At 42.4% G+C, this 71,563-nt stretch overlaps 2 protein-coding genes and 1 pseudogene across 4 annotated transcripts; 1 reads left to right on the plus strand and 2 right to left on the minus strand.

The window, feature by feature from the left end:
• Positions 1-755: 755 nt before the first annotated feature.
• LOC118974067 (U6 spliceosomal RNA) lies at positions 756-868 on the minus strand (annotated as a pseudogene).
• Positions 869-2,739: 1,871 nt separating this feature from the next.
• On the minus strand, positions 2,740-15,274 carry CCT5 (chaperonin containing TCP1 subunit 5). Its single transcript, XM_017658819.3, has 11 exons — positions 15,082-15,274; positions 12,604-12,664; positions 11,923-12,087; positions 10,622-10,820; positions 8,622-8,814; positions 8,395-8,544; positions 6,190-6,309; positions 5,338-5,523; positions 4,594-4,731; positions 3,957-4,137; positions 2,740-2,930 (listed from the first exon to the last, which is right to left on the minus strand). The coding sequence occupies exons 1-11, from the start codon at positions 15,184-15,186 to the stop codon at positions 2,803-2,805; spliced, it is 1,626 nt and encodes a 541-aa protein (XP_017514308.1). The 5' UTR covers positions 15,187-15,274; the 3' UTR covers positions 2,740-2,802.
• A 326-nt stretch (positions 15,275-15,600) lies between these two features.
• On the plus strand, positions 15,601-31,608 carry ATPSCKMT (ATP synthase c subunit lysine N-methyltransferase). 3 transcript variants are annotated; one of them, XM_073237887.1, is made up of 5 exons: positions 15,601-15,708; positions 20,878-21,167; positions 22,910-23,047; positions 24,276-24,326; positions 30,672-31,608. In XM_073237887.1, exons 1-5 carry the CDS (start codon positions 15,693-15,695, stop codon positions 30,873-30,875), a joined length of 699 nt encoding a protein of 232 aa, XP_073093988.1. In that variant the 5' UTR covers positions 15,601-15,692; the 3' UTR covers positions 30,876-31,608. The 3 variants fall into 3 exon arrangements, with proteins under 3 accessions (XP_073093988.1, XP_073093993.1, XP_017514309.2); XM_017658820.3 differs by lacking the exon at positions 15,601-15,708 and adding an exon at positions 15,959-16,114; XM_073237892.1 differs by lacking the exon at positions 24,276-24,326.
• Positions 31,609-71,563: the final 39,955 nt, after the last annotated feature.

Here is a 71,563-nt window from a genome sequence, read left to right on the forward strand (position 1 = left end):
ACTGTCCACACAGCAAAAAAGGCAAGTAAGCTTAGTAGGAAAACAGGGACCTCACAGCCCCTTGAATGTCTAGGACCCCAAATCCACAGACCACACTTGGAAAACCACTGTATCTTTAGAAAACAAAAAGTACTTAGGACCCAACGCATGTTTAAAACACCTTTACTTCTGGTGTCATTCTCATTCCCTGACCTTCAACACGTCCTTTAAGTAGCCACTGGTCTCTGACACCTTCTCTTCTCTGGTGCTTGAGACAACTCATCTTGCAAGGTTGCCTAAAAGCAGCACTTAAATGGAGGAACTCTTCTCAATGCTTACAAATACTGATTATTGATTTTTCATTACTAACCTACCCCGGCCACCTCTGACCCCAAACTCCTGACCCTTTAGTGGAGATGTTCCACCAAGAACAGAGAAGAAAAAGGATCCAAGAAACTCCATCACATGGAACAGCCCCGCCTCTCAGCCCTTCAAGCAGCATTGGTACCTTTTTGAGTGGCTGCTTCTAATCGAAGACCAGGCCATTTAACAAACACCAAGTAAACCTACCAATGTAGGAATTGGAAGGCAACAGGAAAATGTTGGGTCCTGCATGGGAATATGGCCTTAAGGTCAAGTGCCTTTAGCTGCTCTTGCTATGCATGGGATGAGATGGGAGTCAGCTCAAGTGCCGTGGACACCCAACTCAGCAAGTGCTCTACAGCTGAAAAATAACAGTACCACACTACCGTGAAGAGGTACTTTTTATTTCATTTTTAAATATGGAACGCTTCACGAATCTGTCATCCTTGTACATCGTTGTACAAGGGCCGTGCTAATCTTCTCTATATCGTTCCAATTTTAGTCTATGTGCTGCTGAAGCAAGCACAGAGGTACTTTTAATGAAACAAAATCAAAGTTGTGAAACACCTCTACAGGTTTTTTTTCTACTTGTGACCCATGTATCTTGCCAATGGGTCTCAGCCCCAGGTACACTCACTATGGATTCAATGTGACCAAAGAAATGACAGTAGAATGTTCTTGGGGTGAAAGGATTATACCCCTTTATTTCCATGGTAACAGGTTAATCACTGAAATCCTGTCCACTCAGAGCAAGTCTGCAGGCAGCAGGCTGGTCTCTGCCTCTGGGCCTCTGTCCTTGGTGCTGCCACCTGTCCAGCCTCTGGTCTGCTCTCCTCTCCTGCAGCCTTGCAGCCATGCCACTGTGTTGCGCAGGGCACTGGGTGGAGCTCTTTTAGAGTCAATAACAACACACTGCCCACGTGCGTGGTGAGCTAGCCAACCAGGGCCAGGTGAGAATCCTCACCACAGGAACCTTCATTTTATCAATACTGTTACTTCTCTCAACCTCAAAAAACACCAGCAACATCTGTGAGGGTCATTTTTGGAAGGCAGGAGTGGTTATCGGCTCTTCTACAACCTCGAGCACTTTCAGTTAGACTGGTCCAAAGCAAGCTGCTGTATGCTCTTTACAAGTTAGCATCAATCCTTGGAAATCAACTCATCCAAACTACAATGTTGGAGGTATGAGTGGGTCTATAGCTGACTTGATTCTATGACACTACACCCAAAATATAAGTGTTATTACAGCACACTTCACAATTCACTTTATGATGGAAAAAAACGAGGTTGTATTTTCCGTAAGTTTATTATTCAATAAAAATACTTCAGTACTTTTTTAATATTCAACTGTCTGGTCCCCAAAACATACTAAAGATAGGAAAGGTATTAGCAACTACACCTAAATCCACATATTTACTTGGCCAAACTACTAATTTATTAATGTAGAGAGAAAATACAATGACCTAACAGTTAAGACTGGTCAGTGTCCTGGTTCACAGAAGGCAACCCTGAAACCTATTACTAAAGTCTATTTAGACAAGAACCAGCCTTCCAGGGAATATGATTAGACCTATTGGCACACTCCCTGATGGCACATAAATGAACTTTCTCTACAGAACCAACAATACACCAGCACACAGCACAGACTTGGGATAGATTGCATAGGTTTCACCCTACTTATTGGTTAGGAGATGCTATGAATAGTAAGCAAGTGATCCCATTCACAGGTGAGAATTGGGACAATCCAGGTGGTCTCAAAACAAGACCTGGCCTGAAGTTAGGGCTGTCACTATTCGCCAGCATTATTTTAGTTAAGTAGGATTAAGTCCAAATGCCTTTTCTTACACATGGTGAAGGTTAAGACATTTCCTCCCACTTAATCCATTTCTCTATCTCTACACTTTACCTCTCCTTGTCCTGTCCTCTGACATTAACCCTTTGATGCTGGTCCTATTAGCACTAACCATATCCCAGGCTGTGTATTGTGTAACCCCACAGCGCTGAAGACATCCCTATAATGAGTCTTTTACAATCAAAGGACCCACCAACTTGGACAGACGCAGCATTTAATAAGGTTGACACAATATTCCTCTTAATGTTAAAATAACCTTGAGAACAATTGTTTTGGCTGTTAAATTAGTTCCTATAGCTTATTAAAAAACACCTTCTATTAAGGCAGCATTTTATTGTTACAATGTTCAACTTGAAGAACAGAAGATAAAAGTTGTTTAAAGAGATCCCTTTAATATAATGAATATAAAAGCTTGTGAGACAGTATCCCTATAATTACATGTTTTTGAACAAGTGAAACCATGGTTACCCAACATCTACCCAGCTCTTTTTATTCCAGCATCTACAGTGTCTGTAAAAAGACGCAGTAATAAATAACTAGAAGCATCACAAGCCACCTATTTATTTAATTACAGCCATGGACATTCCTCCAGTTTATTCTATTTTTTTTTATTCTTCAGATTCTCCAGGCTTACGGATGTCATCAATCTTCAATATCATTCTAACCATTTGTGTTGCAAGAGATATCTGTTGCTTTTTACCAATCAAGGTTTCTATGACATGTTGTTGCTTCATATCTGAAAAATACAAATTAATCGATTATCCTAAAACAGTTTATATATTTAATACTATTAATTTGCTTCAATTTATGGAATCACAGTAAAACTTGATATAAATATGCAAGCCACTTAGTCCCAGTTTCATTTTCAGACTATGATTTCATTACTTCCAAGGACATTCTGGAATTTGAACCTGGTTACTAGAGAGAGGGGTGTGTGGGGGCACCTTTCTTCATCAATAAGCTAAAATTCAAGATGGACAGATTAGCTAAAAGGTGAAGACTTTCAGTGACAACTCATCCCACAAGTACCCAATATCGTAATTTTATTAAACCCGAAAGAAGTTAAATTTGAGTGTAACAATTCCAAGACCAAAAAATGGTGAACTTTAGTACAATCATGTATTCAAGTTAAAAAACTTAAATATTTAACAAAGAGTTGCTACTGTTAATAAATTCCTCCGGCTGTGACCACAGAAAGGAGAATGACCCTCTACTGCTGAGAACACAAACTGTCCACCTCTGTGTCAGCACCGACTGTACTGCAGACATGGCCAGACGATACGGAAATCACTGGGACCATCGTCTCAAGTTTTTCAGCAGATGAAACCACACAAATGGCTAGACAGGACATCACATTTACAAAACACTCCTAAGTTATGGGACACAACCAAGAACAAGCTGTCAACTCTCAGAGTTGTTTTATATGACACCCATAACCCACTTTGACAGACTTTTGTGTAAAAAGATGGGAATTACTTTCTAAAACCAGAGATTAAAGTGGTAGGTAGTCATCTTTGGTACAAATACCACACTGCAGTTGTTGAGATTAGTTTTCTGTTGTTAGGACTTGCAATCAAAAACCCCAAGGTGATCAAATCAAACATTCTAAAATTAAGGGCCTGAACACCTAAAGTATGTTGCATATTTATAAAGCTATGGTAACTTCATAGAGTATGTTACAAACTGTGTAGCCACACAGAAGGAAATCACTCAATCTAACCAAGCCACAGCCCCCGAGAGTTGCACTGCAGCAGCTTCTTACCATTTGTACCCTTGTGCAGACAGTCAATTCCAAGAGCAGGGTTCATCTCCTTCACCTGTCTGGCTCGAACTTCAGTCATAGTCTGGATGGGATTCATGCCACTATTTTCAGAAAGGGCCATGGGGATGACCTCCAGTGCATCAGCAAAAGCTCGCATGGCATACTGCTCCAAGGTTGGGCACTGGAAGGGGACAGGATTATGGTAAGCATGCTTGGCAAGAAAACCCTCCAAACACCAGGAGCAATTTGGAAACATAGTCATATTACACACTTGAATGCTAAGTCGTGAATTCTAAGAATAGGCTGGCTTCTAATCCACTAGAATAAAATGTTACTACAAGGTAAAAATGTTACTACTTTATTTTTGGTTATGGCATTTAATTGACTTAGGATTTCAAATAAAAGACTATATGGAATTTTATTATTGTCAAGGCTGGAATGGCTGAAAAAGGCTGAGAAATGGTAGTGCATGGTCACCTGTATTTGCATGGACATCAAATTAGCACAACACCTGTTACAGCTCCCGATGCTCTGGTTCCCTTGAGTCTGCACCAGTTTTGCTTGGTGCCCCGCTGGCTCACAAAGTGCAGAGTTCAGGCCACCCTGTCCCAGTGACTGAGGCCTGCACATACGTTACCTTGTCTGCCTCTTGGCTAACCGCCAAAGCACACGCTATTTCAGCAGCACCGCCACCGTACACCACACGATTGTCACGGATGAGGTTCCGGATGACACACAAAGCGTCATGAAGGGATCGTTTTGCTTCCTCAATGATCTAGGGAAAAATGTTGGCTGAATCAGTATTATCAGGATCTATTCATTTTAAGCCAAATACCTAGCACGTCTGGTTTAACTGAAGTGCATCCTGGGTACTGGAAACATCCCTAACCACCCCCAATAAAATCATCTTGCTTAAAACAAATGGAGAACATGCCAGAATATTTGTTACCAGGTTTCTATTTTATCCTACCTTTCCTCTCTGTAATGTAGCTAAAAAAAAACCAAGCAGCAGTAGCCAGTGACTCATTCCAGGACAAGTGAAGGGGTCAAAAACCCCCTCAAAACTGACAAAAAACCTCACGGTGAGTCTCACTTGTTAAAATGTACTAAAAACCCACTGGGGGAGAGTGAGAGATGGCCAATGGTTATTTACTTTAGTTTCGCATTTCTACCTAAGGGACTGAAGAAAGGCAAGTGTGCCTCGTAGAACTGACAACAGAACATGGTCTGTGGTAATTTTACACCAGGTTAAGTGATCATTGCCTTGAGTAAAATTATTTTTTGAAAAATGACAATTGTGTCTCAATTAAGTACACTAAGGACAAAGTAAAACCATGTACCAAAACTGGAAAAACTGCAGGCCAAGTAACTACGTTCTCACCATCTTATTTCCTCCTCTGATGAAAATGGTGACAGCTCTGGAGTTCTTACACTGCTCAATGACCAACATTCTGTCTTTAGTGGTCCCAAACGATATCTCCTTGACGAGCCCAGCAAAGCCTAGCTTCTCGGCTGTGAGCTCGGAGAATCGCGGCACGATCCGCCCTCCTGTGGCAATGGCGATCAGCTGATGGGCATGGGTCAGGGAGAAGGGAGACAAAGCCCAGCACAGTTAACTTTCAAACTTTACCACCGATCAGCCGAGCTTGATCTAATGCCTACCCTGTTCACTAGCAATGCTATCCCACTCTGGCTGGGAAGTTCCAAGTCCAACCTCAACAGCCTGTTACAGGAACAGGCTCCGAGGAGCTAGGAGTACGGGCCTGGCTCCGGGGCTGCCGCCTCTCTCTCCATGCGGCCCCACAGCTCTGGGCCTCATCTCCCGATGGCCTCGGAAGCGAGCTCTGGGCAGCCATCCCCTCTGCGTGTTGGCAGCTGGGAGGACCATGAGGCCAAGTACACGCAGGGCCCGGTCTCGTGTGGGATGGCTCTAAGTACTGGGCTGCCACTGAGTGGTAAGACCAGGTCGTCCTGCCTCAGAGCCAATGAGAGGGCCAAGCGGGGGACACATGGACAGCATTTCCAAATGCCACACCACAGCAGCGGCACATGGCACTGTTACTGAAACAGTCAGACTAGCACTTCTCTCCCAGCTCACCCCACCCTGCCCCATGTATGGAGCACTGGCACGAGGTGGTAATTCAAGGCAAGCACGTCAAAACAGCACCAAATACATACACACACTGTAAGCTCGGCCCTCTGTTCAAACAGTTCCTCCAACAGAGCTTCCTACCTCGATTTCAGGTCCTCCTACCCAGCGAACCGCAGGCAGGTTATTCTGAAGAAGTAAATGATTTGCTTCATCATCAAAGCCCCACTGGCAAATAGCTAGGTTAGCGCCGGTTTCCTTAATCTGAGGGAAAAAACCCCACAGCAACCACGTTAATAGAGAGGTAGTCTTTGCGCTGCTTGAAGAAATGTGAGCTGCGTGGTTGGGTGTGTCAGGTGGGTGCCCGGCAGTAAAACACTGAGAACGAGGAGGAGGGGCATGTCCAAGGGTCTGCACTGTCACCCCCAGTTCCCAATAAGCACATACCAATGCCAATCACTTCATCTTTAAAACTATGCTTTAAAAGTAATTCATGCTGAACTCCACTTTTACAGTGACGTAGAACAAGAATGTGTCAACAAGGCTAAGCACTTCTCCCCAGACCCACAGGTCTGTCCTGTCACACATACCTATGCGGCAGCTTCACTGGTGTTAATGTAAATGGAATCCTTTGATATACATTTCTCTTCAATTTGCTTTTCCCTAGAGAGGACTACCGTCTTTCGGTGAACATACTAGTTTAGAGGCCAACAAAGGTGACCATGCTTCCAGTGAGGGGCACCTCCCACCCCCCTGCAAATGGCCAAATGATCTGTCCCAAGGAGGCAGCAGTCATCAGACTGTCCCTCTCTCCCCAGGCCAACACCTGTGATGACAATCATGCCCCACAACTACTGTTGCCCTCTTTCTTCACCAATGCCTCCTGAATCATCCATACCTGGCTCTTCCATCCCTGACCCTCTGGAACCTTCCAGCAGGCCCTCTGGAGTTCAGCCTGCTAACTGCCAGCTCTTTCTTGCAGTGTTTCTGTCACATTCTTGGTGTGAACAAATGTTGGCTGTCTTCTGATACCCAACCTGCCCTCACATTTCTCCTCAAACGGCTCTCGTATTCTCCCACGTGCTCAGACAGGATAGGGGTCTTTCCTGCTTCTCACAGCTACCTACAATGTTGTTCTTCCAGTCATTTCCTATCATTCTTTAGAATGTCAGCATCTGGCCCATCACTATTCCTGTTACCATCCCTGGCAACCTGCACAATGACCAAGGCCTGCCCACTCCCTTGGCCTTAGTTCCCAAAGCCCCTCTGCCCAGGGCACCTCAGCCGCCCCCCAACCCCTGCCCCCCGGCAGCCCTAGAGCCCAGAAAACGGGCTCTTATTTACAAACTCCTGCCAGCACGCCCCATCCCCTCAAACTTGCTGTTCCCACTCGCCAACCACCTTCTTGCCTCAGGGCCTTTGCACAAGCTGCCCCAGCCACATCACCTCAGCCTGGAATGCTCCTCACCCAGACACGCTGCTCCCTCACTTTACTTAGGTCTCTGCCCACAAATGAGCACCCAAGAGAGGCCTCCTCTGGTGTCTCTAACAGATCCCCCCCACTTCTCCTGTATTCAGTGCCACAAGAACAGGAACTCTGCTTGGTTCACAGATACATCCCAGTGTCTACAATAGTGCCTGGTGTCTGGTAGACAAGGAGAAATGTACCACATAGGAACAAAGGAATTCAACTATTCCCCTAAAAAACAGACATTAAAATAGCTTCTAGTGTTTTATGATAAACAATGTTCTAATGCTCTAATCGATGAACATGTTTGTGTATCCTTGAATACCGGTGCTTTAAATTCCTAAGGATAGCGTCCCCAAAAAGGCACTGCAAGTACGTGCATGTGAAATACTAGTAGCCGCAGAAGGGTCACTGACTTCTACAAGCAAAGAACTGAATCACTAGTTACCCAGTAACTCTTTCATCTAAGACTTACATCTAGAGGTCTTAAATATGTCGTAAGCTACAGTAAAATCGCCTGCACCTTGAACGTACTAGCTTAAATGTGTCCAGGAAAAACACAAAAGTAAAATCAAAAGGACAGCTCAAGGTAACTGAGTCAACGCTTTTCAGGCACCTCAGGCAGTAGTACCATTTTAAGACTAAATCAGACTTATTTCCCCTTTCAGTCTATCTGTACCATTTGTTTTATTGTGAATGATTATTAATTTTATAATTTAGAAGTGAAGAAAGAAGGCATGTACCGATTACATGTTATCTGTAGCTGTGTAATAAAGTATCAAAATGATGCAGGTTAGCACCACACATATTTATTACCTACAGCTAACCAACTGTATGGTTTAGGAGTTTAAATTTCACTTAGAGCTATAGCTAAGACTTACCTGCTGAATCATCTCTTCAAACTTCTCCTTTTCGTATTTCTGAAGGGCTTTGTAATCTTCTACAGAGGTCACATCCAGCTTGTGCTTTGTCTTTGGTTTTGGGGGTTCGAAGGGACAGGTGAGAATCGCAATCTTAGCATTTTCTACTTGCTACGGGGAGAAAGGGAACTGTGAGATGGCAGGTGTGGAGTTCAGGAAGAGCCCAAGCTGGGAAGGCCCTGACTTACTTGGGGCATCTGTGGATGACTGAAGTCCTTGTCCACAATCACGCCCTTGATCAGTTTAGTGTCCTCCAACCTCCCGCCCACTTTGCCTTCTACTTTGATGAGCTCAAAGTCAACGTCTCTGCGTTCCATATCTGCCACAGTGAGGATGGCGTTCACTGCAATCTCGGCCATCTGGCGGTGACAGCTGTTAACCCTGATGAAAGCAAACAAAACCAGGCTTTCACATTTGTTTACCAGTTACTGCAACCAAAGCAGAACACGATGGAATGTGGTACTCAAATACAACATACTTCAACTCAAAGACAGTTTATAAAACTAATGCTGTCAGAGTCTGTAGAAGGGAATACACCCCAGGCTGCATGTTCAGTAGCTTAGGGCAGGGATTCTTTACCTGGGATCCATGGGCACCAAAAGGAACCACCAACTGTGATGGGAAGAGAATCACACCTTATGTCCACTAACCCTTACTGTAACTTACCGTTGTAACTTACTGTTCTCCTTCCATTATGAATGTATCCAAGAGACTGCTGAAGTATGTATGGAAAGAACTAAAATTTTTAAGACTCTTCTATTTTTTCAGAACACTATTAGTATTTCAAATGTCCAAAACAGAACGAAAAAGATAAAAAAATTACCCAAGAAAAGCCAATCTTTATCTAAATGAGGTGTAGCACTGAACAGTTAAAGGATCTAATGTGACCTTCCACCTCTGTGGAAATTCCCCACCATGGCATCAGGTACAGATGGGAGATGTACTCTGTTCTGGAAGCTCTGAAACACTGGGCTAAACTGCTCAATAAACTTACTTTTGATTTGGAAAAACCACTGTACTTCAGTTCAGTCCTTGAAATACAGTGACTAAAATCTTAAATTATCTAGAAAAGATAACCTTGGAATTACAATGCTAGTATACTAAGTAGGTGATGTACAGCATCTTGCCTTATGTTGAAAATATTTGGCCTCTATCAGTTGATTTGGCTATTTTCTATAGTAAAGACCTATACATACTTGGGTTTTATAAATACCTGCAAGTACAGCAGAGTCAACTTCTAAAGCAGTAACAAAACTTGCACATTTCAACTAAGTGTACTACTTTCCTTCCATGAGGAAAATCATGCCCTTTGTGACCAGAGGCCACCCGAGTGGGCACGTGTGCTCAGTAGTCTCAGCTAAGACCTGTGAGGAGGAGGATAGGTGGCACCAAAGAAGGTACCTGGGGAAGGTATGTGCAGACATCAGGCGCATTTTTATCTCACTTCCCTGGACCTCTCTGCAGTGAGACCATGTTAAACCACCACATTCACAAATCAAAAAACTTCTCAGACTGATGTTGATTCAAACCGTAATGGAGCACTTCATGCTGGATTTTCATGCTACACCATGGTTAAGAGTCCATAAGTCCCTATTTTTGTTTAAAGTAAGCGGGTCTCTTGGCTGAGGCTGCTTTGAGTCTCCAGGGCGCAGGGACTGTCTTTTGTGGGCTTCTTTCCAAGCCCCCAGATGAGGCAGCAGGCCCGCCAAATAGTAGGCATTATGTAAATGTCAGAAACACCCAATGCTAAGTCAATTTTAAGACTGCCCCTTCTTACTGGACCAGGGACAGTTAAGTCCTGGACCAGGAACTCATTTGCTTAATGAAGTGTCCTCCTCTGAAGGGGCTTCCAGCAAGGAAATGACAAAAGTGTTTTGCAAATTAACATATTCCCAAGGACACTTTCCTGCTTGATTTTTAACACAGACTATTCTGCTAAATTAAAGGATTATGTATTTTACAAATACTGAGAAGATTTAATACCCAGGTCTGGACATTTAGCCTTCAATTACACCACCAGCTGCATGTGTCTGCACCTGCACTAAACACAAAGCAAACCAAAGTAACAAAAACAGAAAGCAGCTCATCAAACCCTAAGAAGCCACTAGTCTGTATTGCCTTTCGGAATTAGCGCACAAACTTTTCCTCCTCTACAAATGCTAACAGGAACACTGTGCTGTAAACGTACACTTTGGAGCCCAGTGTAGTTTTCGCTGTCTGAATCAGGGGCTCAGTGTCCTTTATGTCAACAAGGACACTATCGCTGATCTTGTCCAGGTGCTCGATGGCAATGCGGGAGGCCTGCTCATAGCCGTCAGCGATCCTGATCGGGTGAATGCCGCGGTCCAGCAACTGCTCAGCTTCCTCCAACAGGGCGCCAGCCAGGACTGCAGACAAGACAGTGCACAACCAGTTCAGGAAAGCACTAAAGCTTGACTATCAGTACAAGTGGGATGCTACCCTGGAAATATGGAGGTTCTAAAATTAAGCTGCTAAGCTGGGCATCTTTTAAGAGACTAAAGGGAGCCTTTGTTTTGGTTTCTGGCAAAGGCCTAATAGGACTCCCCTTACAAATGGATATTCAATTCTCAGTGCTGTACAGAATGTAACTAAAGAATGTAACATAAACACATTTTTTAAGGGGAGAAAACCTCTTACATTTCCTAGGCCAGAGATTTCTGTTCTGTGAAATTTACGTTGGTGGTTAGGAGAATTTAAACATATATGATTTATCAATAACCTTCCCCGACCCCTTCATTTTGGCACCACGAGGATGAGAGTTTTGTCTTAATCCTGCCACACTCCAAGAACATTCACAACAGTGGTTGGTACCTAGTTCAGTGTTTGCTGGATGAATTAACATTTCATCTACAGAAAAGGAATCACTAAAGGTCTTTCTTCAGTGTTCCTCAACTTGAAGTATTTTAGACCTTCATAAAAAAATGCAATAGTAAAATGAACCATAGATCACTTATTAGTAACACGCTGCCACGTTTGTGTTCTCTACACATGCACACACCTTTTCTGTTCACCTATTTAAGAATTAGTTGCAGAAATCATGACGTCACCCCGAAATACAGCTGCTAAGTACAAGGGCATTCTTTTCCACTGTGGCAATGTAACAGGCTCACTCTGGAAACTTAACATTAATAGAATACATAACCCACAAACACTGTCCCAAACATTTTTTATAGTAAAAAAAAAAAAAACACAAAAAAACCCCAGCACCTAGTCGGGCTCTACACATCAGCCAAGTGTCATCTCTTGTCAGCATCTTTAATCTAAATCACCCCTCCCACCCACTTCCTGTTCTTTTAAGACAGTAACAGTTTTTGAAGAGTTTGGGCTACTTGTTTTGTAGTGTGTCCTTCACCTTGGATTTGCCAGGCTCATAGTTTGATTCAGAGTGAGGTTTTCTGCAAGTGCATTAGCCCTATGAGTTAAAAGAACATTTCTTACATATAAAAAGGATATTTTGCCTTTTCTTACCAACCACTCCTGTGGTTCCATCTCCGATTTCATCATCCTGTGATTTGGACAATTCAACCATCAGCTTGGCAATCTGATGATCAACGTCCATCATGCTTAAGATGGTGGCGCCATCATTGGTCACGGTCACGTCCCCGTCCTTATCCACCATCATTTTATCAAGCCCTAAGGAGATGGCAATGTCAGAATGGCACTGAGCAAAGGAAGAAAAACTGGCAGCTTGTACCAAGCACTATAAAAGCTGGACCTCTTGACTCAGTTCCCAGAATTTATTGTAAACAAAATTTCAACATACATAAAAGAGTATATGCCTGAAGACATTTTTAGATTGCCTAATACAAAGCAAAACACTGGGAACAATCTCAAGAGCTAAAATGAGAGAAATGGCAAAAAGAAGTCATGGGGCATGACTAAATGCAACATCAATCACAAAAAATGACAACTAGGATTTGAAAAAACGCTAACAAAATGATGTTAAGTTGGAAAAAGAAATCTGACCCAAAATTGTTAACACATTATGATTATAAATGGGTTTACAGCCTGGAATACAACAACAATGTTTAGCAGTATTAGGGGACTAGGATGTTCTGGTTTTGTTCCTTAACTTTCTATAAAGAAGTTGTATTGAGTATTTCTTTATTTAAAACATTTGTTAAAACATGCAGAATGTTAGCCTCTTACCATTTGGTCCAAGTGATGTTCTCATTGTATTGGCTACAGCCTTGGCCGCCATTATATGAGACTAAATGAAACAATGAAACAAACAGGAAAAGCAAGTATTCAAGTTGTACATGATTTTAATAGTTAAAAGCACACAGATGACAATCACAAAAATCACTTAAGACAGTTTCTATTCTCTAGAAGCTATTACGGATCTAAATCTATGTGTGATAACATTTACAAATATTGGCTTTAGCAGGCAGTTCTCCCTTCAGCCCACAACATGTCTATGATGCAGGCTTTCCTACCCAACCATTTTGCGGCTGAGTAGGTGTGACTTGACAGGCCTTGTAAGACTGTTCTGCAACACTAGCTTCATGTGAAGAGTCCAGCTGTGACCAGCACTTTGAGGTGCCCCTGTGATTTACTGCAGAAACAGACTCTATTAACTGCTCCAGCCAATCATAAGCTTCAGCTTTTCCTTCAATGCCGTCCACAATTTGAGACCTCATAACCTCCCAGTGAGGATGGTCTATGCTTGCCATGTCTTCTGATCCCTGAAGCAGGGATGAACACAAGGTCCTCCACCCAGCAAAACCCCGAGTAACTTCCAAAGCAGTTCAAACACAATTCCTTGAAACCTTGCCCAGTCAACACAAAAGACTCAAAGTTCACTAGGTCCTGTGAAAATACTGGCAATCTTTAAAATACTTTTTGATGTCTGTGTAATGGGATTTTTAAAGGATAAGAATTACAGGAAGGTAGTTCTTAATTGGGTATAATTTTGTTTCCTGGGAGATATCTGGCAATGCCTGGGGATGTTTCTGATCTTCTCAACTGGGGAGGGGGCTGTTTACTGCCCTGGACTGGACAGAGGCTGGGGACGCTGCTTAGCATCCCTACACAGGACAGTCCCCCACAACACAAATGATCTGGCCCCAGTTGCTAACAGTGCTAAGGCTGAGAACTTGGGCTCTAGACTACTGGTTCTGGAGTCAGAGATGGGCTTGAACCATGACTCTGTTCTTTTACTAGCTAGGTGACCTTAGGCAATTACTTAACTGTTCTGGGGCCAAGCTTCCAATTCTGTAAAGTAATATCTTTCTCAGTGTGAGGATTACATGAAATAAGCATGTAAAATGGCTAACACAATGGCAGATGCAAAGTAACCTGTAGCCTGTCCATTACTGTTCTACTGGTTGTGGATATTGGATGTTACTCACTGTTGGTCCCTTTGGGTAAAAAATGAAACTGAGTATGTAACACAAATAGCTTGAGTACCTACCAGATTAGTAACTCAAGGAACCCCATTTAATTCTCCTCAGCTTGACAGACCACCATTAACCCCAGGGAGAAAGGAGGCTCAGGAAGGTCGTGCAGCATGTCCTACGTCAACAAGTAGTCCCTAGGAGAATGTACCGTTTCTTAATTTGTTCAGGTGAAACCTGAACACACTAAGTTAACAGGGGCACCCTAGACCTGGTGACAAGGGCTATACGCGTAACAGTCCTGGATCCTTTCACTTTATAACAAACCCTAAGTCAGTCAGTGTCCCCTCAAAGCTTCCCTCCACTGCACTTTGTCAGCACCATGTCCATTCCAAACGCTACTTCCTACTGAGCTTAAACTGTGATTCTGCTTAAAACCCCCTTTCAGCTTCCCTCTTTCCCAGGGAGAACATCTTGATTGTGGGGCATTCAAGAGCTTCCCGGAAGTTTTAAGAACTACTGTAATATAAAAGACTGCTCATCAAAACCAGGTTGCTCTTTTGCCCTACAACGTGCCACGAGTTTTCTGGTCCAAGTCTTCGCCTTTTGCTGTTCCCTCTCCCAAGAATACCAGCGCTCTCCCATTCAAAGCATTTACTCCATCTCTGTTCAAAAGCCAGTCTCAATCACATGTCTTAAGAACACCCTCCAACTTTTGTCAGTATCCCCTCTTATACTGGTCACACACCGCCTTGTATGATGGCTACTTGTGTCCATTTCCCACTCTTGCGGTAGTATTTTCTTCCTTAAGGGTGTACATTTTTGTCTTTGGACGTCACATCCAGTAATATCCATGTATAAAGGTACTAAAAGCTGAAGTACTTTATAACCGTCTGAACCTTTAAGAAGTGACAAAAAAGTGAGCCTCATTCTTTCGGGGCTGTTACAGGTACACTAACCGAAGGTTAAACAGCAGAATATTTCGTATTTTACTGATGTAACGACTGCCCGCCGGAGGCAACGAGCGGAGATGCGCGGGTCCACCGCCTTTGAAGCCGCCCCACCCAACTCTGCAGGGCGCTTGCAGTTCGGTCCTAGACCCCAATCCGGGACTACAAGCTTATGCGTCGGCCCTCCGAGCCCAAAGAGCGGGGTGCCGGACTGAACACGAGAACGGGCCCCCAGTCCTTTCCCGGGAGCACATGGCAGAAACGCTCCCAGCTTGCGCAGGCGCAGAGCCATCGGGTTTGGCCGCCTCCCCTCATCCCACCGCGTGTCCCGGTCCCGTTACCTTAAGGGCCTCCAGTCCCATAAGACGAGACTTGCGGTCCTGATCCTTGATGATGAGGAAAGGGCGTCCATACTCATCAAAGGCAAGGGTCCCAACCGACGACATGGTGCCGCAGCAGCGGTTATCCTGCCACAATCGGCGGAGACCACCCCGGAACCGAGAACGTACCTTCCTCCAGTGGGAGGGCACAAGAGCGCGCGCAAGCGCAGTACTGCCGCATGAGATACATTTTTCACCCGAGACTAATTTAATGCCAGACAGTACCTTCTGGAATCAGCGGCCTTCGGAAACTTCTATCATGCAGGAAGCTGTGGGGAAGTTCAAACGCGAGCACGGGAACTTTTAGAACCCACAGTCTAAGATAGATGTAATACAGTCATTTCTTAAAGATAGGCAATTGTGAGTTTCTGGGTAGTGGGTCCCAACCAAGAACTCATTTACTCAGAGCATTATTTTCACCTCCTATCTACCCCTACTCCGAGAAGATGGTATAATCCACTTCCGGATTTTTTTTTTTTTGTGTGTGTGTGTGTGTGGGTGGGGGTTGCGGGGGTGGGGGTGTCTCTCTCTCCCGCCCTGCCTCACCCGCCGAAACTGCCAGAAATCTCGCGATGGAGGGAGGAGGAGGTGAGCCGGCAGGGCGGGGCGGGCCTGGTGGGACGCCGGTGGCGCTGTTGGGGTGGCAGTCGGCCCTGGTGTCTGCCGTCCGGCTGTGCGTGTGGTGTGCGGGAAGGCGTGGGAGCCGCTGGCCGCCGCTCTCGTTCGGAGTCCGGCGTTCGGTGCACGGTGCCCACCCCCCCCCCCCGCCGCTTTCCCGGGTGCCGCGTTGTCAGCGTGTGGGTGGCGGGTGCGTTGGCTGCTACTGGTATCTCCCTGCCGCTAACTATTCCGAGTGTTTTAGGGCAAATAACTCGCCTAGTCCTTAGGCACGATCTTAGGGGATAATTGGAGTCACTCTGGATGGGTGGGAATCACAGCGCCGCCACGTACCAGCTGTGTCTCTGGGTAATTGACCAACCTCTGTGTGCCTCAGGTATTTGCCCGCAGAAATAGCATAATTACAGTAGCTTCTACCTTACACAGCCGCTGTATACGGATTCAGGGAGAATAGTGCCAGGCCCCCAGCAAGGCTTAAATGTTGAAATCCCCATTTTGCGCAAATGGTCGAGTAGCCTGCTCAAAAGTTGTACAGCTTAGTAAGCACACTGGCACAGTTAAGAACTAAGTGCCCCATTCTTAAGCCCTGTGTTGTGCTGTCTTGGAAATACCTTTCCTGGCAACCCTGTCCGAATAGTACTCGTCTCTTTACATCCCTTCCGATGCTTTTTCTTCAGAACACTAATCACAACCTAGTATGTTATAGGCTTAGGTTTATTTGTTAATAGTTTTCCAGGTGCCCTGTTCTTCAAGGGCCATAGAACACCGATTTACCCATGCTGTGTTATTTCTAGACTTAGATACTCAGATGTTGAAATAGATATGCAGATTATAACACTTAACTGTCCGAAAGTCAAGAAGTGGCTCTGCCACTGACTGGTTGGTGATCATTTAACCTCTCCTGATGCTTGGCCTACTTAAACTTTATCTAGAGTGATGCTCCAAGGACATTTTGGACTTTAGAGTCAGGTCTCAATTTCCTTTAGCTTGACCAGGTCAGTGTTTCCTCATTTAAAATGGTGAATTCTGTGATCCATTTGGGTCATTAGATTGTTGTGAAATACTGGAAACGTCTAATGATGTCTTCTGTGCAGTTTGTTTGCTATTAAAGCACGGGGAAAGAAAGTTTTTTTCTCATATCAATGGGTGCTGTGCATAAAACGGATATAAATAACACTAGACCTGTCCAAGAAAGACTTCTTACCGGACAAAAAAATACAAAGGGACTTAAATACATGCTGTAGTTTTTCAACAGGTATATGTATGCAAGTACACAATAAACAGTCCTTCAATATGATGATTCAAATATAAACTGGACTTTAAACACACATGGTTGGTCACAATTCCTAACAGTCCTGTTTTTCCCTGGCCTTTGTCTTTTGGCTTGAAATTGGTAAGAATCCTGAGTACCTTTTGTACATCTCATGTACTGCCTCATTTTAGCTGATGCAGGTCTGTCACTGGAAATTGAGCTTTCCAGCTGTTAATCAGAAGTCAGTAACTAGACAAGCTTGGAGAGAAAAGAAGTTCACCTCTTGAGTCCTTTATTTTCAAGCACTGACTCCCAAGTGCTCGGCAGAAATAGCCAATGGCCATCACAGCTTTTATCTAATGGAATGGCTTGATATTGCAAAGAGCACGTGGGACAAAAATCAATCTTTTGTCATTGATTTATATCATAGTACATAATCTTAAAACAAGTTGCCTTAAAAGAATTAGAAGTTTGTAGAAACAGTCTTCATTTTAGTCTCGAATCTTTAGGGATTGGTTTTCACTCATAAAGTCAATACATTTCTTATTGAATGGAGGTAACAATGTAGTCATATATTGGATTTACATCATAAATTATTAAAAAACTCATACACATCTTAGTCAAATTGAAAGACTTGCAGGTATAAAAAGTTGGTAGAAAATTCAGTCATTTCAAGGGACATGCTCTGCTGGTGGTGACTTTCTTAAAAACAAATATTGTAGTGACTTTGCTCAAAAAGTTTCAGCCTAGTGCACAAGAAAAAATACGTGTTTAGCTTAGCCATCAAGGTCTCCCATCTGCCTTGCTGTTCTGTCTCCCACTCTGTGCTCAGCAAATGCTTTCCCCACCTTCCATGCCTTGTTGAAGACTTCCGTTTTTTGAGAATGGCCCTGTTCCAACACCCTCACCTCCAGCTCAAATTCTGTCTCTGCCAACACCCTTTGGTTCCATCACTGGGATCTGTCTTTCCTCCATCTCCCCCCATATTCCCACAACTATTTGTATGTGTTAGAGCATTTCTCACAACTTGTGTCTGTCTCCATCGGAGATGGGCTAGATGGGAGGTCCTGAAGACAGGAGCTCTTTAGTGTTTACCTTTTGCTGGTCAAGTTGAAGTGTACATGTCTACACAGGTGAAACAGAATTTGTATTGTCTGACTCATGATTGTCTAATCAACTGTTGTCTACTGGCTTATGCTGACTTTAGAGGAATTGTCCACTAACAGACAAAAGGAATAAACAAGAGTGGTATATCCACATATAGAATATTATTTGGCCACAAAAAGGAATAAAGTACTGATATATTGATCTTGAAACGTTATGCTAAGTGAAAGAAGTCAGTCAAAAAAGACCACAAAATGCAATATATATAAAAATGCTCTATTCCACTCCTGTGGAAGTCCAGAAGAGGAATGCTGGAGAGACAAAGTAGACTAGTGTTTGCTTGGGGCTGGGGGTTGAAGGGGAGGATGGGTGGAGGATAGCAAAAGCTTAAGGGGTTTCTTGTAATGAAAATGTTCTAAAATTGACTGGTGGTGATTATACATGTCAATGAATATACTAAAAACCTTTAAACTGTGGGAAAATTGTATGGTATATAAATTACATCTCAATAGGCTGTTCAGAATTCTGGAGCTCCCCTGATAGTATTGAAAATAATATTGGCAGCTAACAGCCATCACCTACTCTCAGTCCTGTGGTAAGTGCTTTATATGCATTATTATTTAACTGTCCCAATAACCCTGTGGGAATAGTACTATTTCTAAATCTTTTAGGTGAAAAACTAAGCCTCAGCAAACACTTACCTAATGTTCCACAACTGTTTTAAGTTCTGAGACCCCTGAGCTGTATCATGCAAATCCTTTGAAACACTATTCTGTACAACTGGAATGCCTGCAGGGTAATTTTACAAGATATGACAGATTGCCTTGACTTAAAAAAAAAGTGCGTGTCTACTACCGTAGCATGTAAGTTCTTCTGTACAATGCTGAAAAGTGTAACAATGTATTTAAACTTACTTTCTATCAAACACCCTCATCTTCCTAAACTTTACTTTGATTTTACCTCCATCACCAGCACCAACCATAGATTTTTATTGTTGTTTGTGAGTTGATTTTCCACTATGAAGCCAAGTTTAAAACTCCCTGTAGAAGAACTTCAGGTGTCAAGAACAGAGCTCCATGATGTTTGAGATACTGGTGGCTGCTCAGTGCTGCCCTGGAGTGGTGACTCACTGCGGTGGCCCAGCTTTTTGTGTGTTCTCTGTTCAGATTTGTACCTCACCACGTTATAACATCACTACGTTTCGAGGGGATGGTCGGTGGAATAATGACCCTCCAGATAGGTTCATGTCCTAATCCCTGGAGCCTGTGACTGTGTTACATCAGAGACTCCGCTGATGGGATGAAGGTAGGACTTTGAGACAGGGAGGTTATCTGGCTTGTCTGGGTGGCCCAGTGTAATCACAAGGGACCCCATGAAGGAGGTGGGCAGAAAAGTCAGGGAAGGAGATGTCACGATGGAGGCCTAGGTTGGAGTGGGAATTCAGGCAGCCTCTAGAAGCTGAAAATGGCAAGCAAACCCGTCCTGTCCTAGAGCCTCCAGGGGCAACGAGGGCCGCCAACCCATTTCAGATATCTGACCTCTGGAGCTCTGTGATGATGAACACATTTTGTTTTAAGCCTCTTTGAGGCAATTTCTCACAGGAGCAATAGGAGACTAATCCAGTGGGCCTTTGGAATGGCTTTCTAATGACTGAAACTGAACATTAATGTCTCCCATTGATGAGAATCCCCCAGGACAGGAGTCCTCCCAGCTGCTTCTCTCTCCTGTTTCCTACAGTTCTTGTGTTTTTGGTCTTATCTCTTCAACTAGACAGTGAACTGCTTCAGGGCAGGCTGTCTTGTTCCCTGTGGGGGTCAGCGTGTGGTCAGCAGGGGATAAATAATAGCAAAGCTGCTACTGTCAGTGTGTGTTCTGCGCCCTGGGGGCCAGGCCCTGTTCTGAGGGCCGAACAGTGATCCCAGGGTCCTCGCATTACAGAAGAGGAAACAGGTTCAGGGAAGTGAGGGGTCCTGCTGTTAGCCAGGTGCAGAGCCCAGAGCTTACCCTCAGGAGGGGTCCTGCTCTTGCCTACCATGCTGTGATCATCAATCATTTCAAAATCTATTTCAAGTCAGTTTTGATCCCCAAACTTGGGTTCCTCTTAAGAATGCACTTTATAAGATAAAACTTAAGAGGAGATTTAAGGTACCATTCATTTCTCTGCAATCAGTGATTGGAGTTTGCTTTATTCCTCACTTGTGAGAACACTGAAATGATTAGTGTATTTATGTTCTTTTTTGGATTTTCTTTAAAAATCTATTTCCGTACTTAAGATTTTTAGCAAAAGCTGGTATTTGTCTCCTTTACTAATTCAAAATTGTATTTGTGCATCTGGATTATAGATGCCTGACCAATTTTGATGTGGAATCTTTCTATTTGAAATAGGGTAATAATTAGACATTTTTCATGCTTATTTATGAAACTTTGTTCTGAACCATAAAAATATGGAGTTCATGGCTAACATTTCTATTAATAAATAATGAATTCATAAAATACCAAATAGATAGGAATACATTGTTTTCTAAGGATGACTCCTTAAAAGATGAAAAATCAGAATATTGGAAGGAAAAGATTTTAGTTTTCCATTAGTATTGAAATACTTTAATTCAGTTGATGGAATTTGGAACTCATTGTAGAATTCTACATTTATAACTTAGATTGTATTCAGCTAAATTATCCTCCCTTAAAAAAGCATGAGCTTGTCAAGATTTGTTAGAAAAAAATATTACTTTGGATTTCAGATTTGGTGCTACATATGTATTTTCTGCTTGCTCTCAATCTAGGTGCACCCCCAGAAACACCTGAAGAAGAAAGGCAGCCAGGATATGTTCTACCTACAAGTCTTGAAGCCAACAATTTGAAGACAAACAATTGGGGGTTCATATTTCCTGGGATCATTGGTGGGACACTGGTGGCCTTATATGCAGTGGCCACACCGTTTATAATGCCAGCCCTCCGGAAAATCTGTTTGCCTTTTGTACCTGCGACTACAAAGCAGATTGAAAATGTAGTGAGAATGTTGCAGTGCAGAAGAGGATCCCTCGTAGACATTGGTAGTGGCGACGGGCGCGTTGTGAGTTGTGCTAAGATAGCTTAAGGTTTGGAACCAGAGTTAAAGTCTCTGCTTCATATTTGTGATGCCTTTGCAAAGACTTGCTAGATTTGGCAGCTTAATAAATCAATAAAGTAGTCAATGATTTTGTATGTGTTTGGCCAAGCTGTCAAACCCTCCATCGTGAATTGGAATTTATTTTTCTCAGATTTAATTTTTTCTTAAAGGAGAAAGTACTCTGTAGATTTGCTATATAAAAGGAACAAATGGGTAATTGTGAAATTGTCCACTAAAAACATGGGCCAATGGTGACATGACTAGAGGAAACATGTTAAATCTGGAGTTTAATAGAAATGTGTGCTTTTTTACATTTATCTATACTTACACATGCATAATAATTCCTGTGGAGTAATACAGGGTTAAAATAGGGACAAGCCCAATTAAGATTAGCATGTATAATGTCGGGGGGAGGGCATGGGGAGGGCTGTGCAGCAGAGAAGACAAATAGTGATTCTACAGCATCTTACTACGCTGATGGACAGTGACTGTAATGGGGTTTGTGGGGGGGACTTGGTGAAGGGGGGAGCCTAGTAAACATAATGTTCTTCATGTAATTGTAGATTCATGATAACAACAAAAAAAAATAGGGACAAGCCCAGTGCATTAACTTTTGCTTATCCAAAGATCAGATTTTTAGAGACAACTCACTTTGACCCCAGCTGAGAACCTATAAATAAAGATGCAGGGTCACTGACTGGCCATTGTGTGTCCCAGAGCATGTCCCTCCATGGGCAAGGTGGCACTGTCCTTAGGTCTCCATCCAGTGATGAACCAGAAAGTGAGGATAGCAGTAGTCAAGGCTAGTGTACTGGAAACGTTGAGATCAGCAGGGTTGTGATGCCTTCCACCAGCTCCTGCAGTTCCAACGTGATGACCCGGAATAATTGGGAAGTCGTCAAAAAGTGACTTGTTTTGTTTTTAAGACATCAGGAGGTGTATGTATTATTCAGGAGGAAGCTTTAAAATCCATATTTGAATGCTTTGGTATCTCTGGTTTCTCATAAAGTGGTTTCCTTCCTAAGGGGCACCATTATAGTAACTAGGGAAATGACGCAGGTGGGGCAGCTCCTTCCAGGATGCTCCCTTGAAGAGGGGTGGCAAAAAAAAAAACGGGCAGAGAGACTCCAGGACCAGCCCACTGTCCCCTCCACATTATGGAGGCTGGTAGCATTCTGCAGTTGTCTTTATTCTGACTACTTGCATTTTATTTTTACTTGTTTTCAGTTTTGAGTGAGTATTCTTTAAATACTAAGGAAATATGTAATTAATTGCAAGTTCTTCACTGACAGGTTGTTTTTACTGAGTGTTAATAGCTCAGGAAACATTCTCCGAGCCGACTTGATTTGCCCCCTGCTGCCCTCTGATGGAGAGAGGCATAGATTTTCCAGCAGTTTGATGCCAGACCTACAGGGCACGGCCAGTGCAGAGTCAGTGTGCAGTTGTTCAGAGCAAACCAGATCTCTGTTCTGATGCTCAAGGTGAAATCTTTGACAAAAACATGATAACTGAGCTTAAATCGGTTGGCCCTAACTTGTCCACAAAGCCACACAACTTTAGAGATTTACCTTTAAATGGTGTCTGGAATAACGGAGGTGCCTTTTGATTGATTGTTTTATGGTAATAGACCATAAATAGGAAGTGTCCCTATCATTGACAAGTCTATGTTTTCCTTCTCTTGAATAAATCCCGGCCTCTTTCCACAGGTAATAGCAGCTGCAAAGGAAGGATTCACAGCAGTTGGTTATGAATTGAACCCGTGGCTGGTTTGGTACTCCAGATACTGTGCTTGGCGAGAAGGGGTGCAGAACTCTGCCACATTTTATATTTCAGATTTGTGGAAGGTATGTAAGGCAGAAAATGGTCAAAGGAAACACCAACCAAAACTTTATAATCTAATCTATACTGGAGAACTGAAAAAGGAAAAGAAAAATAATTAAAATACAAGTGTGTATTTCAGCGTAATTTGAACACCTTTTAAATGGATAGATTTACAAACTGACTAGACTCTAGGGTAGAAGCTTGATGTTTTTGCATAATAGGTCATGTGAGTCTCAATATATTTGCTTAATTGAAAAAATTCTATTTATTACAAAATGATGAGATTTTTATTCCATTTGGATATCTTATAAATTGTAGTATAGGTATTAACTTGCTAATGTCATTCTTGGTAAATAGTAGATTTCTGTGTGCACGTGTGTGTACATGTGTGTGCATGTGCATGTATTTACAGAGAGATGGGTGTGAGAGACAAGAACGAACCCACCAGCCATGCTGTCCTTGTTCCTTCTGGTCTTCATAAAGCATAAGATACTTCCCAGTGTATTTGTACCGTAAAAAAACTACCCTGTAATTTTGCTTTACTCCATAAAATACTTTTTCTTAAATAAGAATTTCACATTGTAATATTGTCATCAGTAGCTTATAAAAATTCACTTGAGTCTTGCTTGCATTGTTTTTTATACCCTATGTACATAAACGATCTCTCTATAGAGTAAATGAGACTTTTACTGGGCAATAAGAATTTTGACTGGCAAAGCACTCTCCCCCCCCCAGTTTTTCAACTAAAGACTATTTCATTGCATTTTTTTTACTTAGTATTTTGGAGAAGAGGAGGGGTACTAGAATTTTAAGAATGGTTCAGTATGAAAAACAGGTGGTTCTGAGTTCCCTCAATTCTTGCTAGGCTGGTTTGATGTATAGTGGAGTAGAGCAGGAAAATGTGGGCAGAGCACAGATGTCCAGAGGCAGGTTGGCTGGGCCACCAGCGAGTCATTGGACTAGCTGTTCCTTTCTGATAGATGACCCTGGGGCGGGTCCCTCCTGGAGGGGCCCTGAGGGTGAGATAAAGTGATTGATAGGGAAGCATTTGGAAAAGCACCATCGATTGAACCAACATGAACAGAGTGTAAACATGGTACCCTCTTCCTTGTACAGTCTTGAAGGTGGCCATTCTTTGTGAAAACCTAGTATGTGCTGAAATGGAAAATTGCTACTCATTTTGAAACAAAAGTAAAGCTTGATGTTTGGCTTTTTAAAATGCATCTATGCCTTGTTTTCTCTCTCCTCTAGGTTACTTTTTCACAGTACTCAAACGTTGTTATTTTTGGTGTGCCTCAGATGGTGAGTCTCCGCTCTTCTGTCCCAGGGTTGTGTGGTTTTAGGTTATATTGAGGGCCCTTCTAGCTTAACAGACCACCTCTCTTTGCAAGTGACAGCGTCTCAGAGATGCGGAGGAGCATCGCATTTTAGCTCAGTGTTTAACAAAATACTTCAGGACCTTAAAGTTTAACATGAAAGATTCAGTCACTTCCTTTAAACTTTGGCTTCAGAGGAACATCTCCATTATCTATCTCAGCCCTAAAAATTCCAGTCTGCAAACTGCTTTTATGTGCTCCCAGTGGCTGATGTAGTTGGAGATTTTCCTGGTCATTCACTTACATCAGAAGTCACTTGGGAAAGTTAATGGGATGCTTCCTTTGAATTGATCATTCCTCTGATTTGCAGTAAGATAATTTTCAGGCTGGATAAGGATTGACTAGTTTCAGTTAACCTCAGTTGACTGACTTGCATTAACTTTGATTATAGTCTTTCAAAGGTGAAGATACTGCAGCATTGAACTTAAAATGGTCCTAAATTTAGCCTTTGGAAAGCTGACCAGAATGGGATGTTTTTATTGTAATTGCTGTTTTATAGACCATAGAAAGAAATCCCTTTTTACTTTTCAAAGTCTGTAATTGTAGCCATAATAATCTTGGTGAAATTGGGTATTTGCTGAAATGCCAGTATTCAACTGATATGGTTTTTAATTTACAAAAAAGGGAGATTTACTTTGTTGTTTTGTTTTCTTCTTCATACCTTAATTTTTGTGTAAGATATTTCAGTGCTTGACAAATTTTTCTCACTCTTGGGACCTTCAGTGCAATTCCATTTTATTTTTCTAAAGTTGATTAGAAGAGCTTTTGCTACATTTTCTTGCAGGATTCTGTATGTTCATAATTTTCAGTAAGCCTAAAGTGGATATGAAGCCAAGGTGTTTCCAGTTACAGGAATAAAGAGAGGTAGAACGCATGCTCCCTTGTCCCTTAAACAATTTGGGATCAATAGACTTGCTGTGGAATAAGGTGATAATTCACTACTTAGGGTATGTGGGCATTCCTTTAGAATAATTAGCATTTTACAGCAAATAACTGCAATTTAATTGGAGCAAATAACTTTAATCTGAAATCCATGCTTTATAAAAAGCAGAAAGTTGATATGTACTGGGAGTTCATTCTGTCCGGCCATGCCTTATGATGTCCTGAGGTGTGCTGCACCTCTGTACCAGTGGGGGGCAGCAGTGGCCTTCGGTGGTCACAGTGCCACAAAACCCGTGGGAACAAACTCCTGTGCTTCTTACCATGTTGGGAGTATTGCCAGTTTTTGGGGCTCTTCACTCAAGGGAAATAAAAGCGCCATTATGCTTTTACGGTTACTGTCCATTATTCTATATGTAGAGAAACTTTAAATAAGGAACTTGCAATATTTCACTGTTCCCCCCAACAGGGGAGCAGCTCAAACACAGGAACCACTCACGTTCCTGGGATAAGAGGGATTCAGCCAATGTGCACCTTTCTAAACAGGTGCCCTGACCCTGGGTGCAGAGGCCCAGTTGGCTTCTGTTGGTGTGGAAGGCCCAGTTCTCCCTGTGGAGGGCTTCCCCTACATGGAGGCAGAGCAGGGGCGAGTGCCAGCTGTGGGGTCCGGGGGCAGGTCTGCTTCGGCGAGTCCTGTGAGCCCTGGGAAGTCCTTTGACCTGCCTGGGCCCGACCTTATGGTCTTCCATTAAATGCATTTTCTTCTCTGAACACACAGTCATCCAGTAATGGCTAGGTGGCTCAACAAAACCAATGAGGCATGACATGTTTCCTGTGCAGCTGAAGCACACATAGGTCATGAGAGAGACCGGAGTTGCTTGGGGAACTTGAGAGGAAGAAACCTCTGCTTCTGGTATTGATTGTTCCTGGCAACTCAGTGCAATTGGGGCTTGAAATTAGAGCTGCCCTAACATTGCAACACAGGCATGTATCTGATGTGATACTAATGCAGGATCCCATTTGGATCTGGTAAGTCCATTACTGAGATGGTAAATACCCACAGTTAACACTTAGGTGCCAAGAGCATCTTTTCAGTCTGTAGAGCAGATCAGTTGTGTCCTTGTTTATGACTTCTATGACTTCTTCCTGATTATAAGTAGCCAGGATAACGCCCAAACCCTCCTCATGGTCTGGAGGCCTGGCCTGGAGTGGCTTCTGTTTCCCTCACCCTCTGTCCTGTGGGCTCCAGGCCTCCTTTGTATGTGGGGCTGTCTTCTCCAACTTCAGTCTTCAGCTCTGGGCTAGTTATGACCCACTGGCCACGCACGGGGCAGATGTCCCTTCTTCTGAGAAGCCATCATTGTTTTCACTTGTCCAGCGCATGTTCCCTCTCCACAGTGAGCTCTTGCTCATTTGCTTGCCTGATAGCGTTGGCATGGTAAGCTCCTGAGGGCTGGCACTTCATCTGCACTGCCAGGCTGCAGCATGGCAGCACCCACTCAAAGTGGGCCCTCAGGCAACATTTGTTAAGTGAGTGAAGAAATGTGCCATAAGCATGCCTGTTCGGTGCACTTTTCCAAGTGGGCTATTAAATTCCATAACTTCAAAGAATGAATAATTTAATATTAGTTACAAATCTTGTTATGAATTGATGAATGAAAATATTATCATCATGTTCTGATAGAGAAGATTGATCATTCATTCATTCAACAGGTGTTTATCCGGGGCCCACTAAGCGACTGATTGTGTTCTAGTCACGTGGAATCCTTAACGAATAAAAAGGAAAACCATCCCTGCCTGGGGGTGCTTTATGCCAGTGGGGAGAGCAGGCAAGGAGTGAGATCCCTGTATGGAATGAAATGTGATGTGTGACACTAGGGTATACGTGCCATGGGGCAGAGTAAGTGGGTGGTGGGGTGGAGACAGTGTCCCTAAAGAGGGGACAGGTGTAGGTGAGGGGACACCAGTTAGTTGTGTGGGGAAGTGAGGGCGAGTGTTCCAGGCAGAGGAACAGCCACTGCAAAGGCACTGAGAGGTGTGTGCCTGCTGTTTTCAGGAGCAGCCAGGAGGTGGGGGTGGTCAGAGAGGAGTGGGCTGGTGGGAGGGGCACTGTGCCCTCCTTGGGCAAGAAACAGGGCTGGTTTGAGAGGAGCAGGGAGGAAGTGGCTGAGCTGTAAAAGATCCCAGGCTGCTGGGAGAAGAAGCTGGAGATCAGGTATGAGCTCTTACAAGCATCCTACCCGGAGTGTGATGGGCAGGCTGGACAAGCTGGTGAGAAGTGGTCAAATTCTAGATGCATCACGAAGACAGAAGAACCAACAGAAGAGCCCCAGATCCAGTGTAGGACACAGGAGAGAGAGGGGCCAAGGGCAGGCCGAGTCCTTTGGCCTGAGCAGCTGGAGGCTGGGAAAACTACAGGCAGAGCAGTTTGGGGGAAGATCTGGAATCTGGGGCGTGTGGAATTCGAATGTGTGTGGACATGTCAGTTGTAATCCTGGGTGCTGGGGGCCTTGGGCTCAGGAGGAGGGTGGGCTGTATGGCGGGTTTGTTGGCCTGAGCCCTGACTAACCAGTGAGGGGCACCCAGCCGAGGACCTGAGGGGAGGAGCTGGGGGGGAGGGAAGTGGGGGAAGGATACCTAGAAGTCAGGTGAAGCCAGCATTTCAGGGGCGAGGGAGCGATCAAGTGGCTCAAAGCTGCCTATGGGCATGGCTGATTAGTCTTATGCCTTTGAGCTGGTTTCAACTTATGTTCAAAGTTTTGAAAATGTAATTAGAAAACGATGAGTTCCTGTAACTTTGAACCCTATAATTATATGAATAATTTTGAATTCCATTAAACAGACATGACACATTACTGCTTCTCTTTGTGTATGATATCAAGACCTGGATTGTTGCATATTTATATGTAATTTAGTCAGTTAATTTCTTATGATTGAAATAGCTCCTTTCATTTGTAGGTTTATCTTGACAGCATATGACAGTCATTTGGAAATAAAAGAAACTGTAAAAGAGAAAGAAATAATGGTAAAATGCATAAGTTTATAATTATCCTTTTCATGAACAAAATTACCATAAGAAGCTGCTGATATTTCAGAAGAACACATATCGTCTCTTTCTTTGCTTATTTAATTTTTCCTTCAAGGAACAAAACTTTTTCGTTTTGTAAAATAGTAATCTTTTACTGGCTCTTAAAACAATAGAAATATCCTATCTTTAATATTCTTTGTTATCTTGATATTGATAGTAATGAAGAATCAGAATTTTGGCTCATTCTGGTCATAGGTCAGGTAGAGGAGTTTTTCAAGCCACTTTTTTAAAGATACAGGTCAGGAGTAAAATGTCATAGAAGCACATTGATTTATTTGTCCTGGTTTAACTGGTTACTTTTAAAGGGAGTAGTTTTTACTCAGATCTTGGTTTTCAAATATCATTTCCCATTTTAGAGGAACCAGGAATGTTTGAGAAATGGTTGATCCCATCAGGGAAGATAGAAAAGCCTGGAATGTTTTGTTGAGCTCTAATAAAAGGAAGTGCTTAGTATTTCATGGGGGCAAGTCCAAAGGAGAGGGACGCCAGCTAGAAGAGGCTCCCAGGGGTCAAACTGGGACAATTTGAATGTTAGAATATAAAGGACAATAGTGGATTAAATCCACTTGTGAAATTAGGATCTAGGAGTTCATACTTACAGGTGAGAAGGGAAAACTCTTCCTTGGGTAGAATGCTGACTGTCAGTCTAAAAGGAATGATGGAATTAGCAAATTGCCACTTTGCAACTGTTTTGGTCAAAGTTGACTGAGGCTAGACTCATCAAGAATGCTACATCTAGGGGGGTACAGTTCGATGAGTAACAGGATATTTACATGGTCTCAAGGTATCTCCCCTCAAATTACACATGCATTATAGAGGAAAAATAGTAACCACACTGTGGGGACACCAGATAATCACCTTCACCGAGTGGTGACCATTACCCTCAAAGCGGATGGGCCCCATGGGCATCTGATGTGGAGCCCTGGACGTTCACAGCCCTCCTTATGGGGCATTCCCAGGAGCCACACTGAGTCATCAGGAGCAAGCATCAGAGGGACCCAAGGTGAGGGCCATTGGCAAAGTAACTGCCCATGTTCTTAAAGGATGTTATTGTCATGAGAGACAAAAGAAGGTCAAGGAACTGTTGCAGATTACAGGAGACCAAAGAAACATTACAGCCAAATGCAGTGTGACATCCTAGACTGGGGACAGATGTTATAAAGGACATTACTGGGACATTTGACCAAATAGGAATGTGATTGGGATTATTAGCAGAATGCAAGGTTAAATTTCCTGAGTTTGGTAACTGTGCTGGGGCTGTTTCTCAGGGAACACATGAAATTTTATGAATCAAGGTGTGTGTTATATGCAACCTCTTCTCAAGTGGCTTAGGAACCATGTTCATGAGGTGGAGGGGAAGAGGGCACTTTGGAAACAGCCAGTATGACAAACTTAAAAACTGATGAACCTGGGAAAAGGAATGCAGGAGGTTTGTGTTTTATTCTTACAACTTTTCTGTAACTTTGAAATTATTTCAAAGTAACAAATTAAAACAAGAAAATGGAAAAGAAAACCTTAGGTGGTGAAGATGGTAATATATTTTTAAGACCTGAAATAAATTTTTTTAGCAGTGGTTATTGGTTGATGTAATTATGTTTTGTATTTTGCAAAACAACACTCTGTTCACAAGTAGATTGGTAATGGAAAGGGTACAGAAGTGGTAAATAAAGAGGATTTGACTTTTCCTGAGTCATGTTGACTATCAAGAAATTATCAGTATGATAGATACTTTCTTAAAGAATTATGAAATTTTTGTCTTTCAACTTGGTAGAATGAGCATATTTTTTTCATGGTCTAATCATATTTCACTGTGTCTCGATGCTATTGATTTTAAGATGCACCATTGCTCTTGAGAAAGAAAAAAAATACTGCTAATTATAATTCTAAGATCATGTCAGTTTTAAGGTGTATCCTGATTCCTGAGATGTTAAAAATGTAGAAAAGTATGTGTTAAATAGTTAAGAGAGGGCAGATTCAGGTGTTTGGATAGGTAAATAATTTAAAAGTGCTTCTCATTTTAATTACTGCTACATCATGATTTTAGTCAGAAAACTGGGTATCTGTGACATGCATCTGTTAAAAATGGTATGTTTTATAATTGGTACTAGAAGACATATAACTGTTGTTAATGTGACTTCTGTATTTTAATGCAGTTTGATAATTGTATTTTTGCCCTGAAGTCATCTTTTTTACAATTAGTAATTTTTGCTCAGGTATTTTCAGGCACTTAAATAGAAAAGGACATATGGGAATCATTTCTTTCAACTCACTACTCACTGAAATCATGACTGTCATTATGCACAGATGCCACAGTTAGAGAAGAAACTTGCTCTTGAACTTGAGGAAGATGCTAGAGTCATCGCTTGCCGGTTCCCTTTCCCACACTGGACTCCAGACCAGGTCGCGGGAGAGGGGATAGACACCGTGTGGGTGTATGACATGAGCACTCTCAGAGGACGTGGAAGAGGTCCTGAGGATCCGTGCATTTCCTGGTGGTCATCCAGTTAGAAAATCTCCTGGGAGTGTTTTGAGTGTTGGTGGTCTTTGGGTTTGTAGAGAGCTCCAGCTGTGTCTTCCACAGAGAGTGTACTTTTCTTTGGTATGGAATGAGAAATTACCATTGCCTTAACTTTTGGAGACAACAAACAAGAACAGCAGGTAGATTTAAAGTCCTTTTTCATGAGATGTGCTGAAAGATATGCTCACTACTGTTTCATGTTTCATGCACTTGGATGTATGAAAATACAAATAAATGATGGTCTTGTTGTTGGGCAGGCAAGATGTCAACAGCTCTTCACATTATTAAAAATATGATTTAATGCCACAGATGTTTGCAGCTTTCTATAACTTTCTTCATACTTAAGATCTATCTCTGTCTTTACTTCACAGCAAAATTAATTTTCTAATGGACTTAGGCATTCATATTTTATAAAATTTATTGGGACTAATTTGTCCCAGAGCTACTGAATTACTGTGTTTTATTGAATCTAAGATGTATATGTGTGTGTAAATGTGTATGCATGCACACATACACTGTAACATTTCTGAAACTGTGATGCACCTTTCAGTTGATGGTATTTTATAACTAATTGGTGATGTTGTACATCGTGATGTGGCTGTGTATCAACCACTATTGATAGAATCTCGGATTTGATGAAATAATGGTATTCAGAGAAAGTATATGATACAGTGGATCAGTTGGTAATAATTTAATGTTAAATAAACAGTCATGAGCTTTGGAGTAATGAGCCAGACCTGGGTTCATATATCTGCTTGACTATTGGAGGCCTTGGACAAATGGCTTATTGTCTGGAGTCTTGGTTTTCCTGCATATCCCTGTTATGGTGCTCCGGGTGGTGGTTCGCTGGGTGCTGGGTGATGGGCGCTGGGTGGTGGTGCGCTGGATGTGGGGCACTAGATAATGGTGTGCTCTACAGGGGATACTGGGGACCAGTTTGTGAAACTCGTGGCATGTAGTGTTTGCTCTGCAAATGGTATTTTCTATTTTAGATACTAAAGAAAGGCTTCTTCACAGAGGTTGCAGATTATTTCTGCTAGTCACTTCTTTATTTTATGAAAGCAGCTGTTTATTTAATATTTCTCATTTGTGAGGAGAGCTTTGACTGATTTGGATAAAGACAAGCTGGCAAAGACCTTTGAATGGGAGTAGACCAGCTTCATATACCTGAAAAACTGATGCTGAGTAGTGGCTCAGATAATCCCTGCTCGTCACAGAAAAGAATAGAACTTCCCAGTTATACACCTGTAACGTAAACAACAAACTGTCACATCAGAGGTGCGATAAAGTGATAAGGTTTGCATCTTTAACTAAACTGATAAAAATATGGTCAGTTTGATAATTTTCATTTAAATGAGAAGCAACTGGGAGCTTATTTCTTCATTTCAGCAAATACTCACCGAGTGTCAACTATGTAATAAGCTTTTCCAATTCAGTGGTGACTATACATACCAGGCCCTGTGTCTCATGGAATTTAAATTCTAAAAGAGGGAGAAATAGATAAGTGAGTGAAGTACATATGAAGTTCCCAGAAAGAGGTAAACAGTGTGATGATGAAGAGAAGCCTTGTGTTGGGTTTGGCGACATGGGATGCTGTGGGCGTTTGTCAGGTTTCTGGCTGCTGCCATAGACGCCTTTCCCAATAGCCTCTGTTGCCTTATGAAGAACGAAGTCTCCCTGATGGTGTCACTTTCCACTCTAGGCAGCCCTGTAACTTGGCTGGGCATGCTTGGACAAGGAGCCATCGTTGTTCCTTCCGAGGGAGGTGTGGCAGTGTTTTGTGGAGCCTTGGAGGTGTTTGTTAATTTTCCAGACTTGCTTCTGGTGGATTTGTAGAGGCATCAGGCCATCTGCAGTCATACCTAGCTTACTATTTTGGGGGTTTCTCCTTTAGCTTCCCAGGAATTAGATGGTGCTTAGTCCTGCAGCCTGAGTCAGATGGAAGAAGTGTTGGGATTCATGGAGCTTGCAAGGTTTTTCATTCATTTTTATAATTGTTCATATAAGTAAACTGTACAATAAGAATTTCCTTGCAGAGGTTATTGTGGCTTCTCTGACTGGCTGGTTTGAATGTTCATTGGTTACTAGGTTGAGGCTGTTGATCAAATTTGCACAGGCACCAGGCAGGTAATGGGTATTATTTTTGATGTCAAAAGTAGGATTAAAAGATGGCTGCACAGATTAAAATCAGGAATAAATGCTAACTTGATAAAATTTGAAGTTAAGGAAACACAAAATGAGAATAGAAATATGGCTTAGGGGCAATGTAGCCTAGCAGGAGCTGCTGTGAACAGTCCTGTGGCCCCACTGAGACTCAGGTCAGTGACGAGTGCAGTGCCGTCCCAGGCAGCTTGCTCTAAAAGCATGGGGACGGCCCCAGGATTGTGACCTTGCATTCCCAGTTGGGCCAGGTGGGCTTCTCCAGACCCTTGGCCCTTTCTGGCATTCAGACTCCTTGAGATGCTTAGCTCCATGAAGTGTGCGTGAAACCAAGTTGAAAAGATACACGAAATGAGACTCTTTCAGATGTTGCTGAGAGATGGCTACACCATGGCAGGTTACAGCTGAACAGAGTAGAAAAAATGCAAGATTCCTGACATTTAACTCACACAGCTGGATACTCCTCCTGCCAAAGTACTTTTCCTGATGGCCAAAGGTGTAAAAGACCTGCTGTGAAGAAACAAATGTTCCCAAGTCCAGGAGTCTTCTTAGCTTATGCTGTAACATGGTATTTTCTAGGTTAGCCTTGGCTGAGCGCATTCTGGAAAGACCTTGAAGTCCTTGTAGAGCAAGGAGTCCACACTGTAGGAGTCTGCTCAGCTCTTGACAGACAGACAAGAAGCACACCCCTTGTCACCTACTGGGGCTGTGGTGTGAGCAGCCTGTTACTGAGATGTTGAGTCATGTGGGCCACAGTGGAGTGCCCCTCACCTGGCCCGGGCAGCAAAGGCTGCAGGCTTCCGACCCAGGCCTCCTGTCCCGGAGCCGGGGATACCAGCTGGCTAGTCAAGGGAGGTTTGCAGACAGACACTGCATGCTCCCGCCCAACAGCTGTCTCCCCTATTCCTTGGTAACAGAATCCCCAGAGTTTCAGGTGCAAGGGACCCCATTGTCCATGAATATTGATGTGACAATGGGCCCTGCCAGCTGTCTGATCGCATCCCCTGGGCATTAGGGTGGGCTGTGGGCATGTGATCCAGTTCCTGCCAAGGAGGTTTGAGGGGACGTCTGCTGGGAGCTTTGTCTTATGAAGAAGTAGGTGCTTGAGGAGTGGGCGTCCCACCTGTTTTTGTCCAGGCTCTGTAAAGCAGCAGTGCCCTCAGTTAGCAGCCAGTTTGCAACCACTGGGGGAGAGGTGAAGATGAAGGCCAGGATGCTGAGGCTGGTGGAGCAGAGACATGCAAAGGCTCAGGGTCTTTGATGACACCACTGAGCTGCTGACCCAACCCAGAGCCTCTGGCTTCAGGACATCTTGTTAAGTGAACTAATAAACCCCTGTTGTCTTTCAGCTGCTTTTACCTGGGTGTTATTTGCACCCTGCAGCAGCCTAGTGGGGATGGGGGTGTAAAGCCAAATGGCGAGGGAGCCAGCAGTGCAGGTGGCAGGTGCCCATGAGCCCATGCTCCCCGCCTGGAGAGCACAGAGGAGATGGCACTGTGGGCATGGTCAGAAGGTGTGCTGGAGTGTTGTGGAGGTGTGGAGAGCTCCCAGGGTGGGACCCCCAACTCCCAGTGTGGTGACTGGAGAATTGGGCCCAGTCAGGAGGTCTGTGAACTTGGACCCAGGCCTCACGACTGGCCTGACTCATCCCAGGGGGCCTCTGTTTCTGGGGACATGGCAGGGGTGAGTAACAACAGAGCCTCAGCCGTGTCCCTGAACCCAGGGGGAGTCTCTAGGAGAAGAAGATTCCTCAGGACCAGGAAGGAATTGGGAATGGGATGGGAGGAAGTCCCCTCAGCCTGCCCTGCCTCGGGCAGGGTTCCCTGTAGGGGAGCTGTGTTGCGGCCTGTACGTGTGTGTGCACAGAGCTGTAAAGTCCTAATCCTCGATGTGATGGGGACTCGGGGGGGCCCACCTAGTGGGGGTGGTGGGGTGGTAAGGGTGGAGCCCCTGTGAATGCAGTTTGTACCCTGAAGAGGCCCAGGGAGCTCCTGCCCTGCACCAGGTGAGGACACGGAGGAGACGCTGGCCATGGGCCAGAAAGAGGGTTCCCCAGATGCTGGATCTTAGACCTCCTGCTCCCGGAACTGCGAGAAACGGATGCTTGCTCGTTATTTATGTGTGCCCCCAGCCTGGACTGGGTCAGGGCCGTGAGTGGACCTGTGCGGCTCTAGCGGCCTTTCCTCAGGCCTCATGGGGAGAGTATGGTGAGAGGGGCCGAGCCTCTGGGGGGTTCCCCATGTGCCTGCCAGGAGGGCTGGGAGACGCCCCGACAGGACGGTCCGGTGGCCGAAGGTGCTCTGGGCCCCCTCTGGTGACTGGGGGTGTGGTTGGCACTGTCCGCACCCGGGGCGGCCTCCCCGGGCGCGTCTCTTCTGGGCCAACTCCTCCTGGCTCACACGGAGCATGCCTTTGGCGAGGTCTGTCCCTGAACTAACAGGGATGATAGAAAACGCTAGAGCTAGAAGGCAAGAGGAAGCCGTGCTGATAAGCAGAATCTTGCAGAAATGAGCTCTGGATGGTAAACGGTCTTGTCAGCCTCTCCTAGGAGGCGCAGGCAAAGAGGTTGTAGATGTTTACCCCAGATGAGAGAAGGTTTAGAGGAGACAGGACAGTTTTCCAGTATTTGGAGGGTTGCCAGGCAGACGAAAGGAAAAGTGACAGTGAATGCGATCGTGCACCAGGGTCCCCGTGCCCTGCAGGTTCAGTGCCAGCCCTCATCCTCAGGGCAGGGCCACTGTCTTCATTTAGTTCCTTTTTAGCCAAGGGAAGTCGTCATTGACTTGCTCCATGGCAGCCTGGCAGGGGGGCACTCTTACTGCGCTCGGTTGCCTCCCCCTGCTTCTCCGTCTGTTCTGGCTGGTTCTGGGGTCGACTCAGGTCACTTGGGGTGCTGGAGGGAAAAGGAGCTTAAGCCCAGTCTGAAGTACAGTCTTAATAAAGTCATTCAAAGTTAGAATGCAGTGCCTCTGGACATAGTTCCTTGTCACTAGAGATGACAGAGCAGAGGCTAGATGGCCACTTGGTGGAGATGTTGTAGAAGGAATTCACCCGACGAGCAGGTGCCACGTCCTGAAATGACCTAAAGTGAACATGAGTTTTCCAGCCTTAACAGGGCCGCCAGAATCCTTTCAGTGGACGTCTGTGGGTCTGCGAGGTATGGGCGCATTCCTCAGCAGCAAGGGCGTTCACACGATTCCTGCAGAACATAGTGTCTTGCAGAACATAGTGTCCCGCAGCATGAGGGCCCATGGCAGCTCTTCACTCCGGTGTTTCAGGACAGCTAGTGCAAGTCCTGGGGGAGCTGGTGAGTGCTGCAAGCTGGAGGAGGAACTTGGAATCTGCTGAACCCAGAGGGCTGAGTGGAGAAAACACTTGTGTAGTGTTCACCAAGTGTCGCTCAGAGCCAGGGGACTGTTGTTGAAGCTCCCGGGAGAAATACGTCACCGATGGTGCCTCATCCCCTTCTATGCGACACCCCACCCAGAACCCTGTCAAGAGAGCAGCATTAAGAGGACCCGAAGCTCCCTAACTCCTCCAGTTGATTGGACTAGGGTTGGGCATCTGCAGAGATCCTTAGCCAAAGGCAGCCATAAGAGATGAGGGGAGCTACGTAGATTACATGCTGAAAATTAAACTGGGGACATCTGAGTGGAGGTGGAGGCTAGAGGAACTTGGAGGACTGTGAGAGACCAGAAAACAACAGGTTTCTTCCTGGGTCAGGGGCTCAGTCCAGGGAGCAGGCCACAGTCCTGAGGGGAGTGGGGGTGCTGGGCCACCCCACCCACCACCTGCAGGCCGAGGGACTGGGCAGCAGGAGCAGAGCCACTGTAGGGCTGGCAGAACTGGCAGGGGCCCTAGGACGTCCTCCTCTAAAGGTTCGGTTGAATGTTACATTCCTTGAAAAAAAACCATTTATGAAATAAGTTATTTTATGACAAATACAAAAATGCGTGTCATGACAGGTGTTAAACAGAGGAACTTATTATCCCCAAAGATGGTAGAGACCATATATTTAAGTAGAAAGATGGTTATTTATATAAACGTAAGGAAATCTCCATCTAGATAAGACAATGAAATTTATGCGTTCAGACGGAAAACATGAGTCACTGGGGTTCCTCTGAGGGAGACACTCCTGCAGCATGTCCTGTAGTGACATTTCACATCTATGTTGGAACTGGCACACTTGTGGCCCAATGGACTGATGCACATTGAACATGAGCAAAAGAATCATAGCTTTTGCTGGTGAGAGAAGTTAGATGTCTGATTTTTTTCTAATTTAATATGGTGTGGCCATCATCTGAGAATGATTGATAAAACAATATAGCTCCACTGATCAGTAGGTTTAATTCAAGGACAGAAGGGAGGAATCAAGTTTTCTTCTCTGTAATATTGTCAGGTTCTCTGTAAAGATAGCTTGGCAGTGTTGTTCTTGGGGAACGTGATAGCTAAAGCAGAGACAGTTGTCATAAGCTGTTAGGCTAAGCGCCAGGAACAGTTAGTCGTCAGCAAATTTTAAGGCAGGTGAAGCTCCTACTGTTTCTGTGAGCCTCCTGCTTCCCATGCCTCCTGTCCCAGGGACTTACGCTTTCCCACGTCTTCACAAGGCCTTTCTCCTCATGCCCACTTGTCTTTGATTTAAGTGTCACATTACATATATTGCCATTTTCCAGGGCATTTGCATTTTCTTAAGAAGTACTTTAATATGAATTTGAATTTCAGTGAGACTGAAAGAGATGCATTTGTGATGGAGAAATGTCAGATTCCTTGTTTCCACATGGCCCTGATCCCAGCCCAGACGACCCACCTGCCACAGCTGTGGCGACCCTGTTTCTCTTGACCTGAAACTGTTAATTATGAATGGAAATACATAGTCTGGAAACCACAATAATAAGGACCGCTCTCATGTACTGTCTATCAAGTTGTAGGTCTTTTGTATAATTTTTAATTCCCATATTAACTCTGCAGTGTACATCTATTTCTCAGTGGGGTAAATGAGGCATATAGAGAGTAATTGATTTGCTAAGGCCCATGCACTAATTAGCAAGTAGTGGAGACTGTATTCAAACCCAGGCCTGTGAGATACTAAAAACCTGTGTGATTTCCCCCATTTCACTTCTTGGCAGGGTGTGGGGGAGGCCCTCCTGCTCCAGAATCAGTCCCGTCTACCCAGTGGCTTAGATATTAGCAACATGTGAATGACTGAAGCTCTGGTCTCATGCCTCTTGAATCAGATTAACTTTTTCAGTAGGTATAGGGTGGTCCTTGAGTTAGAAGCATAAGCCTGAGAAAAGGGTAAAGCAGCAGATTTTCCAGAATTTTTCTATGCACTTAGAGAAAAGTAGATGAATAAAATCTTTTAAGCAGAACTGCCTTATTATCACCTGTCTTGCAGGTCTACTCAAGGTAGGTTTGTGCAAACATATCATGTGTTGGAAAATAACTTGTCAAAGCACATGTTCTTAGTCTGCACAGGCTGCCACAACAGACCACCACAGAACTCAGTTCTCAGTTCTGGAGGCTGCAAGTCCAAGGTCAAAGTGCTGGCAGGGCTGGCTTCTCCTGAGGCCCATATTCTTGACCTGCAGATGGCCGCCTTCTCTTCTCACTCTGCCTTTTCTGTTGTGTGTCATCCTCTTCTTAGAAGGTCACCAGTCCTATTGGATGAGGGCCCCACCCATTTAACTTCACCTCCTCAAAGACCCTTTCTTCCAAATGCAGTCACCTTCTGAGGTCCTAGGGTTAGGACTTTGACGTAAGAGTTTGGGGAGGACATGATTCAGTCTGTGAGAACATCTTACCAAGTTAATTACAGCCTTGTCTTTGTAAGCAAATAACTGGACTCAGACCGAATGTACTGCAGCTGAGACTGTCCAGTGCATTTGGTGTATCTGTGGAGCAGATGTGAAAAGCCAGTGGCCAGTGACACGTATTGATGGACATGTGCTTTCTGGACAGGGGCTACACTGCTGTAACACACATTCTGCAGCAGCACACATTGACATTAACTGGCTTTACGGAAAAAAGTAGAATTAATGGGAGACCACTCAGAGTGGGTGCAACCTTGAAACCAGAGCGTTAGTGGAAACGGTCATCAGTAACTGAGGAAATACCTTGACAGTCCAGGCAGGCAGATCACTGGTGCTGGACACTGCCTCATGGGATAAGAATTTTAGAAAACAGTGTGGGAATGACACACTGCAGGTGAGCCCTGGAGCTGCTAGCCCAGGACTGCAGGGCTGGGGTGCCACGACCCCTCCCAGAGGTGCAGGCCCTCCTTTTACATTTTCTTAAAACTGACAGGGCCCCTCCCTGAGAGCCACTTCCCTTTCTGCTAAATTTCCAATTCCACTCCTAATTCAAGCAGAGCTCCCTTGAAGGAAGAATTGCATGTGAACCAACAAGTGTCTGCGGTTACTCTGACATAATGCCTGTGTACCAGCCATGTGGGGGTAACTGGTGCTGTGGCAACAGGTGCCGGCAGAGCAGACTTGTCAGGTGGAAGGACAAGGGGTGGAGCAGTGTGATGTCTGCTCCTGTTTGTGTAAACAAGGGGCAGGGCATGTCAGAAACACCTTCCGTGTACCTGGCTGAAACGTGGCTCCCTAGCCCTTTCCTCCTGCTGGCTGTAGTTGTACCCCCAGCACAGAGAACAGATCACCTCCTTCCTTGCTCTTGAACTTGTCTTCAAGTAAGGCTGACACATGGCACTCTCAGCTCACATGGAATTTTACTTATGCTTCTGATAAGTCATGTGTCCCATATTACCTTCTTATATAAACCACACCAGTGGAGTTACCTGTTTTTGAACCTAGCTGGGTTTTATGTTTTTGAAGCAGGTGAGGAATTTAAATATATTCCTTTCTAAGTTTCATCATGTTAGATTTCCCCACTGCTCTGGTTTTTAAGGGATTTTTTGGATCCCAGCTTTATCATCTATCTGTTCATGTGGCTGTCCCTGTACACTTTATGGCACACACAACCTCAATAACCATGCTATCAGTGTCCTCAGCTGTGTTGTCTGAGAGGACCAGCCACATTCGGACCGAGACAGCATCCTGAGAACTCCCCACTGTATAGATCTAGTTTTCTCCGCTGGCCAGCGCTCTGAGGAGACTGCTGTCCATCTCGTTTATGCTCTGCTCGGTGACGCTTTCTTACAGTTCATGCTGGTCTGGGCTCTGAGGACATGTGGATGAGTGTGAAGCCAGAATGTCACGTCCATGTGGGCTTCGTTCCTATGTTCCCAATTTGGAGGACAGTGCCTACCTGTCTTAGGTAGTCTGTAAGTATTCTGTGGATAAATGTGTGAAGAAAGAACATCAGGGGCAAGTGGTCCCTGGTGTTCCTGAAGTCCAGCTACACTGTGTTTTCCTTTTATTCCACATCTAGTGGTGTTGGTACCCTAGTTAAAAAGGAAAACTCGTCACCCTGCTCTGATTCATCCCTAGTAATCTGTATTGTTTTCTCTAGTCTCTACTTTTTTTTTCAGTCAGTATTTTTATTACCTGCTTTCCCACATTTTTATTAAAAACAAAAACAGCTTTATCGAGGCATAATTGACATAGAAGAAAATCCCAGATGTACTTAATGTGCACAATTTGATGAGTTTGAATATAGGCATGTACCCATGAAGCCATCACCAAAATCAGAGTAATACAGGCATACCTTGGAGATATTGTGGGTCAGTTCCAGATCACTGCAGTAAGGTGAATATTTCCGTCAAGTGAGTGAAATGCATTTTTTCGTTTTCCAGTGCATATACAAGTTATGATTACACTCTACTGTAGTCTGTTAAGTGTGCAATAGCCTTATGTCAAAAAAATAATGATGTAATACCTTAATTAAAAAAAGACTTTATTGCTAAAAAATGCTAAACATCACCCAAGGCTTTCAGTGAGTTGTAATCTTTTTGCCTCGATATTGATGGCAGCTGGCTGATCAGGGTGATGGTTGCTGAAGGTTGGGAAGGCTATGGCAATTGCTTAAAATAAGACAAAAATGGAATTTGCCACATCAGTTAGCTCTTCCTTTTGTGAATGATTTCTCTGTAGCGTGGGATGTTGCTCGATAGTGTTTTACCCACAGTAGAACTTTGTCCGAAATTGGAGTCAGTCCCCCTATCAAACCCTACCACCACTTTCTCAACTCCGTTTATGTAATATTCAAAATGCTTTGCTGTCATTTCAACAATCTTGCAGCATCTTCATCAGTAGATGTCATCATGATAAACCATTTCCTTTGCTCATCCCTAAGGAGCAAGTCCTCATCTGTTAAGTTTTATCATGAGATGGCAGCAATTCAGTTACATCTTGGGCTTCACTTATAATTCCGGTTTTCCTTCTATTTCTACCACATCTAAAATTATTTCCTCCACTGAAGTCTTGAACCCCTCAAGTTCACCCAAGGGGGCTGGAATCAACTTCTTCCAAACTCCTGTCCCTGTTGATATTTTGACCTCTCCCCATGAATCAGAAATGTTCTTAATGGCATCTAGAATGGTGAATTCTTCTGAGAAGGCTTTCAGTTTATTGTGCCCAGGTCCATTAGAGGAATCACTATCTATGGCAGCTATAGCCTTATAAAATGTGTTTCTGCAACAGAGAGACTTGAAATTGATAATTACTCCTTGATCCATGAGCTGCAGAATGGATGTTGTGTTAACAGTCATGAGAACAGTATTCATCTCACTGTATGCCTCAGTCAGAGCTCTTGGGTGACCAGGGGCATTATCAGTGAGCCATCATGTTTTAAAAGGAATCCTTTTTCTGAACAGGTCTCAACAGTGGGCTTAAAATATTCAGTATATCATGTTATAAACAGATGTGCTTTCATCCAGCCTTTGTTTCTCCTTTTATAGAGCACAAGCAGAGTAGATTTAGCATGATTCTTAAGGACCCTAGGAATTTTGGAACAGTAAATGAACATTGATTTCAAGTTCAAGTCACCAGCTGCACTAGCCCCTAACAAGACAGTCAGCCTGTATTTTGAAGCTTGAAGCCAGGCATTGACTTCTCCTCTCTAGCTATGAAAGTCTGAGATGACATCTTCTTCCAATAGAAGATTGCTTCACCTGCACTGAAAATCTGTTGGTTAGAGTAGCCATGTTAATCAATTATCTTAGCTCCGTCTTCTGGATAACTGCAGCTACTACCATCAGTACTTGCTGCTTCACCTACATTCTTATGCCATAGGGACAGCTTGTTTCCTTAAATCTCATGAACTGACCTCTGCTAGCTTCAAACTTTTCTTCTGCAGCCTCCTCACCTCTCTCAGCCTTCAGAGAACTGAGAAGCCATAGGGTCTTGCTCTGGTTTAGGCAATGTTGAGGCTGGTTTTATCTCCTCTCCAGACCACTCAAACTTTCTCCCTGTCAGCAGTAAGGCTGTTTCACTTTCTCGTCATTTACATGCTCACTGGGGTAGCACCTTTAATTTCCTTTGAGAACTTTTCCTTTGCATTCACAACTTGACTATTTGGTGCAAGAGGCCTATCTTGGCTTTTGATACACCTTCTTTGCTAAGCTTAATCATGTCTGGCCTTTGATAATTTAAAGTGAGAGACATGCACCTCTTCCTTTCATTTGAACACTAGAGGCCATTGTAGGCATATTGATTGGCCTGATTTCAATATTGTGTCTCAGGGAACAGGGAGGCTGAGGAGAGGGAGAGAAATGGGGGGAACTGCAGGTCTGTTGGCATTCAGAGCACCTGTAATGTTTATTAATTTCTCTGTCTTACATGGGCACAGTTTGTGGCACCCCAAAACAATTACAACAGTAACATCAAAGGTCACTGATAACAGGTCACCATAAAAAATGTAATAATAAGGAAAAGTTTGAAAAACTGGCAGAATTACCATCATGTGACACAAAGACAGGAAGTGAGCAAATGCTGCTGGAAAAATGGTGCAGATAGGCTTGTTCAACACTGAGTTGCTACGAACCTTTAATTTGTAAAAAATACATCATCTGTGAAGTACCATAAAGCTAAGTGTGATAAAGTGAGGTGTGCTTGTAAACATATCCATTCGTCGCATCCCAAAGCTTCCTTCAGCTCCTTTTTTTTATGGGTGTTTCGGTGGTAAGAACACTTGGCACAAGCTCTACCCTCCTAACAGATTTCGAAGTGTACAGTACTGAAGTGTTAACAGGCACTGTATTGCACAGCAGATCTCTAGAACATACTCATTCTGCATACTGAAACTTTATACCCACTGAATAGCAACCCCCTATTTCCTTCTTCCCCCAGCTCTTGATAACCACATTCCATCCTCTGCTTCTTTGGGTTTGACATTTTAGATTCCTTATGTAGGTGGAATTGTGCAGTGCCTGTTCTTCTGTGACTGGCCTGTCTCATTCAGCATGGTGCCCTCCACCTTATCCGTGTTGTCACACATGGCCAGAGTCTCTGCTTCCTTTTTTTAAAATTTTGTTATCATTAATCTACAACTACATGAAGAACATTATGTTTACTAGGCTCCCCCCTTCACCAAGTCCCCCCCAACAAACCCCATTGCAGTCACTGTCCATCAGCGTATTAAGATGTTGTAGAATCAGTACTTGTCTTCTCTGTGTTTTCTGCTTCCTTTTTGCAGGCCCGGCTGTTTTCTGAGATGAATGCCGAGCTCTCGTTAATCTGTAGTTTCTAGGATTGTCCTTCCTCCCCTTTTCAAGACCCGCACTAACATTTGCATACCTGTATAGCTCTTTAATCTGTAGTTTCTAGGATTGTCCTTCCTCCCCTTTTCAAGACCCGCACTAACATTTGCATACCTGTATAGCTCTCTGGCACTTCTACACTTTCTCCCACATCCCCTGGAGTCATTTGGCCATCTCATTCACACGACTTCAGTTTTCTGGACAGTATTTTATTCTAATGTGGATTTATTTCGAGCCGTTAACTGACATGGCTGTCACTTCATAGATTAAAAAAGCCCGAGTTGGAATACATTTTGTTATCTGTTCTGTTTATAAAACTTCCTTTTGGTTTTTAAGACTATGAGATAACTAGCACTGTTAGTTTCTTCATGAGTAAATGACTCTAAATTTGGAATTTCTAATGAAAAATATTCTCGTAGCATATGCATTGAGAGAACATTTCTTTCTGCTAAAGTCTTTTCATTTGTAATATGTCAGTTAAATCCAAGTATTTTGGGGGTGGTGGGTGCTCAAAATATAAAAGTGTATTTCACATTTATCCCATGTTTCTGCTCTTATATACAATTCATTTTCTATTTAATAGTTTTTTTCCCCACCCATCAGTTCATCTGAGGTGAATTCAGTCTTCCATCCTCCAGATGTTCACCTTCACCAGTGTTCTGTCCTGTCCTTCTTGCACCTCTGGTGTAGTTCCTGGCACATGCCAGGTGCTCTTTGTGTCCTTGATGGGGTCTTAGGCCTTTTCCTTTCACATTTTAATTTTTCTGAATGCACTTTTGGGTTGCAATATTCACTCCCTAATGAAGCCTCTTGTTTTGTTCACATTTAACTAGGCATCATTCTGGGTTTTTAAATGTTTTATTTCATAGCCTATCTGCTGATGTAGCATCACTTTTGTTTCCAGTAAATGAAAGGAAAACATTTCCACACACTTAGTAGTTAGGCAAAGGGAAGGAAAAAAGCGTGAGTGCCCAGCAGTTCTCTGTAATGAGATACGTCCGTGATGGATTTACATTTTATTCTGCTTCACAGTTTGGTTCACATGTCTCTCTTTTGTATCTTCAATAGTTTGGTGATTCTTTTTTCAGGTTTTTACTTGATGCCTTTTAGCTACAAATTTTGATCCTATATAAAGAGTGTTTCCATAAAAACAGAAGGTTCTGATTTTTTTTTCAGGCATAAAGAATTACTTTGCTATAGAGCACAGTGAATTATGTTTAGACTGATATAAACAAACAAATATTTCAAATTATCCACATGACTGTTGGTCAAATCCTGCAAACTGCTAGCAAACATGAAAATAATTCAGACTGATTATGATGAATTCTCTCCCAGAAGCACATGAACTATTGCTGGAATTAAAGCAAGAGGATTTCACTGCTCAATTTGTATGTGGAGGGAAATGATGAAGGACAGTGGATTGCTATTTACAATTTTTTTCTACACAGCAGGAGAAACTTCCGAAGTTTCAAAGTGGGTTTGATATTTTTTCTTTCAGTTTTAAATCCTTTGTTCTGTAAAACCAACATTCTGGCCAAAGAATGTAGAAAGACTTTCCAAGTGAAGGCTGATAATGATAACATATATTAGAACTATGTAGAAGTGTTTTAGCCTAATGTTTTAAGGTATTAATGGCAGTGTATGAAAGCTATATGCTTAAAAAAAGGAAGTATAATTTACATACAGAAAAATCCACCCTTTTTAAGTTTTTGGTGCTGGGAGTTTTGACAAAGCCACAAAGTCTTGTAATTACCACCCAATCAAGATGCAGAACTAATCCCACCACCCACAAAATCCCTCTGCCACCTTGTGGCCAGCCCCTCCTCACTCCTACTCCCGGGCAACCACTGATCTCTTTCCTGTCCTTATGTTTTTGCCTTTTCCAGAAAGTCAAATGGCTGGAATCATGCAGAATGTAACCACTGAGTCTGGCTTCTTTCACTTAGTGTAATGCATTTGAGATTCATCCCTGTTGTTACATTTTTATTACTTACTTTTCATTGCAGGGTAGGGTTCCACCATATGGATATACTAAGAAGAAAAACAAAACAATGAAACAGAGCTAATACTTTAAAACTATATTCCATGAAAACTTTCTGGAAATGAGAATGAAATGAAATCTAAATATCTAAATGGCCCAGACTATGCCTGGGACAATAGACTGGAATAAATCAACTCTGGGCAAATTACATAAAAATAGTTGTAAATGTGCAAGAATCCAAGGAACGTTCTACTTAGGAACCTTTCCTTGACTTACAGAACAGCTCCACTGGATGCAGAATGCTTGGCTCGTACTTTCTTTCCTTGCACTTCTCTAACAGGTCTGACGTCTGAGGTCCTGCTAAAGGAAGAGCTTCATCATACCAACAAAAAACTCAGGAAATTTTGGCAAAAGACCTGATGGTGGCAATTTGATATATTTCATTGTAGACCTCAGAAATAAAAACCAACATGGAAATGTGGGTAGAAAAAAATACATAAAATACATAAAAGTCATGTGTTCTGACAAAGTTGAAAAATTATTAACAAATAGGAAAGAAAAGGAGGAAGGGAGAAATGGCGCAAGATCAGTGGTTATTGTATAGTTAATAGGTGAGAGAGGATACAATTTAAAACTGAAAACCAAGATAGTAAAAGGTAAGAGAAAAGGAGAGTAAAGACACTGTAAGGTATATATATATATATATATATATATATATATATATATATATATATATATATCTACATATATCTACAGATAGATAACTACTAGAACAAATATACCATTGCTTGTCAATGTCAGAGCAGAAGTGGTGTCATCGGAGCTCTAAGCCTATATTCACGCAAAACTTACCAGCTGTAAAAAAAGTTCCCTTTGACTCTATACTGGATGACATGATGGTGAGAAGAGAGGCATGCACTAACTCTAAGCATTTTGTCTTGATCTCCTTTATCTTAAGAAATATCTCCTTTTGACAAATTGAAATCCTTATGAATATTAAGTCTTGTAGGAGCTGCTATCTTTTTTTTTATTGCGGTAGTTTCAGGAGAGCACTTCCAGTTTTTCTTTATCCTATCTCAGTTGGCTCTGTGTTGGGTTTCCAGTGCAGAGCTCCTCGGATCAATTTCAGTGCTGTTATGTTCACATTCAAGCTGTTTGGAAAATCTTTGAGTTAGGGTAGGAATTTTTAGTTTGTAAGTGAGAAGGGCCACATGGCTTAATTTGTTTATTATGCTTGTCTCCTCTTTCATTTGGCCTACTCTTAAAAAAAAAAGTGTTTGTCATGTCAGGTGACATTGTGCCAGGCCTTTCATTTCTCATTTAGTAAAAATATGCAATGGATACATTAGTATCTGATCTCTCCTTCCTTTTTCATGGACTAGGAAAGAATCCCAAGAAGTGGACTTCTCATAAGAAAGGTGTTATTACCATTATTATTAGCATGTATTTTAATTAGGAAATCTATTATGACAGTAACTGATAGATTTGATAATTATAATCCAAATCCGATATGATCAGTGCCCTCTAAAACCTATCATGTGTCCACACTGTCAGTGCCAGAATGATGTTAAATATGGCAGAAATTTTATCCTCCAGTGTTCTAAGCTTTCAGGAGCCTCTCTAATGTTTTCTGTTGCCATTTCATAAGCAATAACTGATTGATCTTTAGATTTGTAGGTCAATTTACAGCATCTGAGGTTATGAGATAATTAAGTCATATTTTTATAATTATCTTTTGAGATTGATCCTTGTTTTAATGAGTCTTATAGTTATTTCCTTGGCCTGGCTGCCATTGCTTTTCCAGTATTAAGCAAACACATACACACATGGTATTTTGAAAGGTACTATGGTGAAATTTTTGATGAATCCTTGAATGATAGATGCAAGGTTCCGAGACTAAAGAATATATCTCACTAGTTGGAAATCCTAGTCTTAAGTATAGCGGGTACTATTTAAATGTCACTGATAAAATATTTTGTAAAATGGTAAAGGTTGTTGAGGAAAGAGCAAGAGTGGATCATTGAGTGGATGTGATTTACCTTTACTGAAAACTAATTGTTGCGGAATATTTTATTATAATTATTCTGATAAAAAGGAAGACAATGATTTTTGATCATTTTATTAGCCATTCTATAAAGCCATTAGAAATATAGCTCTGATGTGAGATATTTTTACATCAATACTATATGATATAGAAGAGTAATGATAAAAATTATTTCTGTATCTAAAGAAAATAGATGTTACAAAGCAAAATATGAATTCTAGTGTTTTTGTTTGAATCTTAATTGCTATAATGTTATGTAATTTTTTGTACATAATCAGATGTAGATATCCAGTTGATTATTCTTTCCCTACTGGATTGTCATGGCATCCTTGTCATAACTCAATTGACTATAAATGTATGGTTTCATTTTGGGACCCTCAGTTCTGCTTTACTGATCTATAAGTCTGTCCTTATGCCAGTACCACACAGCTTTGATTTCTGTAGTATTTTTTTATTAGTAAGGTATCATTGATATACACTCTTATGAAGGATTCACATGAAAAACAATGTGGTTACTACATTCACCCATATTATTGAGTCCCCCCGACCCCATTGCAGTCACTGTCCATCAGTGTAGTGAGATGCCACAGAGTTACTACTTGTCTTCTCTGTGCTACACTGTCTTCCCCATGATCCCCCCTACACCATGTGTACTAATCATAATACCCCTCAATCCCTTTCTCCTTTCCTCGCCACCTGCTCTCCCCCACCCCTCCCCTTTGGTAACCACTAGTTCCTTCTTGGAGTGTGAGTCTTCTGCTGTTTTGTTCCTTTAGTTTTGCTTCATTGTTATACTCCACAAATGAGTGAAATCATTTGGCACTTGTCTTTCTCTGCTTGACATTTCACTGAGCATAAAACCCTCTAGCTCCATCCATGTTGTTGCAAATGGTAGGATTTGTTTCTTTCTTATGGCTGAATAGTATTCCATTGTGTATATGTACCACCTCTTCCTTATCCATTCATCTACTGATGGACACTTAGGTCGCTTCCATATCTTGGCTATTGTAAATAGTGCTGCAATAAACATAGGGGTGCATATGTCTTTTTGAATCTGAGAACTTGTATTCTTTGGGCAAATTCCTAGAAGTGGAATTCCTGGGTCAAATGGTATTTTCTATTTTTAGTTTTTTGAGGAACCTCAATATTGCTTTCAACAGTAGTTGAACTAGTTTACATTCCCACCAGCAGTGTAGGAGGGTTCCCTAATTGGTGTAGTTTTGTAGTAAGTTCTAAAAATCTAGAAGTGTGAGTCCTCCAACTTTCTTCTATTTCAGGACTGTTTTGGCTAATCAGGGTCCCTTAAATTTCCACATACTTATAGGATCAGGATGTCAGTTTTTGCAAAAACAAAAAGTCAGCTGGGAATTTGATACTGCATTGACTCTGAAGGCATTTGTGGAATATTGCCATCTTACCAATATTAAGTTCCCCATGGAAATGGGATGCTGTTCCATGTATTTATGTCTCTAAATTCTTTTGAAAAATTTTGGAGTTTTCTGCATTCAAATCTTGCACTTCTTTTAAGTGTATTCCTAAGAATTTTATTCTTTTCTATGCTATTATAAGTTCATTGCTAGTATATAGAAATGCAAATGATTCTTGTATATTGATCTTGCACTCTGCAACCTTTCTGAACGTGTTTATTAACTCTAACAGTGTGTTTGTGGTGGATTTTCCCTGAAGATCATGTCCTATAGTGTGGATACTTTTATTTCTTTTTCTTATCTTGTTGCGTTGGCTAAAACCTCCAGTACAATGTTGAATAAAAATGGTAAGAGTGGACATCCTTATCTTGTTCCTGATCTGAAGGGGGAAAACTTTCAGTCTTTCAATGTTATTTGTGGGTTTTTTATAGATACCCTTTATCAGGAAGAGAAAGTTTCTTTCTATTCCTAGTTTATTGAGTGTTATTATGAAAGGGTGTTAGATTTTGTCAAATGCTTTTTCTATATCCATTGAGATGATCATATGGTCTTTGTTTTTAATTCTGTTAGTATGGTGTATTGCACTGATTGATTTTCATATATTGAATCAACTTGGCATTCTTGGGATAAGTCCCATTTGGTTATGGTGAATAATTTTTTTTTATGTTACTGGGTTAAGTTTGCTGGTGTTTCATTGAAGATTTTGGTGCTTATAGTCATAAGAGATATTGGTCTGTAATTTCTTTTCTCATGATATCTTTGTCTGGTTTTGGTATCAGGATAGTACTCTTAGAATTAGTTGAGAAAATGTTCCCTTCTCTTCTGTTTCTTGGTGAAGGATTGATGTTTATTCTTCTTCAAACATTTGGAAGGATTTACCAGCAATACCATCTGGTTACCTGATACTTAAAAAGAAAAGAAAATCTGTATTTGGTTTTACATATATCAAGGACAACTGTATTAACAGTTTGTGTCATAGTTTGGTTATCACTTTAACAGTTTGGTTACCTAAATATCTCTAGAAATAATTCCTCTTCTCGAATTGTTAAAAAATAAGGTCCATCAATAATTGACTAGTTGCAAAATTTACAGCTCAGTCAGATCAAGGAGTTATATTTGATAGACTCAGTTCTCTTTATTTATTTATTTATTATTTTTATTTTTATTTTGGTATCATTAATCTACAATTACATGAAGGACATTATGTTTACTAGGCTCCCCCCTTGACCAAGTCCCCCCCACATCCCCATTCACAGTCACTGTCCATCAAAATAGTAAGATGCTGTAAAATCACTACTTGTCACCAAGTTCACAGTCACTGTCCTTCAACATAGTAAGATGCTGTAAAATCACTACTTGTCTTCTCTGTGTTGCACAGCCCTCCCCGTGCCCCCCCCACATTATACATGTTAATTGTAATGCCCCCTTTCTTTTTTCCCGCCCTTATGCCTCCCATCCCACCCGTCCTCCCCAGTCCCTTTCCCTTTGATAACTGTTAGTCCATTCTTGGGTTCTGTGCTTCTGCTGCTGTTTTGTTCCTTCGGTTTTCTTTTGTTCTTATACTCCACATATGAGTGAAATCATTTGGTACTTGTCTTTGTCTGCCTGGCTTATTTCACTGAGCATAATACCCTCTAGCTCCGTCCATGTTGTTGCGAATGGTAGGATTTGTTTTTTTCTTATGGCTGAGTAATATTCCATTGTGTAAATGTACCACATCTTCTTTATCCATTCATCTACTGATGGACATTTAGGTTGCTTCTATATCTTGGCTATTGTAAATAGTGCAGCAATAAACATAGGGGTGCATCTGTCTTTTTCAAACTGGAGTGCTGCATTCTTAGGGTAAATTCCTAGAAGTGGAATTCCTGGGTCAAATGGTATTTCTATTTTGAGCATTTTGAGGAACCTCCATACTGCTTTCCACAATGGTTGAACTAATTTACATTCCCACCAGCAGTGTAGGAGGGTTCCCCTTTCTCCACAACCTCGCCAACATTTGTTGTTGTTTGTCTTTTGGATGGCAGCCATCCTTACTGGTGTGAGGTGATACCTCATTGTAGTTTTAATTTGCATTTCTCTGATAATTAGTGATGTGGAGCATCTTTTTATGTGTCTGTTGGCCATCTGAGCTTCTTCTTTAGAGAACTGTCTATTCAGCTCCTCTGCCCATTTTTTAATTGGATTTTTTGCTTTTTGTTTGTTGAGGTGTGTGAGCTCTTTATATATTTTGGATGTCAACCCTTTATTGTATCTGTTATTTTCGAATATATTCTCCCATACTGTAGGATACCTTTTTGTTCTATTGATGGTGTCCTTTGCTGTGCAGAAGCTTTTCAGCTTGATATAGTCCCATTTGTTCATTTTTGCATTTGTTTCCCTTGCCCGGGGAGATATGTTCAAGAAGAGGTCACTGATGTTTATATCTAAGAGATTTTTGCCTATGTTTTTCTCTAAGAGTTTTATGGTTTCATGACTTTCATTCAAGTCTTTGATCCATTTCAAATTTACTTTTGTGTATGGGGTTAGACAGTGATCCAGTTTCATTCTCTTACATGTAGCTATCCAGTTTTGTCAGCACCATCTGTTGAAGAGACTGTCATTTCCCCATTGTATGTCCATGGCCCCTTTATCGAATATTAGTTGACCATATATGTTTGGGTTAATCTTTGAAGTCTCTATTCTGTTCCATTGGTCTGTGGCTCTGTTCTTGTGCCACTACCAAATTGTCTTGATTACTGTGGCTTTGTAGTAGAGCTTGAAGTTGGGGAGTGAGATCCCCCGCCCCCACCACCACTTTATTCTTCCTTCTCAGGATTGCTTTAGCTATTTGGGGTCTTTGGTGTTTCCATATGAATTTTTGAACTATTTGTTCCAGTTCATTGAAGAAAGCTGTTGGTAATTTGATAGGGATTGCATTGAATCTGTATATTGCTTTGGGCAGGATGGCCATTTTGATGATATTAATTCTTCCTAGACAAGAGCATGGGATGTGTTTCCATTTGTTAGTGACCTCTTTAATTTTTCTTAAGAGTGTCTTATAGTTTTCAGGGTATAGGTCTTTCACTTCCTTGGTTAGGTTTATTCCTAGGTATTTTATTCTTTTTGATGCTATTGTGAATGGAATTGTCTTCCTGATTTCTCTTTCTATTAGTTTACTGTTAGTGTATAGGAAAGCCACAGATTTCTGTGTGTTAATTTTGTATCCTGCAACTTTGCTGAATTCCGATATTAGCTCTAGTAGTTTTGGAGTGCAGTCTTTAGGGTTTCTTATGTACAATATCATGTCATCTGCAAATAGTGACAGTTTAACTTCTTCTTTACCAATCTGGATTCCTTGTATTTCTTTGTTTTGTCTAATTGCTGTGGCTAGGACCTCCAGTACTATGTTGAATAGCAGTGGCGATAGTGGGCATCCCTGTCTTGTTCCCGATCTCAGAGGAGAGGCTTTCAGCTTCTCGCTGTTCAGTATGATGTTGGCTGTGGGTTTATCATATATGGACTTTATTATGTTGAGGTACTTACCCTCTATACCCATTTTGTTGAGAGTTTTTATCATGAATGGATGTTGAATTTTATCGAATGCTTTTTTCAGCATCTATGGAGATGATCATGTGGTTTTTGTCTTTCTTTTTGTTGATGTGGTGGATGATGTTGATGGATTTTCAAATGTTATACCATCCTTGCATCCCTGGGATGAATCCCACTTGGTCATGGTGTATGATCCTTTTGATGTATTTTTGAATTTGGTTTGCTAATATTTTGTTGAGTATTTTTGCATCTACGTTCATCAGGGGTATTGGTCTGTAGTTTTCTTTTTTGGTGGGGTCTTTGCCTGGTTTTGGTATTAGGGTGATGTTGGCTTCATAGAATGAGTTTGGGAGTATTCCCTCCTCTTCTATATTTTGGAAAACTTTAAGGAGAATGGGTATTATGTCTTCTCTGTATGTCTGATAAAATTCCGAGGTAAATCCATCTGGCCTGGGGGTTTTGTTCTTTGGTAGTTTTTTGATTACCACTTCGATTTTGTCGCTGGTAATTGGTCTGTTTAGGTTTTCTGTTTCTTTCTGGATCAGTCTTGGAAGGTTGTGTTTTTCTAGGAAGTTGTCCATTTCTCCTAGATTTCCTAGCTTGTTAGCATATAGGTTTTCATAGTACTCTCTAATAATCCTTTGTATTTCTGTGGGGTCCGTCGTGATTTTTCCTTTTTCGTTTCTGATTCTGTTGATTTGTGTTGACTCTCTTTTCCTCTTAGTAAGTCTGGCTAGAGACTTATCTATTTTGTTTATTTTCTCGAAGAACCAGCTCTTGTTTTCATTGATTTTTGCTATTGTTTTATTCTTCTCAATTTTTTAAATTTCTTCTCTGATCTTTATTATGTCCCTCCTTCTGCCTACCTTAGGCCTCATTTGTTCTTCTTTTTCCAATTTCGATAATTGTGACATTAGACCATTCATTTGGGATTGTTCTTCCTTCTTTAAATATGCCTGGATTGCTATATACTTTCCTCTTAAGACTGCTTTTGCTGTATCCCACAGTAGTTGGGGCTTTGTGTTGTTTTTGTCATTTGTTTCCATATATTGCTGGATATCCATTTTGATTTGGTCATTGATCCATTGATTATTTAGGAGTGTGTTGTTAAGTCTCCATGTGTTTGTGAGCCTTTTTGCTTTCTTTGTACAGTTTATTTCTAGTTTTATGCCTTTGTGGTCTGAAAAGTTGGTTGGTAGGATTTCAATCTTTTGGAATTTACTGAGGCTCTTTTTGTGGCCTAGTATGTGGTCCATTCTGGAGAATGTTCCATGTGCACTTGAGAAGAATGTGTATGCTGTTGCTTTTGGATGTGGAGTTCTGTAGATGTTTATTAGGTCCATCTGTTCTAGCATGTTGTTCAGTGCCTCTGTGTCCTTACTTATTTTCTGTCTGGTGGATCTGTCCTTTGGAGTGAGTGGTGTGTTGAAGTCTCCCAGAATGAATGCATTGAATTCTATTTCCTCCTTTAATTCTGTTAGTATTTGTTTCACATATGTTAGTGCTCCTGTATTGGGTGCATGTATATTTATAATGGTTATATCCTCTTGTTGGACTGAGCCCTTTATCATTATGTAATGTCCTTCTTTATCTTTTGTTACTTTCTTTATTTTGAAGTCTATTTTGTCTGATACTAGTATTGCAACACCTGCTTTTTTCTCTCTGTTGTTTGCATGAAATACCTTTTTCCATCCTTTGACTTTAAGTCTGTGCATGTCTTTAGGTTTGAGGCGAGTCTCTTGTAAGCAGCATATGGATGGGTCTTGCTTTTTTATCCATTCTATTACTCTATGTCTTTTGATTGGTGCATTCAGTCCAGTTACATTTAGGGTGATTATTGAAAGGTATGTACTTATTGCCATTGCAGGCTTTAAGTTTGTGGTTACCAAAGGTTCAAGGTTAGCTTCTTTACTATCTTACTGTCTAACTTAACTCGCTTGTTGAGGTATTATAAACACGGTCTGATGATTCTTTATTTCTCTCCCTTCTTATTCCTCCTCCTCCCTTCTTCATATGTTGAGTGTTTTGTTCTGTGCTCTTTTTAGGAGTGCTCCCATCTAGAGCAGTCCCTGTAGGATGCCCTGTAGAGGTGGTTTGTGGGAGGCAAATTCCCTCAACTTTTGCTTGTCTGGGAATTGTTTAATCCCTCCTTCATATTTAAATGATAATCGTGCTGGATACAGTAATCTTGGTTCGAGGCCCTTCTGTTTCATTGCATTATGTCTATCATGCCATTCTCTTCTGGCCTGTAGGGTTTCTGTTGAGAAGTCTGATGATAGCCTGATGGGTTTTCCTTTGTAGGTGACCTTTTTTTTCTCTCTGGCTGCCTTTAATACTTTGTCCTTGTCTTTGATCTTTGCCATTTTAATTATTATGTGTCTTGGTGTTGCCCTCCTTGGATCCCTTGTCATGGGAGTTCTGTGTACCTCTGTGGTCTGAGAGGCCATTTCCTCCCCTAGTTTGGGGAAGTTTTCAGCAATTATTTCTTCAAAGACACTTTCTATCCCTTTTTCTCTCTTCTTCTGGTACCCCTATAATGTGGATATTGTTCTGTTTCGATTGGTCACTCAGTTCTCTTAGAATTCTTTCATTCCTGGAGATCCTTTTATCTCTCTCTGCATCAGCTTCTCTGCGTTCCTGTTCTCTGTTTTCTTGTCCATTAATGGTCTCTTGCATCTCGTCCATTCTGTTTTGAAGTCCTTCCAGAGCTTGTTGTATTTCTGTATTCTCCCTCCTTAGTTCTTGCATATTTCTCTGCAAGTCCATCAGCATGGTTATGATTTTTGTTTTAAATTGTTTTTCAGGAAGACTCGTTAAATCTATCTCCCCAGGTTACTTCTCAGGGGAAGATGTAGCAGATGTCGAAGCTGTCTGGGTTAGTCTTGTCTGGATCAAATTTTTTTGCCTTTTCATGTTGATAGGTGCAATGGTGAGCTATTGACTCATCTGTCACCTGGGAGGGCCAAGGCTTTCCTCTAGCTCCTGGCCTTTCTTTACTGGGACAACTGCGACCCCTAGTGGCTTGTGTTGGGCACTGCGTGTGGACTGGGTCTCTCTATCTTGCCCGGCTGGTATAGAGGAAGTTCCCTTGCTGTGGGCATGGCCAGCCTCACGCTGCTGCTCTGCTATGCAGGGCCCTAGAGGGGTAATGGACAGGGGGCTGTTTGGCTGTTTACCTCTGTGAGGGGTCTCAAAGCTGTTGCCCAGCGGGTTAGTGCACCTGGGGTTCCCTGGAATTTCCTGCTGCTGGACTGTGACCTGGGAAGCTTCTGTCCAGCTGTGGCATCCCTGTCCCTTTAAGACTTTCAAAAAGCACTCGCTTTTATTTGTCACAGGGGCGCCGGCTTTGGGACCCGCTCAAAGGTCTTGCTGTCCTGTTTCCCTAGTTTCCAGCACTCCACGCTTGCACTATGTCTGCACTCTGGTGTGGATGGCTAGGGCTGGGTGTTTAGCAGTCCTGGGCTCCCTCTCCCTCCCTGCTCCGACTATTCTCCTCCCGCTGGGAGCTGGGGTGAGGGGTGCTCGGGTCCCGCTGGGCTGGGGCTTGTATCTTACCCCTTTCACCAGGCACTGGGTTCTCCCAGGTGTGGATGTAGTCTGGCTGTTGTCCTGTATCTTCTGGTCTCTCTTTTAGGATTAGTTGTATTTGTTGTATTTTCAAAAATATACATGTTTTTGGGAGGAGATTCCCACTGTCCTACTTATGCTGCCATCTTCTCAGTTTTCTTTTAACTGATTAAAACCATTAACTGAACAACCCAATTATTCAGTAGACATTTGTCGCACATCTATTATGTGTTAGATTTAGAGGAGAAATTTTGACATGGAGATAATGTTCTAATTTGCTACTGCTGGAGACACTTCAGTTGTAATGTTCATAATCAGTTGTACACTGATAAAAGTGGAAGTCTCTGATCACACAAAATGATCATTCATTTGAAAATGAATTTTTTAACTGCCCAGCTCTTAATCTTCTTATTAGGCATTTAATTATTATTCCTTTTTTTGAAAACCTGGGCACTGATTTTTACCTGATAGTCCTTTTTTTTGCCAAATCTAAGATGAAAGACTATTTAAAAGTTCTGTTCTTTCTGAGCCTGTTTCTGACATTTTGTTCTTTTGATATTTATTAACTAATTATGGTTTAACAAAAGTGATTTAATCTCAGGACTTCAGTTAATAGACATTAATTTTTTTAATTAGTCTTATTTTGGTATCATTAATCTACAATTACATGAAGGACATTATGTTTACTAGGCATCCCCCTTCACCAAGTCCCCCCCACATACCTGTTCACAGTCACTGTCCATCAACATAGTATTATGCTGTAAAATCACTACTTGTCTTCTCTGTGTTGCACAGCCCTCCCTGTGCCCCCCCCCACATTATACATGTTAATTATAATGCCCCCTTTCTTTTTTCCCGCCCTTATGCCTCCCATCCCACCCGTCCTCCCCAGTCCCTTTCCCTTTGATAACTGTTAGTCCATTCTTGGGTTCTGTGCTTCTGCTGCTGTTTTGTTCCTTCAGTTTTCTTTTGTTCTTATACTCCACATATGAGTGAAATCATTTGATACTTGTCTTTCTCCGCCTGGCTTATTTCACTGAGCATAATACCCTCTAGCTCCATCCATTTTGTTGCAAATGGTAGGATCTGTTTTTTTCTTATAGCTGAGAATTATTCCATTGTGTATATGTACCACATCTTCTTTATCCATTCATCTACTGATGGACATTTAGGTTGCTTCCATATCTTGGCTATTGTAAATAGTGCAGTGATAAACATAGGGGTGCATCTGTCTTTTTCAAACTGGAGTGCTGCATTCTTAGGGTAAATTCCTAGAAGTGGAATTCCTGGGTCAAATGGTATTTCTATTTTGAGCATTTTGAGGAACCTCCATACTGCTTTCCACAATGGTTGAACTAATTTACATTCCCACCAGCAGTGTAGGAGGGTTCCCCTTTCTCCACAACCTCGCCAACATTTGTTGTTGTTTGAATAGACATTTATTTTTAAGAGAATTGCTACCACCATGGATGAAAGAACATGAATATGAAAATAGTATCCAAAGAAAATTTGCTGATTGCTAACTTGATAACCTTACTGCACCTTATTGTCTCTCTTTTCAACAAAGCCCACTATAAAGAGTTTTATGAGTGAATAAAAGTGTGGCCTTTAATATACTTTAAAGAAGTCAACTGATCTCTAAAAGTTTAATTTTAATGACCTGAAGTTCAGAGAATTCCAAAATATTCCTCAGTCTGAAGGATATTCTAAGAGGTGGAAAGAAAGGAGATTGTGCCACTGCTAAGCAAATGAAAGCCTCAGAATGAAAAATCTGTAGAGATATGGATCGTCAGTCACTCTTCAAGGTCTAATTCTTCCTATTGAATTTTCCCCTTTTGACCCAGTGACACGTTCAGTGAGGAATCATGATTTGATGTAATGAATTCCATGAGTATAAGTACTGAAAAAAGAGAGGTTATTAAAACTCAGAAGACTTCTGAGGTCTAGTAAAACCATTAAGAAGGAACTAATGTGATAATAAAATGAAAAGCAATTTAAAACTTATCAGCCTAATAAAGAATATTACCAAATATCTTACTGTAATAAAAATCTTTGAAAATGAAACAAAGGAAAAAAACCCCCACCAGCTCAGATGAACAATCTGTTATGATGGGTTTGGCCCTCATTAAATCAGTCATGATGTCTTGAAGAGGATATTTAATTACTGAGTGATTTGCAACCAAATTCATGGGAGAGTTATAGGGGGAATTGTAAACATCTTGACATCAGTGCCACACATACACATAGTCTAGCCACAAACCTCATCTTTCCTTTAGTATCCGCCTGTGTTTTCTGTGATCCACTTGGAAGCAATTCTTTCCTCTGCAAGGCAGTGAGTCACTCATACATTGCCTTGAAGTAACACCATTCTGCCAGGAAGCACAAAGTATTTCATCTATATGAAGGGAGCTTGATGTCAAGAAATGCTTTGTGGCAGATGGCAATATGTACAGGGCTCCCACACTCCATTTTTATGGTCCTGAAGGGAGGGAGGATTGAGTCCAACCTTGGGCTCTAATTTCTTAGCACAGAAAAAAGGCTGCTTTCCCCTGAGTGGACTCGTGGCCACCCTATTTTGCTTCTACACAGGATCACACTTCACAGCCACCAGAAATCAAGATGAGCCATTGAGAAAAAGTCAAGTAATCCACAGCCCAGAAATGTCAGGTGTTCTCTCCTCCACGCGGCTGCTCTCACCTGCTCATTCCTTGCGGACTTCTTATCAGCATCTCCCATTCCTGCTTCCTTTCCTCCTTACTCATCTCCTGTCTTCAGGACTCTCCCCCTCCCAGTACCTCAGGTTACCTCAGGGTGCCCAACAGAGTCTTATAATCTCATTGTTTGGATCCCTCTTGCCACAAAAACCATGCTTATAAAAAGTATACTTTTGCATAATCATCTCCAGGAAATACAAAATTGGGATATACTTTACAGAGATTTAATCCAACTCCCCCATGTTAGAGAGAGGTAACTGAGGAAGTGATGTGACCAGGTCACACAAAAAGTGGCTGGACTGGAATGGGAACATTAATGTCCTTAGACCTGACAGGTTATTTCTGTACACCAGTACAGGTGCTGTCAAGTCTCTGAAACGTTTTGCAGAGGTATTTAAAGCCATGCAGTGAATCATTGCAGTACATCTTGGAGCACCAATTCAACTAGAACTGTTCCTGGAATACTGAGTTCTGTGTTGGCTAAGCTAGTGTCTCTCAGCATTCCCCTCCTCCTTCGGTGTGGCGTTGGGGCTGAGATGGCAAAACACACTTCTGCTTTGCCAGCTGCTCCTTTTTAGGCTCTGCCAGGAGGGGGCGCTGGAGGGTGGCTGCAGTGCTGGAAGAGGAAGTGACCTGCTGCTTCCTGTTGCTGTTGCTTCTGCTGATCACCAGGTGACTGACTGCCTGGTGACAATCCTAACCTTGTGCACAGATGTTCTGGTAGCAATGGTTGCTTTCAGTCTGCAGTTTTTTCTGCATGCCCAGAACAGGTGTCATTGTTCTTTTTGGAAACACGACTCTGGCTGCTCACGTGCCCTCCTCAGATACCTCTGTCCCCTACAGGCCCCTTCTCTCGTTTCTAGGGTTTAATAATTCCAACCTCTTATCTCTGTTCCCCAGCTCGAGTGTGTTAGCAGCTTTGTGCCTTACGACCTCTGTGAACCTCAGTGCCCTTGTTTGCATTTTTCAGATCACCAATGCTTGGTTATCAACTTTTTATAGTAAATTCCCTGTTAAAATAATGGGTGTGGTTTCTGTTTCCTGACTAGACCCTGACTGATAGAAGTACTACAACCAGTATATATTATTATAAATAAAATAATCATAAATGTCTACAAAGTGGAACAGAAAAGTTGCTTACAATTGAAAGATAAAGCAGAAACATGTCAAAGAAATTTCACACCTCTTCAGGATTCCCTCAGCATTCCTTTCTGGACACCTTCGTTGTCTTCTGTTAGGGGTACCTTTGTGGGGAAGTTTGAGAAGCATAGGCTTAGTGAGTTATTCCTGAAGGCATATTAATGCCAGGACCAGGTGGGGGTGGTTGTGGGGGAACACTTCCAGACACTAATGCCTTCATTGAAAGAGAGATAGATGGCAGTTTCTCTGGAAGGATGACTTTTAGCAGCTCTCTACAAATGTTATCTGTGAGCAAGTCAGATTGTTTCTTTAGATATTAAAAGCCTGTGGCTTTAAATGATGTTATTCAAGTAACAGAGCAGTTTTCTTGAACTCTATAAAGTTCTGATAGAAAGTTCCAGCTCAGGCTGAGCTGCCTGCCCATATGGGCTGGGTGGTTCTTGCATGAATCTGAGCTTTAACCAGCTCTTAGAGATGGCATAAGTCACAGCTTCTTACTCTAGCCAGAATTAAATTAGCAGCTGTGGTTTGTTCTGTTCACTGATCAGTGAAGCTTCTGTTTCACATTGGAGTATCCGTGCATATGCTTGGCAGGCTGATGGGGTCTTGTTTGCAGCTCCCAGAGAAGACATAAGCACAGAGCATTATCCTTGTGTAGGCTGCCAGTGTTCTTCTCAGAGTAAAGGCAGGAGAACAGGCAGAGAGGAAACTCATCATTGCGAGTGTATGAAACATTAAACCATTTTTATAATGCAGTTTAGTATCAGAAGATAAATCCGTCTTGCATTTCTAAAATCATAAACATGTGATGACTAGGTATAAACAGTACATAGGCCTCCTTGTACTTCAAAGAGAAAACTAGGCTGTGGAAGTTACACTGAAGCAAAGAAGTTCCTAGTATTGCTGGGAAAGCTATGTGGAGTAGTTGCAATCAAGGAGGCTGCATAAGTGAGTTTGGGCCAGGCCCATGGAGGCTGTGAAATCTAGGTGTAGCTTTCTTCTATTGTTAAATGAGTAAGATTATATTAATGTGCATGACAAGACAGTCTTTATGGGAAAGAACTCCTACAGGGCAACCTGGGTATTGCACAGAAGGAAGAGGACCAGCCCCGTATCTTTGCTGGTTAATGGTCAGAAGTAGAGAGCAGAGAGAATCTGCGATGGGATAATTTTCTATAGGAAATAGTAAGTCTCTTCATACTAGCTGCAGGCCTCCCTCAGTGACAGAAGTACAGAATGAGAAATGGCCTACTGCAGTTGGTTCCATAGCATGGAGAGAACCTTCTCTAGCTACAGGTAATTCTTTGGATTCCATGGCTCATATCCTCTAAAATAGCCAAGCAGAGTTAATTCACCTGAGAAACAAAAACTTAGGCACAACACAGAAAAAATTCACTATCTGAAGAGAATTCTAAGTACGTTTTTAGAAACAAAAGGCATTTTTTCTCAAAGTGTATTTCAAGTACGCTAGTTCCATGAGGTACTCCTGAGAAGCTCTACAGTGAAGAACTCTTTTTAGCTTTTTACCCATCTTTTTTAGTTTTATTAAAACACAGAATTCTTTTTTTTTACATAGCATTTCTTAAAATTCAGTAGAACTTGCTTTTTGTAGATCAGTCTGGGGAATGGCCTAAGGTAGTCTCATGCATATGGAGACACAGATGAATATTAGTGTCTTATAGGGTGTAGTCTTTTGCAGAGTTCAGTGGACTTATTCTCAGGTATCTCCATGTCAAAAAAAGAGGTAGGGGTTGACATCCAAATTATTTAAAGAGCTCACTCACTTCAACAAACAAAAAGCAAATAAGCCAATTAAAAAATGGTCAGAGGAGCTGAACAGACACTTCTCCAAAGAAGAAATTCAGATGGCCAACAGGCATATGAAAAGATGCTCCACACTGCTAATCATCAGAGAAATGCAAATTACAACCACAGTGAGATATCACCTCACACCAGTTAGGATGGCCAACATCCAAAAGACAAACAACAACAAATGTTGGTGAGAATGTGGAGAAAGGGGAACCCTCCTACACTGCTGGTGGGAATGTAAAGTAGTTCAACCATTTTGGAAAGCAGTATGGAGGTTCCTCAAAAAACTCAAAATAGAAAATACCATTTGACCCAGGAATTCCACTTCTAGGAATTTACCCTAAGAATGCAGGAGCCCAGTTTGAAAGACATATGCCCCCTTATGTTTATCGCAGTTGGCCAAGAAATGGAAGCAACCTAAGTGTCCATCAGTAGATGAATGGATAAAGATGTGATACATATACACCATAGAATATTATTCAGCCATAAGAAGAAAACAAATCCTACCATTTGCAACAAAATGGATGGAGCTAAAGGGTATTATGCTCAGTGAAATAAGCCAGGTAGAGAAAGACAAGTATCAAATAATTTCACTCATCTGTGGAGTATAAGAACAAAGCAAAAACTGAAGGAACAAAACAGCAGCAGACTCACAGAACCCAAGAATGGACTAACAGTTACCAAAGGGAAAGGGACTGGGGAGGATGGGTGGGAAGGGAGGGATAAGGGGGGAAAAGGGGCTTCATGATTAGCACACATAATGTGGGGGTGGGCATGGGGAAGGCAGTATATACAGAGAAGACAAGTAACAATTCTATCGCATCTTACTACACTGATGGACAGTGACTCTAATGGGATATGTGAGGGGGGACTTGATAATAGGGGGAGTCTAGTAACCATAATGTTGTTCAAGTAATTGTACATTAATGATATCAAAATTAAAAAAGAGAGAGTAGTAGCTATAAGGACTGGTCGCCATTGTTTGGTATTCTATTCTCTAGGTGCATGGTAGGATTGGACTTCCTCAACCCCTTGAAGTTAGGCATCTCCATGTGATTTGATTGGTCAGTAAAATGTGGGCAGAAGTCTTTAAGATCTAGTGCACCAATTACTTCATTCACTTCTTCCTGTCTTAATAATTCTAGATGGTGGAGTCTTTGTCAGACCATATCCCTTCTGCTGATGACCCGGAGCAGAGCCTGCTCTTTGCCTCCCACCAGCTGATGCATTATGGACATGTAACATGAGAAAGAAATAATTACTTTTTCCAGCCATGAAAATTGTGGGTTGATTCTTTTTTTTAAAATTAAAGTATAGTTGATATATGGGGATATTTCTTACCATAGCTAATGTAGGCTATTCTGACTGATACCAGATTGCTACCAGGAGTGGGGTGCTAACATAGCAACAAAATAATAATTTGTCATTGGTTTGAATGACAAGTTGTAGACAGTGAAGAAACTGTTATAAAGTCTGGAAAGATGACAATCCATGTTATGAAGTGGTAAAAAATTTGGTTAAACTGTTGCCCACAGTAACTTGGAAGGGAGATTAATGCCTAATGAATTTGTAGCTCTGGAGAGTCAGGAAAACAGAATGTTAGCAATGTGTGTTGGTTTCTGTTAGCTGCATTTGACAAGGTATTATATGAGACAGAGTCAGAAAATAATTAGTTGGATTCTAACAGGAGTTAATGGAAAATCTGAGCCTTTGCAATGTCGGAAATGCTGATTTTAGATTCCAAACAGCAGAAGATGAAACTGAGGAGGGTCTTTGGTAATAAAAAATATATGTTAGATCTGAGTCTCTCAGCAAAGGGCATGAACTCTTTGCCAACTGTTAAAAAACCAACTGATTATATTTCCTTAGCTATCACACCATTATTAAAACCTCTGCAAGGAATAAGGTGAACCAGAGTAAAGAACCAAATACGTTATGTCTTGAAGATAACTATGGGTGTGACTTTTGGCAGATGGGGTTTTCTGGAATCAAATAGGTAAGAAGATGATTAAGTTGTTGCAAGGGGTGTCCTTCTGGAAGAATCACCAGGTTGAACTAAAAGATACTGTAACTATTAAAGGCTTAAAATGACCCTTGGGTCCCAAACATTTAGGGTAGGAAGTGGGCTGAGAAAGTTGTGTAGCCCTCAAGCAGAGTCTGTTCCCTGATCCCTACTTCAGAAGTGTCAAAGAGAACAATGTAAAAGGAACCAGGGCCATGGAGGACTATGGGTAATGAGGCTTCTCACAGAGAGTATATTTAGGGGTACCCAGGGAAGCCTCATGGCATTCGTCCAGGGGGTTTCTGAATTACTAGAGGCCCAAGTTTGCTGTATATCTCCTATTTCCCCCCTTTCCAAACAAGAATGTTTGTTGAAGTGGTCTGTTTCCTGTTTAATCTTTGTAAATTGGGTGTTTGAGGGGTTGAAAGTCATCTTTGTATTTCATAAAGAACAAGTGTAGCCAAGTCCAAGCTCAGTTTAGTCACTGTGCCTCACTTCATGTTATGGGCTGAATTGTGCCCCCCAAAATCAAATGTTGAGGCCTTCACCACCAGTGAGACCAAACTTGGAAACGGGGCTTTAAAGAGGTGATTAGGGTTAGGTGAGGTCCTAAGGGTGGGGCTAATCCAGTAGGAGAGACCTCAGGAGAGACCATCCTGTAGACACCTTGATCTTGGACTTCCAGCCTCCAGAACTGTGTGAAATACACTGCTGTTGGTTAAGCAACCACCCCGCCCCGTCTGTGATGTTTTGTTTTGCCAGCCCTAGCTGAGTAATACCCCTCCTGATGTAGAGTCTGCCATGCCTTACCTACAGCATTGATCTGTGACAGGATGGGACTTTTCAGTTGTCTCTCCAGGGGATGGAATAAGTGGACTTTGTTTAAGGGAAGAAAACTGAACTATCTGGTGACTAGGGAGGTGGGTTGGTGGTTATCTTTTCAGGTTAGGATTGTACTTCCATGATCCCTTAAAGATAGGCATGGCCATGTGGCTCACTTGGCCAGTGAAATGTGAGCAGAAGGGATAGGGGTTTCATCTAGGTAGAACCCCTAAAGAGCTACTGCGTACAGTTTGGCATCTCCCCATTGCTCTGCCACGGCATCTGTGATGTTCCAGATGGCAGAGTGTCTGTCAATCTGTGTCCCTAAATGCATATGACATGGAGCCGAGTCCCAGCCAATCTACCATAGTTATAAGCATGGGTAAGAAATAGCATTTACAGCCATTGAGATTTTTGGTACTGTTTATTATTGTGGCATAACTTAGTCTTTCTTGACTGGTCTAATCAATAATAAAGGTAGGAGATAACTAATGATAATATTATTGTGATTATAATAAGGGTAGGATAAATAATAATGGTAGGAAATTTTGATTGTGTAATAAGATTAATTCAGTATATTGGAGTTTAATCCTTCATTAGCTAAGAGGTAGAGCTGATATGAGAGGATGCCCATCAGTCACTAAGCTGTCTTTTGTATTCAAAAGTGGTACTATTGAATCACTGTAGGAAGAACACATGTTAAGCTAATTTGTCAGTAGTGGTAATGATTCTCTTAAAACTGCTCACTCTTCTCCACTCAACTGCCTGTAGTATGGCAAGGGTTATGTGCAATCATTGATCAGATCAAGCTTGAGCCTCAAATCCATGCCAGTTCCTTTCACTTTGAGCTACAGCAGATGGGCATCAACAGTCAACAGCAAGAAGGCAGAGTCATCAATGAATTTTCAGATCATGTTCAGCTTGAAATATGAACCACAAACCAGGAACAAGGAATGGCAACCCTTAAATTGCAAATGTCGGTAAAATCAGGTATAGTGATCTGAAGAGTACCTGTTGTGTACCTTTTTGAAGGAGATTTACAAGGAACTTTTACCATATACAATTCCAGTGACTCACTGATAAAACTCTAAGAATATAGTCTGGTATGTTGCTATAATAGGGATTGAGACTAGCTTAAAGCATTCTTTAGAATAGAATGCACTGTCTGCTACATGGCTGCATGTTTTTTCTTTAACAGTATTTCAGAGAGAGAATCTCAAGGGTGTTTGTGTGTATGTGTGAAAGAGAGAGAGAGTCTAAATTAAAGCACTGGCCCTTTCTGCTGGATGCTACTTTCTGCCACGTCTGCATAAGCAGTCATTTTGTGCAGTGTGGCCTTTCCTCCCCTGCCCACAACCATTGCCCAAAGGAGCTGTTGCCCCACACTGGGCCCTTTTCTAGGATTTCTGACCTAGGGCCTAGAGAATTGAGCCAGTCTCTCTCTAGTGAAAGTTGTAAGGATACAGTTTGGAGTTGCTGTCAGAGTGGCCTTGCCCGTCTTCAAGTCCACGGTGAAAGGTGTAAGAACAAGCAAGTGTGTAGAGGGATAGATGGAGGCAGAGGAGTCTGGCAGTGTTCAAGGGCCTGGCTTCCTGTGGTCCTGTTCCTGAGTGTCACAAGACAACCCAGCATCCTTGTATATTTGTCTCCTGGGGCTGCTGTAGCAAAGTGCCACAAATTAGATGGCTTAAAACAGCAGAGATTAGTCTCTTTCTCATGTTCTGGATGCTAGCAGCCCAAGGTCAAGGAGTTGGCAGGACTGTGTATGCCTCGTAATAGTCTTTGTATTTTTTTATTATACAAATGGTGGCATACAATGTTAAGTTAATTTGGATTTTTTGTTTTCTCCTTGAAGATCAGTCCGTACAGATATATAGCTGTGCTTTTTTAATGAGATGGCACTCTGTCATATGGAGGTATTATATTTTAAACATCCTCCATTGATATACTTTAGGTTGTTTACCACATTTTGCTATTAGAACAATGAATTGTTTTTGTATACACATGACTTCCTATACTTGTGAGTATACCTGTGGGATAAATTTCCCAAAGATAAGTGTGTCAGACGGGGGTCAGTCAGGAGCACAGAAGCCAGTCTATGTGGTTCTGGAATTAAGGTTTTAGTCCAGGGAGTGAGGGCAGTGCACACAGCTTTGGCAGGTCCGGGCAGCAGAGGTCAGGGGGCATGCTCATGGCAATCTCAGCCAGAAGCTCCTGGGTGTGTGGTCCTTACAGCTCCCTGCAAACTTCTGTGGTTTTACAGGAACCTCTCCAAGCTCTTCCCCAAAGGGCTCAGTGTGCAGATGCCGTAGGTGGCTCCCAAGGGGTTGCCTGGAGTGTCCGTCTCTCACCCTCAAAGGGGTCTGGCTCCACTTGTGCATGGAAAATAATGGTGGCTCCTCTCCTGTCTCTCACCTGTGAGGTCTTCACTGGGGATTAACTAGGGGGGTTCTGGGGAATGTAGCATATTGCTTTTCTTTCATGATACAGCCACTTTAGAAGGATGGGGGTGGTGAAGAGCTGACAGCAGACAAGCCTGTGCATGCAATGTGTGCAGAAGGCCAGGTGAACTGAACATTTTAATTGCTGCTGCCTAATTGCTTCTCAGAGAGGTTGTACCAATTTACGTCTCCAGCCAAGAGTATTTGTTTTACACTCTTGCAAATATGGATTATACAAAATTTTAACTTGGCTAAATTGATAATGGAAAATCATATTCTATTACAGTTTTAATATGTATTTTTAAATGATGAGATTGAGTATTTTTCATACTTCTAAAAGTCATACTTTTTCCCGGTGACCTGTCCATTCATGCCAGAGCCCATTTTTATATCATGTTGCTGTGCTTTTTCTTATTGATTTATAGGAGCAAGGGTCCTTTGTCATAGTGCTGCAAACATACCAGCATGGATTTTGGCCATGCAGAAAATTTTAATGTTCTTTATTTAGATTTAAAAAATGTTTTATTTATAACTTTTGAGTTTTGTGTTATGCATTAATAGGCCTTCTCTACCTTGGGAACATACAGGAATTTGTCCATGCTTTCTTCAACAATATTTATGGATTTTTAAAATGTCGAATCCTTGACTCATTTGTAATTCATTTTGGTGTGACAAATGTGATAAGTATCCAACTTAGTATTTTCCGCAAGAGTTAAAGGAAAGCAGGGAGTTCTAGATTAAACTATTCTTTCTAATGTTTTCTAGAAGCTGTGAGTTCCAGACACTCCACCTCCAGGCCCTAGCAGCCCTGGTCAGGTCGGGTGGACAGAGGACTGGGAAAGACTTAGGCTGGGTGACGCTGGAGGCTGGAGTGAGCCTGGCATGTGCCCCACAGGGAGCAAGCCCAGCCTGCCCAGGACAGGCCGAGGATGAGGAATAGAGGGGCGATTCAGTCAGTTCAGTAGGAGGGAGTCACATGGGGGCAGCCCCTCAATGTCAGCCCAAGGGGATAATGAACAGGTTTTGAGCAGAGAACTGCAGTCATGTGTCTTGGTGAGTTGGCCTAGTAGAGGGCCAGGGGAGGGCAGCTGACAAAGTAGAGGAGCCTTGAGTGGAGGCCACTGTCACAGCTGAAGGCTGAGCTGGCCCAGGGGTCTTCCTCAGGGCTGGGTGGGCAGTTGGAGTAGGCACATAGATGATGGGTGCATGTCAAGCCAGGATTCAGTAGTTTCCCTGGAGCTGGAATGGAGCGCCCCCTGGGGGCCTGGAGACCCAGTATTCTGCCTGCTTCTGAGTCGGCCCCTCAGAGCTTCACATCAGCCCAAATGCCACTGTGGGAACCATGGCTGAGGGAAAAGACTTAGTATTTGCTGAGGGGTTCATGATGTGCCAGGTCCTTGGTGAGTTTTACATGTATTGTTTCACTTAGTTCTCACCTGCCGTCATCCCTATTTTACAGATTAGGAAACTGAGGTTTATAAGAATTGACTAACATGCTCAAGGTCACAGAGACAAGATGGTAGGGCTGGGTTTGAGAAGTCTGTCTGACTCCAGGACTGGAGCCCTTAACCACTCCCAAGGGTTCTGTGCTCAGGGTCAACAAAAGTTTTTCTCTGCTGTTGGTTATGAGCTAAGGGCAAAGATTTGTGTGTATTTGTAAATTGTTCAATTATAGTTAAAAATGTTTGTAAATGTTGGGATCTACAAAAATGTAATTCGGCATTGTTGATGTACATTCTCCTCTGAGCAGGTAGTTGCCTACGTAGGAAGATTTTAGAAATCTCTTTGAGGAAAACATCCAATGCCTCCCAAAATCTCTCTCCCAGCCTTTCACAGAGGCCTGGCATCCTTTATAGGGAGACAAAGACTTCCATTAGAGGGAAGGTTTAAAACTAAAGGCTGGGCTACTGTTTGTTCCTCTCTGCCCTTTGTGTCCTCTGCAAGGCACATGAAGCAGATATTTGATTATTTTTTCTGAAATACAGGAGGAAAAAGGGTAACTTCTTTTAGAAATGTTTATCCTTCCCATTCACTTGCTGTTTTGTGCAATTATTTGATAGAAATCCAAACTCATAGGATTGAGTGTGTTAATGGACACTGAGGGGACTAACAGTCTCTAGCACTTTGTCGGCAGACGGTTATTCTCCCTTCCCGGAGCAGTGCTTCCTGCGGTCTGGAAGGCAGGGCTGCTGGCTGCATGGGCACGCTGCCTGGGCCCCATGCTTAGAAGGGCCTTGTGCTTGGTTTTACTGTTTTGCTGTCACTGTCGTAAAATTCTTAATCATTTCTGAACAAGGAAACTTGCTTTTTTATTTTGCTCTGGGCCCTGCAAATTATGCAGTTGTTCCTGCCTAAAATAATGTGTCAAGGAATACTTACAGAACCATAGAATAGAATACTTCATTGACTTCTAGTTACATGCCTGCCTCTTAGAGGCAGTGATGAAATATGGGATGCCCAGGTGCGAGGAGCAAATTTGGATAAGGTTTTGTAGAGATCGCCACTCTCCATCTTTCTACAGGAACCTCTAACCTTTTTGCTTTCTTCCTGACTAAAACCATCCATAGCCCATAATTAAAGCAGCAGAGCTGTTACTGAGAGAAATGAGGGAGCCAAGCTTGCAGCTAAGACCTTTGCCCCAAATTTTTAGGTATTTATCCTGTGAGAGTCTGCTACTCTCTCCGTGGGGCTCATAGCATCTGGTAATACATGGCACCTGGCTGTTAACATAGGAAAAGTCCCCAAGCTGGTCCTGTTCTCCTGACAGCCTTGCACTCCAGGTAACACTTCCGTGAGTGGATTTTGAACTTGGATCATATTAAGTCATTTGCTGAAGTTCAGGCAATAAAATATGAAACAAACTATTACTTGTTAAAGTAGAAATGCCTCAACTGCCACTTTCCCTTCCTTCCTAACTTCCTTCCTTCCTTCCTACCTCTTGGGTCCTGTAGAGCACAGTTTAAAAACCCCTGGCTTGGATCCATGTACAGTCCTCCCAGGTCCATCAAAATCTTAAGCTTGCTTAAATCCGAAGCATTCCAGCTCAGAGCAGTTACAGAAATCACGAGTGTGAAACGTTCTCTGTGATGCAAGGTATTGCAGCATATTAGAGCAGTTCGAAGGCACTGTTGAGTTGAACAAAGGATATTGAGAGCCGAGGCCAGAGCAGGCTGGCTGTGTCCTTGGGTATTTCAGCTTAGGTACCCGCCCATTGCAGATGCCTCAGTTCTTCTGGAGCCCCCTTCCCAGATGTGCGCAGGTCATCACAGTCACCCCCCTGGATGGCGCTGCCCCTGTAGCTCTACAGTCTCCCTCCCTCCTGGAGCTGGGCTTGGCCATGTGACTTGTTTTGACCACTGGGATACAGAGAATGTGAGGCCAGGGAGGCCTGAGAGTGTTTTGCTTGCCATTAAAGTTCTCCAGAGAAACAGAACCAACAGGATATACACAGCTATATAAGAGAAAATTTATTACAGGAACTGGCTCACATGGTAGCAGCCACTGAAAAGTCCCACAACTGCCATCTGCAGTGCTGGTGGAAGTCCTGAGCTGAAGCTGGAAGCCCAAGAGCCGAAAGTGCCACAGTCTGAAGGCAGGAGGAGCTGCAGGTCCGAGCTCGAGCAGAGAGAGTGGGTTTGCTCCATCCGGGCTCTCAGCCCGTGGGATGATGCCCACGGGAAGTGGCGAGGAAGAGCTCCTTTCCTTAATGTGCTGATTCAGATGCTGATCCCCTCTGGAGACACCCTCCCAGACATGCCCAGAAATAATGGTTGCTACTGCCCGGGTGTCCCTTAGCCTAGTTAACACATAGAATTAACCATTGCAGTCTACAGTGAACAAGCACAGCCCTTGCCCTGTCCTTCCCCACCCCTGTCAGCAAACGCTTTCCACTCTTTCTGCTGTTTTCTCATGTATTTCCCTCCATAATTCTAAATATAATGCTTATAGTGGTATTTCTTGACTTGCAGATTTAGATCACAATTTTATGGCTGTTGAATTTATATTAAGAAAAACCACGATTTAGCCTTATTACCGTATTAGCTATCCTCACACAGACGTATTTCTTTTCCTCACTTCTTCCCCTAAAAGGCTGAACATTTATAATGTGTGTGTGTGTGTGTGTGTGTGTGTGTTTGTAGTTTCCCTTTCCTACATTTATGGATGGAGAGGTTTACACATTCCATGTTTTCATTACTTGAGCTATGTAAATCTTGTCTACAGATAAATCAAATTATATTATAGTGTTTATATTTCCTTTCCAGTGCGTTTTTTGGTCCCTTCTATTGGGAATTGTTTCTTTCTTCTCCCCTTTCTGTCTTTCTTCATCTCTCTCACCTGACCTTTGCAAACTCTCAACCAGATCTTTTTTCAAACTTTTAT

The sequence above is a fragment of the Manis javanica genome, chromosome 1, assembly GCF_040802235.1.
Source record: "Manis javanica isolate MJ-LG chromosome 1, MJ_LKY, whole genome shotgun sequence".
Classification (NCBI taxonomy): Eukaryota; Metazoa; Chordata; class Mammalia; order Pholidota; family Manidae; genus Manis; species Manis javanica.

Bases quoted from the DNA above. Each gene is read 5' to 3' on its own strand.
- CCT5 (XM_017658819.3), bottom strand. From the start codon at position 15,186: ATGTCGTCGGTTGGGACCCTTGCCTTTGATGAGTATGGACGCCCTTTC. The intron at 12,665-15,081 runs GTAACGGGACCG...TGTTTCATTTAG, and splicing joins TGGGACTGGAGGCCCTTAAG to TCTCATATAATGGCGGCCAA. The intron at 6,310-8,394 runs GTAAGTCTTAGC...TTTTTCCCTCAG, and splicing joins TTGAAGAGATGATTCAGCAG to ATTAAGGAAACCGGCGCTAA.
- ATPSCKMT (XM_017658820.3), top strand. From the start codon at position 16,042: ATGGGTGGGAATCACAGCGCCGCCACGTACCAGCTGTGTCTCTGGGTA. The intron at 21,168-22,909 runs GTGAGTTGTGCT...CTCTTTCCACAG, and splicing joins GTAGTGGCGACGGGCGCGTT to GTAATAGCAGCTGCAAAGGA. The intron at 24,327-30,671 runs GTGAGTCTCCGC...CATTATGCACAG, and splicing joins TTTTTGGTGTGCCTCAGATG to ATGCCACAGTTAGAGAAGAA.